General features: G+C 38.7%; 1 protein-coding gene across 3 annotated transcripts; it reads right to left on the reverse strand.

The window, feature by feature from the left end:
- Window positions 1-12,931: 12,931 nt before the first annotated feature.
- On the reverse strand, window positions 12,932-57,815 carry PKIA (cAMP-dependent protein kinase inhibitor alpha). 3 transcript variants are annotated; one of them, XM_076329516.1, is made up of 3 exons: window positions 57,776-57,815; window positions 20,327-20,504; window positions 12,932-15,489 (listed from the first exon to the last, which is right to left on the reverse strand). In XM_076329516.1, exons 2-3 carry the CDS (start codon window positions 20,475-20,477, stop codon window positions 15,410-15,412), a joined length of 231 nt encoding a protein of 76 aa, XP_076185631.1. In that variant the 5' UTR covers window positions 20,478-20,504; window positions 57,776-57,815; the 3' UTR covers window positions 12,932-15,409. The 3 variants fall into 3 exon arrangements, with proteins under 3 accessions (XP_076185631.1, XP_076185629.1, XP_076185630.1); XM_076329514.1 differs by lacking the exon at window positions 57,776-57,815 and adding an exon at window positions 57,146-57,206; XM_076329515.1 differs by lacking the exon at window positions 57,776-57,815 and adding an exon at window positions 56,219-56,912.
- Between the last annotated feature and the right edge of the window lie 14,274 nt (window positions 57,816-72,089).

A 72,089-nucleotide genomic window follows, 5' to 3' on the forward strand; every position in this document is an offset into this window, starting at 1 on the left:
AAATAATGTTTATATCTAGATTTCAGATCAGTCATGGTTTGTGATCTCTCCTGTGAGAGCTGAAGAGAGTTTATAAATGTAGGACTGCGTTCATGAGGAGGATGCAACTATTGCAATTCTCTGTCCTTTGAGGATGCCTAGACTGGCTCTGGGTTATGGGCATAGAAATGGGATCTATGGAAGCCATATGCCTGTACATAAGCCTGTAAAGAATAGCACAAGCTGGTGTTTAAGACCTGCTTGTCAAGGATGTAAATCTCTCCCTTTGGGCTTGGGGGGTGCCTTTCTCTTCTTTGGCTTGACTGCTCTTATTAAGCATGTAAATCCCTTTGAATAGTTTCCTTTGAAGATGAGCTTATCAATCCTACTCTTTTTCCTTAAAGAAAACAATCAGCATAGTTTTGGACCCATTGTCAGGTAGCTTAGTGGTTAGGGCATTCACCTGGGAGAAGGTAAGGCCTTTAATTTCTTTTTACACAGCGGGGAAACACTTTAAAAGGAAGGCTTGAGTCTCTGCACCAGAATACTTTCTTGCCTAGAAGGTAGATCATGGAAATTCAAAGCCTCAGATGAAGGATGGGATTTATTCTGAACCTTTGATGTCACGGATCAAAGCTTTAATCTTCAAACTGTTGGGGAAACAGGCACTGTTGCTACATCCTTTGATAAAGTGGTGTCCTAGGAAGACTGAATGTTAGACTAAGACACAGTGTACCATCATGATCATCTGGCCCTTGTTTTGTTTCACGTATGCTTGAGGTACCTTCTTAAAAGAATAAAATGCCCCAAAGTTTCTGTGGCTTTCAACAGGAAGGGGGAAGAGATCTCACCTTCAGCTACAAAGGGACATAGCATCTAGACCTTGAGCTATATTTAGATGCCTTATTTAAGGTTTTGAGTTTTGACTTTAAACGATCAGCTGGCAAAAGTGATGAATAGCTGTCTAAAAAGAGAAGGAACCCAACTTTCTGGAAGAATGAAGGTTTTAGGAGGCAGTTCTGGCTTTGGTAGTGTCATAGTGGCTGTCATACTCAGAGACACTAAATGAGCTTAGTCAAAAACAATCTCTGTGGAAGAACCCTCCCCTCCAACATTTATTTCAGCTTTCTGGTAAGGATGAGTGAGCATATCAGCTTATGGCTAAAAGATGATAACTGAAAGAAAGGGCTAACCTTTTTCATGTGTGAAGCTTCAAGGTTATGTGCTGCACCTTCACTTCATCTACAGTGCATTTGTACTTCCTTGCGATGCAGCCTGACAGACTGGTTCACAGAAAGCACAGATTTCAAAGCCCAAGCAGTCAAACTACAGCATGAAAGCTTTAAAGATAAAATTGCTTACTTTTCCTGTAATGTATCTGCAAAAGGCTTGGTGTACTATCTTTACTGGAATATAAATGCTAACGTGCCATTACATCTCCCTAATGTACGTGTGATCAAGCAAATGGCTTTGAATTAAATTGTTCATCTATTTGAACAAAGACAAAAATAATCTCAGCCTGCCTGGACTAGTTAGGTATTATAATGCTCATGAAAAATGTGTTCTGCTTTTCCTATTGCTGAAACTGAAAAAATAATGACTGAATTGCCATGTGATTGTAGTTGGTGAGTCAAGCGATTTTTCTGCTTGGGGAAATTGTACTGTTCTAAACATTAAAGATTATAGAGATATGTAATATGTAATATATACCTATAATATCTATAGATATATCTATATGATTATATCTGTGTAAACGTAGTTAGTATATCTCCATATAGCTTTATCTAATCCATATGATTAGATGGAGATGTAGATGTAGATATAGCTATAAATAAAGATATATAGGTATAGATATAGATACAGATTTTTTATTGATGAACTACATGGTTCAAGAAACAAGTACTAAGAAAGGGAGCCTTTCACTGGTCTGAACTCATTCAGATCTTAAGTGGGCAAAATCTATTACTCCTGGCTGGCTAGTGGAACAGATTGATTTTCTTAGTCAGTATGTCTCCATATTATGAAAAAAACTCATCAGGATCTTCCTGAAACCCTTCCTAATTGTTCTCTTTGCTGTAGACAAAACAGTAAAATAACAAAACCTGAGTTTTCACCTCAAAGCTGTTAGCTACAGAGTGCACATGCGTCTCTGAAGCTGCATGTTTCCTATGTAAAAATGTTTGAAAAGCCTTTTTATTTTACTCAAAGAGGCCAAAATGGGCTAGTCTTTAAAGTATCAAAAGTAGATGTCTCAGGCTCAAACAAGCAATGTGTTCAGTCTTCAGAAAGTGGCAAAACAAAGTACAGAGAGAAATGTCGGTATATGGTACGTAACCAGTAAAAAAGGAAATCAGTTTACTAATATGTACGAAACATGTATTGGTAAAAAAGCAATAGATTATACATAATTATATTGAACCCTCATGCTAAATATCATGTTCAGTTCCAGACATCACCACTGGTCTAATTTGTTATGATAGTTCTTATGTTATATTCACTTTGCAGCACTATTCAAATCTTAAAATAGAAAAGAACATGGTAGTAAATGGAAAGGAAGTATGTTTCAAGGTGACATATATCTCTCTCCTCCTTCTACCATGTAAGTGCAGAGAAATATGATAATATGAAATACAGTATTCTCATTGTGTTCCTTTAAAACAAAATCACTGGCACAACCCAATAAATAGCTTTTTCATATATAGAATCATAGAATCATTGAGGTTGGAAAAGACCTCTAAGATCATCGAGTCCAACCGTCGACCCAACACCACCACCCACTAAACCATGTCCCTAAGCGCCTCATCTACACGTCTTTTAAATACTTCCAGGGATGGGGACTCAACCACTTCCCTGGGCAGCCTGTTCCAATGTTTAACCACTCTTTCGGTAAAGAAATTTTTCCTCACATCCAATCTAAACCTCCCCTGGCGCAACTTGAGGCCATTTCCTCTCGTCCTATCGCTAGTTACTTGGGAGAAGAGACCGACACCCACCTCGCTACAACCTCCTTTCAGGTAGTTGTAGAGAGCGATGAGGTCTCCCCTCAGCCTCCTTTTCTCCAGTTCCCTCAGCCGCTCCTCATAAGACTTGTTCTCCAGACCCCTCACCAGCCTCGTTGCCCTTCTCTGGACACACTCCAGCACCTCAACGTCCTTCTTGTAGTGAGGGGCCCAAAACTGAACACAGTATTTGAGGTGCGGCCTCACCAGTGCCGAGTAGAGGGGCACGATCACTTCCCTACTCCTGCTGGCCACACTATTTCTGATACAGGCCAGGATGCCATTGGCCTTCTTGGCCGCCTGGGCACACTGCCGCCTCATGTTCAGCCGGCTGTCAACCAGCACCCCCAGGTCCTTTTCCTCCGGGCAGCTTTCCAGCCACTCTTCCCCAAGCCTGTAGCGCTGCATGGGGTTGTTGCGGCCAAAGTGCAGGACCCGGCACTTGGCCTTGTTGAACCTCATACAGTTGGCCTGGGCCCATCGATCCAGCCTGTCCAGGTCCCTCTGCAGAGCCTTCCTACCCTCGAGCAGATCAACACTTCAACAATATGAAAGCAACTTTCAAGTTTTCATGTAAGAACAATTTTCAAATTCATATCAAATACCACTGCAGGTTTAAAAGCGGGGACTTGTAGCTGTCGGTTACCACTGAAGGCACTTGTCAGCTCAGTCACGTACTTTTATATGCAATATGGTTGCTAAAGTGAACAAACTCCAGGTGCCTGTTACCGGGGTTATTAACATCCTTTCTTTAGAACCTTGCACAGCTGGTCAAATTGCTGTCTTTTGGGGTACTGCTTTGATTACCATTTCCAAGGGTTTTTTTCAGCTCAATAGATTATTATATGTTGAGTAGTAGTAGCAGTGTTTATCAACTGCAACTTCATTGTAAATCATCTTGTGTCTAAATCTGCAAAGCCTCATTCACCCAGGGAGCAAATACCGTAGCCCCACTTTAAATATTTTACAAATTCAAGTGGTTCCTAAAACATAATGGTGACTATAGTGAAACTGGAACATATTTTTGGAATGGCTGATCCACTTTGGATATGAGCCCTTGCTATCTCATTTCATGGGAAAGGACAAAATGAATAGAAAATTAAGATGAAAAGACAGCCTTGTGAATCTAGATTCTCCAGTGTATAGGTGTAAGGAAATATTCATGCTAGAAACTGGAGGGAATTGTCTGTGTAACTAAGCCAGGTAGTCCCCCTAAATGCTTTTTGTAGGGGGCAACTCAGAGAACCTAAACTAGATTGCGTTTCTTAATCATCCCCTGGAGAAGCTTCTCTCTCTATTAACTGTGCACCTAGAAAATTAACTTTATCCCAGCCAAAACCAGTACACTTGGTTAGATGGGGATAAGAATCATTGGCTTTAAATTGGGGCAATTTATTTAATGAAACCTCAGGGCAAAACATACTCTATTAATTCTCCTTGTGATTGAAACTGTCATCAAAAATATATCAGCTGAATCTGATTCTGGTAGTCAGTGTTCCTCCACGTGAGTTTTATACTAGTCCAAGTCTATTGTCTTCAGTGAAGGGATTTTTTATGAGATTGCTCTATAATCTGTGTAAGTCAGATCCCCCCTTTTAAAAAAAAATATTTTTGCTGAATGAACTGAGCACAGTCTACATATTATTTGTGTATTTGTAGTGTGTTGTAAACCTCAGAGTAGTTACTTGCTTCTTTTCTGGCTTGAAATTAACTGCTCAGTTCTTTTCATTCACTTACATTCAGTATTACTGTGAAAATTATTAGGAAACTGGAATATCTACTGAATGGTTTCACTTGCCCTAAAGAAATAAAAACAGCAGAGAAAAAATAACAATCAGTTTTAATATGGGAGATAAAAGTAGTAAGTTCTAAATATTTTTTATGACTTCACAACACATGAATAACAATCACTGAAGTATTTTAGAGAAACAGAATAATGCTTCAGAGAACAGAGCCTGAAGAGACAGGGAGTTTCATGGGAGACAGCAGGGAGGGACCAAAAAGAGCTCGTGAGCTCTTAGGAAGATGTTGTCTGGCCTCGCGGGTAGCAGGTCAAACGCTGATAAAAATATTATGTTGATGCATCTGTGTACAAGCTTTGCATCAACATAATTGATGATAAAACCACCATGGTAGTATAAATAAGGTACTTTGTCTTTTGAAACAACAGTGTTTCCAGAGAAATACAATGACAATACAAGGAGCTGACATTAACATCAGATCTTTTATGGCCAAAATTTGGTAGAAGAATGCTATTTAGTAAAGGGTGTGGATTTTTCCATAATATTAAATATAGGAACTTATTTTGCTTTGACTTTCATAGGCCAGTAACTAGTACAAAACACACCAAAGAAAGGAATGTCTGCCTATTTTTTCCAGTCCTTGAATATTCACACATATATCTATATGTATATATCAGGAATGTACATAGTTTTCATCAGGGAAATTTATCATTTTCAGCTTTCAAAAACAAGGAAGTTTTGGGGAAGAATGTGTTCCTAAACAAAAGAAACAGAATCTACAGGTTCACAGGTGGCTAGATACATTTAGGTATACCGGTAATTCCACTGGAGAAAGCTGTGCACGTGGCAGCACTGTGTTTGGAATAGTTCAATAGCAATTTCTACTTTTTGAGTGACACAAGCATAACATTTTTGCTATGTTTGGGAGTACCATTGTACAAGAACTTACTCATCACTGGCATAAATCACAATATTACAATATTACTTGGATCCTGAATTTGTGAAAGCATAGCTAGGCTACTTTGAAGGGAACGCAATTTCTCTGTGTGGCTTTGTCTTATGCAGAACTGTTTCATAATCCTAAAAATGATTGGTCTAAAGACTTGATTTTGAAGAAGGAACATGTTATAGATAACGTAATGAGAAATTTGTTGATATAAGATGGAATTTCTGGCACTAACGTTGCCTAACATGGGACCCACTGCAGCACTAGGTCACTTTTCGGACATCAGGAAAGAAGGTAGAAACTAGGTTTACTCACCAGTGTTGTGGCAATATTGATTACATGTTATCATAAGCAAACATTATGTGGCTGAGGTGAACGGACAATCCTTTCACTGGCAAATTTTAGTTTGGCAAGTATTGACTTTAGAAAGGCAAGTATTTTAGACTGTGGACTTTTCCAGAGCTTCTAAAACCTGCCAAACCTTCTTGAAATGTGGTGGAATTAACACTGAAACGAAGAGAGAAGCAATAACAGGATATCATGGATTAAGAGTGATCGCCTAGAGAGCTATTTTGGACTGGAGACAGTAGAAAGCGCCCATCTTCTTAGCTGTATGTATAAACATGTGCATGTATAAACATGTATAAACATGTATAAACATGCACCAATGTTGGTGGAGTGAAGAAGGTTTTAAGTGTCTGGTCTATTTTAGGCATCTGAGATTGACATCCTATCTCAGGACTCTTCAGGTCTTTTGTAAAAACATGTTGAAAACTCATATTTCTTTGAAGAAAGAAAAAACTAAAGCCTAGATGTGAGACTGTCTGTCAGCAACAGGACGCAATTTGGCGGGTGAGGTGGAAGGACTCTAATTGCTGCATGGTATTGTTAGAAGCTTTCTGAGACTTCGGCAGTTGTATAGCGTAGTAGCACATAAGTATGTTTTACCAGCCTTTCCTGGTGTCATGCCTGGGACTAGTGATATAGTTTAGTAGCACATTGTGTTCTTTCATGTCCTCCAACACTAAGCCTCTCTGTGAGGAAATGGCAGGCAGGCTTGTTTAAAAGATTACTAAAATGAAGTGGCTTCTCATCCACCTTTCCATATGATCTTTTCTGCACTGAAAAACTGCTCTCTTGTGTTCCTTTTCTCTTTGAAACATCTTGGGCTACTTATGGTAATAGCCACCAAATCCCTTCGTTATTGGTCTCTAACATCTAGTTGCTTGGCCCTGATCATGGGCTTAGCACCAGGAAAGAGAGGTCTATCATAAGCACCCTGTAATGCTTTGGAATATCCCTTCTTGTTCTTTTGCATTTGTCTTGATGACATTTCTGGGGTTTTTTTTCAGGAATTCCAGAAAGCAGAAACTTCCCACAAATGTCAGAAGAGTATTCTTTGTTTTTGTTATGAGGACTTATTTTAATTTAAAGCCTATTTGATATACTCAGGTTCTTAATTTCCTGATAGTAAAGGTCACCAGGAAGGTACAGTGTTTTGACTGTGCTGTCAGACTGGTGAATCCAGGCTGGGATTCTGTGGGCTGTCCTCTTAGCGATCGGAGTTTGTGTGAAAACAAGAGAATAATGCTTTTCTGACTTCAGTTCACCTACTGGAGTCAGTTGCAAGGCCTACTTTAAAACCCCAGTTTTATTTCCAGCAGTTACGGAGATCTTATCTGTGGGGTACGGATGCAGATCCTAGGGAAGCTCTGAAAAATAATAGGTGTTTTAAGAGATTAAGAACAAAAGCCAAGCCTGTAATTCAATCATGTAAAAGATGCATTTACAATACTTCGCTCTCGTGATTTCCAAAGAATTTTCTCAACAACCTAATCATCCCTGATCCACCGTGGCTCTTCGGACCTTTGTTTCTACAGGTCGGTTTAATTTCTAATCCTTCTATTTAAAATACTACCCAGTGCCACCAGGAGGTGTGCGTGTGCTATTTATCGGTTACTTTCCGGGGCGCTTGTATTTTTTTTTTTTTTTTTTTTGGAGGGCGGGGAGGGCTCCATAAGAACGCCACAGTGGTAGCAGTAGAAACTGCTACCATAATAATAGGATCATTATTATTATATAGCGTTGGTGTTTGCACTTCCAAACAAATAAGGATGTTGTGTTTGTGTCTGGAGAGAGTTCTTAATTCTTTCCCTGGATGAGAAAAATCGTAGATTAAAAAGACCCGTTAAGTCATCCATCTTCTTCCCTTCCAGCGTGCCCTGTTCTCTGAAGCATACTGTATAATGTATTGAGGATATCAGTCTGTTGCTAGGGAAATGATGACTATAATGAGATGTTACACAGTCTACATTTTGACTGCATTGCAGGATCAAAGATGAGGCTGTGGAAACAAAGATCTTTTACTGAAACACGTAAGTTGTGTCCTATTTGCGCTTGTGTATAACTTCTAGGATTAGTAAAAAGAGATGAGCGTATACTACAAAAAGCTAAATATCACACAGTATTTTTATGTTGCATATTCCCATTTGGTCTCTGATATTTAATTGGAAAATATCTTGCGTATTTTCAGTGTAAATATAGGCATAAAGTACATACAGGTCCATAGTGATCCACAGGACATTGCCAATGACTACACGACATCCTATTACAACTACAGCCTAAAGTAGTGCCGTATTTATTACCACATGGATATTTAGAAGCATACATTAGAGTGAACAGTAAATCTGATATCATTTGAATATCAGATAGGAAGAAATAATTAGTTGATAAAATATGATCAGCCGTGCCTGGTGATATAATGTATGGTTCAGATGTATTCCACAGGGTCTCTTGAAAATCCTGTTCCAACCAAATTAAAATTCAGTGTGTTGCAACAGTTACAAGCACTACCTGCAGATGCTGTATGTGAGGGAGGGCAACGTGCAGGAGTGACACTTTTTTCATAGCTGTACAGTCAGACTGGCTATTTCTGCTTTCTATTGTATCTTGCGATTAACGTGTGTTTTGATAAAGTGCATGTCATCCTTGCTGAGGAGAAATCATTAGCCTGAAAAAGATTGCCAAATACAATGATGTGTTATATGGGTTATGGCCAAATTTCTGAAAATGGTAAGAGATTTATAAGTTTACCAAATCTCATTTAGTAGTCACATGTCACTAAGGATATGGTTTTCAGGCTACCTGTGTAAAACTGCAAGCTTAACCTCCACCCCTAAATTTACCTGTAGTCTTCGTCTTTTATATTTGTCTGTAACCGTAACACCATTCCACCAAAAACCTAGCATGGCCTCTTCCAGGAGTAGTTATTGGATTCCCACCAGTGACGGCAGTCCCACGATGTTTCCGAGTAGTTCCTGACCCCAATGACTCATATATGTCCTGTTCTATTAATAAAGAGAAATATTAAAGCAGCAGATAGATATCATTACTGTACATGAGTTTTTAACTTTCACAGTACATGTTCTTACATCAATAGCCAGTTAAATCACTGAACTGAAAAGAATGTGGGCAGCAGAAATCATTTTACAGGCAAGTGAGTCGACTGAACTAGTAGGAAACACAGTGAAACGCCACTGAAACTGAAAATGAATGATAAAACATTCCCACATCAGATACAGCTAATACATTGGCTAGATACTTGCCATTTGAGGTCCCAAGTGATAACAGAACTCTGTTAAGACAAACGCACGGTTTTGCTGATGTGCACATTGCAATACTGAATTTCTTTGCACAATGACACCTGTATTGTTCATTTTTTTAGTGAGAAAAGGGACATACAAGTGGAAGCATACTAGTAATGAAATGGATCTGTCAGCATGCTACATGGTAAAAAAACCCCATTTTCTCCTTTGCTGCCTTGGAAGCCACTATTTATGTGTTCATCTTTAAAAACTGCTTCTGTGTATCTGTTTGCAATATCCATGTTTGATGAACAAAATGAGACTTAATTTACATGCTAATGCAACAAAACAGATGCAGAATAGATCAACTCACCTGCTAACAAATGCATTATTTGGGCCACACTAGTACTGATTGAATGACAAGTAGCTTTAATCCCCTGATAGCGGTTTGCAGAGCTGCTCAAGATTTGATCTCCCTACAAATACCTCCCATCCAGTGCTCAGATGATATGTCACTGTTTCCTATACATTACTGCTGAGTTACTTTTTTTTTTTTATTTCATCTCTCATCCTTTTGTATGTTAAAAACTGATTAATTTTTCAGGATCAAAAGGTATTTTTTTCATGGAAGTAGATTTAAGCATTAGCCGATTAACCATTGATACAATATGTTTATTATTTAACAAATACAGAACACTGTTATCATCTGTCTTTGCTAGTGCAAGAAGGTAGCATGGATTTTTTGCAAACACTTTTGTCTCAAGGTATTTTGGGAGCACTCAAGAGGATCTGCTTTAGTCAAGCCTGTATCAGGCTATCACCTGTTACGCTGCACTCATGGATCAGCAGCAGAGAATTTCTTAATAGCAAATGGTATTGAAAATGCATACTGATGGCTAATTTGCTAAAAGCTTACTTAAGGACTCACAAGCAAGCCATCACTAGCACTGGTCTTTTTATAAACACTTGGTTTCAGGGTACTGAAGCATAACGTGTTGCCTGAAAATACCGAGAGATCATTTGTACACACAAGTGTCATGAGTTGACAAGTTTGTCCTGCCCTCCATCCTAAAACATCAACAGCTCCAAGCCATAATGTGAGAATCAATGTAAAAGGGTAGAGGGTGAAATCCTGTTGCTTTCAGAAGACGGGGATGCTTCTTGTCAGCACGAGTGTACCATATTTGTGTTTAGCTTTACTCTGTGCTTTTAAGATGCGTTCATATTTTGTTATCTCACAATTAGATTTATTAGTCACATACAACAATAGGAACTGATTCAGAACCCTGTTATCCTATTTGTCCAGACCATTGTTTGACCATTATTTTCTCTCAGACAGATATTGGCAGTGCATTACATAAATAATGGTGGAAATGTACCAAACATCCATATTGACCATCTCTGTCCTCATTCTCTTGCATTCAGTATAGTATCCCTGATCATGACAAAAAAAAAAGCAGGAAAGAACAGAGTTCAGCCTGAGCCTGCAGAGAACAGCGAGAACGTTCCTGCTACTACCTTGATTTCTATCATTTTCCTAGCTGTTAAAAGTTTCTGCTTTTCAGAGAGCATCCTGTATTCTAAGTTATCTAAGAAATCTCCCATTCTCTTTCATTAGAACCTGGTGATTCTCATTTGTCTCAAGGGTAAGGGCCACAGGTTTATGCATGCTTCTGTTCTAGAGCACTGTTGAAAACCTGAAGTTGGTTCTGAAGTCAAAATATCACCTAAGTTGAACAATTTATCTTCTTTTTAGCTAAGACCAACACATCCTGACTATCCATCACATGATGGAGGAAGCTATTTTCTGCATTGGACTCCACCTGCCTTACTATTAAGAAAAGTAAGATTAGGAGGCCAGCCTCCTTATATTGCTGGCCAATCTTCTTGAATTCACACTTCCTTCCTGGCTCTATCGCTTCTCGTGCTGAGAGCTTTGAAGCAGATCCCCCTTTGTGCATTGATCAAAAAGATGAAAAGAAACAACCTTTCTACTACAAGACTCTAGTCAGTTAAATATACAGAAAATCCAATACAGCACTCCATATCCATATATTTCTAGGGTATTATTTTACATGAGGGAAGCACGGGACAGAAAATAAACCAGCCAGGAAGAGAGACAGAGCAAAACAAAGAAATAAGGGCAAAAATACAGCAGTTTAATGTAGGAATACTGCTGAGGTAAGGCACACTTTGTCAAAGTTGAGGTTACAGTACTGTGCTCTCAGTATTTCCTTTGTAAAAAAATCACTGATGTTTCTGAAACATAAAATATAAACATTAAGCACACCTGGAATTCTTCACTGTTTAGCTGAGAAAGGCATTCATACTGTAGAAGTTCCAGCTGAACTGCTTCGGTAGTTGCTCCCTCCTTCAGGACACCAGATAATTTCATTATCCATTTGCATGAAATCTAACTCCTCAGGGCCTGTCACTCATACCAGGATACACTTTTCCCTACTTCAAAATTGTGGAAGAAACATGGCAAGGGAAATATCAGGGACGAGTAGCAGGTATACTAACTTTTTTCATATTTCTTTAATAGTTGTTGTATGGAAGGTCATATTGAACTTTTGGCTTAAAATGATAGTTTGATGAAATAATGGTATGTGTGTGCTTGCTGCTGTCTTTTAATAGAAGCTTTTTGAAGCACACGGACAACATTAATGGAAATAAGCAGAAGAAAGAAATGCCAATATCTCTGTCCAATTATAGTTCTATATTCTTTGTGTTTCAAGTGGACGGAGAATCTAAACCCTGCAAGTGCAATGCTTGCAAACATAGTCGTAGACTTTATTATGGGGAACAGGAACATGAGTACAGAGACTATTTTTTTAAGTGATGGGGCTGGCAGGGTGAAGGAAGCACTGAAAAATGTACAGCTAAAGAGACAGTAAAACAAACAAAAAACCCCACCAAAACCAAACCTTTAAGGAGCATTCTATTAAGCTGATAGTCCATACCTAACTTTGTTGAGTTTATATAGCTTTTGGAGTGATTTTTCTAAGATAATCCTGGATTAAACAAACATTTAAACATTTTACCTATCATGAGAACAATAAAATATAAAGAAGATACTCGAACAGAAGCTAGAGTGGCAGGCTTACTGAAAAAGAAACTAGCAAAGAGAAAAATAACCCAGTCAAAGTCCGATTCTGCCATCGGTGTCCCTGTTATATGATGCAATTACACAGAAATAAAGGTGTGACTATACTTGAGCTAGCTCTTTTATAATTGCTTGGGTAATAATAGTACTCAAGATACAGTGCTGTGATTTCATAGAATCATAGAATCATTAAGGTTGGAAAAGACCTCTAAGATCATCGAGTCCAACCATCGACCCAACACCACCATGCCCACTAAACCATGTCCCTAAGCGCCTCATCTACACGTCTTTTAAATACCTCCAGGGATGGGGACTCAACCATTTGGCACAGACTAACCACACGTTTACATAAAGTGAGGCCTCCCAAACACCCCAAATAGAGTGAGCAGAGTTCAAGTGATAAACCAAACACCCATACACTTTTGGGGGATGAGGAACATAAACAGCCTTTTACTCTACTAAAATTAACAGCGATATTTTCCATCACAGAGAGATATGTTTCAAAAACCAAAGGCCTCCATAATTGTTTTAAAAACAAAAGAAAACGAGGAGAAATAGAAGAAACAGGTACAAAATAGAGAGGAAAGGCTGAAATGAATTTTATTTCACAACACAAAATAATTAAGAAGAGGAAAGTGTACTGAAATAAAGAAAAGCACTGAAGGAAAATAAGGAAAACCAACACTTTAATGTACTGTAATTACTTATTCCACTATTACCTTTTTCCATGACATTTTATTGATGGTGTTTCATGGTTCATCAATAAAGTAACACTATAAAAAGCCCCAGAATCTTATTTCCTTCTGGTGTTTGTGCTAGATTGACAGTAACTTGTCCATGACAAAGGAGCAACCAGTTCAGCTTGAAGACCTGATGCAAGAGCAAGGGGGGAGGAAATAATTATTAAAAAAAAAAAATGAATAATACCGTGTTAAACTTTGAAAGGAACACCAAGTGAAACAAATGAATAAATAATTAGTTTAGGGGTAACAGTATTTTCAAAGCAAATGGACTACTTCTGTTACCACGAAGATAGGGCATTTGACAGCTAGTAAGACAGCGAGGCATTCAGCTTCCAAACCATAAAAGGTGAGAGTTAATATTACACTAATGAGCCACAAGCATACTTCTGGCTTGTTTTTTATTAACACTAATAAATGAGCTCATAATACTGATCAGAAGTGTTTTTCTTTTCTCCACACATCTCACAAAAGAATTTCAGGTGACAAGTACTATGATACATATGGTAGAAACAAACAGCTGTGGCCACAAAGATGTTTTGTTAACTGATGATTAATATATTCAGGAAGCAATCACACTATTCATTAGTAAAAGTTTACAAACATTAAAAAGTGCATAACATTTGAAACCAACAACAACACAAAAATATATATAATATATATACTATATATAAAGAAAGTGACATCACCTCCTGTTAATAAAAGAAAACAAATCTGCTGACTTTGTGATTGGTGCTTATGTGATTGCCATGGTTTACTAGTCAGTCACTCTCTTTACTCACCTTAGTCACACAGAGGTGTGGCTGCCCCATTTTGCAGTATTCAACCTCATGTATGGCCTTGTCTATTGGGGCGGGATGGGGGGGGAGGAAATCAATCAGCATAGCTACTGCGGAATAGGTTATTCATTTGTAGATATTTTAAGTAATCCTCTGGATGGACAAGCTATCCTGGTATTTCAATGAAGGTCCAGTTTGGACTGTCATTTTGGAATAGCTGAAATGGGAAAAATACAGTCTTTTGGGTGCTAGATGCCAAGTCTCTCACTTCCCTCTCCACATCCTAGCTAAAAGGCTGCTGTAGCAGCTTCTAGCACTTGGCTGTACCTGGTGCATCAGTAACAGGCTACCGGCTGCGCAAACTCAACGGCCTGATCAACTGAGGCAAAGGCAAGGAATAGAAAAAATAGTCTCCCTGGCTGGATCCAGCCCATGATCCACTAGTTGGACTATCCTGCAATCTAAAACTCATTCCAGAATACATAATTGGCAGTAACCTATGCCAGTTATTCTCCTGTGTGTAAACAAAGGCCCATCTTTAACAATGTGAACCAGGAAAATCTCTAGCACCACGGAATTTGTTTGAATTTTAACCCATATAAGGTTATAAATGTATTTTTAAAACTACCATAACAATAAAATACTTGGACTAACATTTTAAAAAAATATCTCAGAGAAAAATTAAGAAATTGGGAGTAAAATTAGAAAAACGGGGAAGAATAACATAAAAGATTCAATTTGAGTCTCTGATATGCAACTAACTACAGGCAAGTGGCAAAACTGTACCAAGGACACAAAACACGCTGAAGTATTCACATTAACAAATCGTTTTGAAGGCTCATCTAGTAACAAATTAGAGTGTTGCTGAGTCATTTAGGTTTAGGCATAATCAATTTAGCGGTTGACGTTTTAAATCTATCATGTGCACACCACATTATGCAAAAAAACAGCCCTTTCAAAACGCGTGGTAGAAAAATTCACAGTAACAGAAATATTCTTCATAAGCAGTTGAGAAGGGGCAGTGTGGAGCATCTAAGTCATACAATACAAAAACCATTGTAAATAACAGAGCTGTAAAACAGATGCAAAGTTCTAAAAACAGTGCTTTCTTTACAGTTCTTTTAATGGGCGAACACTTTGGCCAGAGAATTTTAAACTCTGAGGATCACACAAGCCTTTTCTTAAGATACAGAATTAGATCCTCTGATGTTTCAAAGGCCATTTGCTACAAGATTTACCTGTTCTACTTTCTAAAAGTGTTCCCATCAAGTAGTCATTATGAAGGGATCCATCTGATGACACTATCCCAAAAAATCAATACATGTTCAACCATTGCTAATGACAGAGGTAGAGAAAATTCTGTCTTCTGCCACAGCTTGTACCCCCATTTTTAGCATTGTGTTGAGTGGGTTCCAGCAGTGAAGACACATGCACTTTCTTTTCCACCAGCTTGCTCATGGAAACAAATTTGTTCCGGCATGCTCTTGTAGTCTGAAAACATCCAGCAGCTGCTCCAGTCGGTCAAAGTTGGATGTCAGCTTTCTTGCTTTGCTGCCTCCCCTTGGGCCTCCCCAGTTTGCTCACTTGGATTTCGTTGTGCATCTCCTTCTCCTTCTATAACATAAATAAAAGGATGAGTGATCCACCCTAAAACAAAGAGGTCTTGCTCACAGAACCCCAACTGTTCATCCACCAGTCTCAAAAACAAAGTAAAAAAAAATTGAAACTGAAATCTTGCATTAAATAGGAAACCTTTTACTACTAAGGTAGCCATACTTTGCGTCTCAAGAGACACCTTCGAAAACAAATTCCTAGCTGCAGCCACCACTATCGTTTTAAGTACAGACCTAAAGTAGCTAGAAATGAAAGAATTTTACAAAAATAGTAGGGTATTTTTGACAATTTATTCACTATGATACTATGACAATATAAGAAAAAAACACCTCATTACACCAAGTCTGAGCAGAGTTTACTATAAAAAGAGGCAATTTCAATAAAAGCAATAGTTTGTGAAAGCTGTGTTCCTTCTGTGTGTCCATTTTCAGTACCACGCCCCACGGCGTTCAGTCCAGCTGTCTCACTGCAAACCACAGAACGGTCTGAGGAATAGAAAACATCTTACAGTGGCACGGGGAGCAGACAACTCATAAAGCCTGTCTAAAGAAGGCTAAGTAGTGCATTGACAATGGTCTATTAGTACCTATATGCAAAGTATTGTATTTCACCTAACGATTTAAGACCTAACAGGTTCAGACAGCTGGAAGCTAAGTGCAAGTAAGACAGAAGTCCCTGAACACTGGGCTAATTAGCTATAGGTACATAGTAAGGAATAATGTTAAGACATAAGTTGTCTCTTGTATCTTGCAAGGATTCTGAATAATTTGTATTGAACTGGCTTGATACAGTAGTTGAGGAGAAAATTCCATGGACTAAGTTGTAGAGGCAGTAGTGCCTCTTAACTTTAATCTATAGATCTTCAGAATAAAAGCAGGGCTCTCAGTACAGATATTTATTGTTGCCCCATTTCAAATCACACTGTGTATCTGCAGCTTTATTTCTGTTTATAGAAATAAGCACCATAAACACCTTCTCTTTTTCTATATGTAAGAAATGGCACATTGCTAATGGAAAAAAAAGTTCTTTGCACTGCAAAGAACATTGCAAAAAGCTCAGACGTGATAGCTGTGTTTTGTGCATGCACTGAGTATTTAGGAAGCAAAATGCCTCAGAGGGTATTGGTAATTATCAAATTCAACCTGATGAAAAGTTGTATGGAAGGTTGATTAGCCTATTAAACAGTGAGGTTTGTTCTGTTCATTATGGGTTGAGTAATAAATAAAAATTTGTTTTGCAAGGTACTTTCTCAGAAAGCTCTTTATTTCTCAGTTTTATCTCCACATCAGAAAGGATTCCATCAGGATGGATCTACATGCAATTATTTCATATTGGACAGAAATCCCTTTTGCCCAAATTGTCCAAACACTTTCTACAAAGCTTCCTACATTTGTTCTCATACTGCAAAAGTCCAGACGAGTGGAATCTTATTTTTTTATTCCTTTTTTGCCTGCTCTTTACTCCATTTATTCTGACTACTAGGAAGTCTTTAATAGCCTTCATACTATCTGGGCAAGTCAAGCTTTCCTGAAAGAATTCTTATTTAAAAAAAAAAAAAAAAGAAGGACAACCCTCCCAAAAAAAACCTGAAGAGAGAAAAAACTTTGCAAGGTATTTGTGTTTAAAAGAAAAATGATCCTGGACATGAAGCCCAAACATTTCACTACCTCAATTTTAAAAATAGTGCACAAAGATGCAGAGGAGGAGCACTAAGGTTCTAATACACCACTTCTTAAAAGATTTTCTCAACTCACTGAAAAAACTCACTAGTCTAAATCCATTTAATCTATAATACACTATCTTGGTACTACAGACTTTGTCTTTCTGCTGGCAGAGCTCTCCTACCAAAGGCCTTAAAATGTGTTTATGGAAATAATTTTGCTTCTAGGTTCTGAGAATCCCAAAATTGCCTAAGCATGCTCTTGAACTATTCTTCCTTAAAAACATGATGGCTATAAGCCATTCCCGTTCTGTATGACTTTAATGCCTCTCCCCAGTTTTTTGTAGATGGTTGGACCATTACAACTTTTACAAGGAAGTCTCCTTTCCACTTCTGCACTGAATCTGTGTTCTGTGGCGTATCTGCAGATGCCTAGAAAACCAGCAGTTTGTTTTAGAGATTAGACTTGCAGACTTTTTCCTTACAACTGTATTTAGCTACAATCACCTGTAAGATGAACTGAATGTAAAGTTTCTTGGAATTGCATTGGTTACCTTGAGAGAGAGTTGAGCAGGTGAGCTACCTGCTGATTTCCCTATTAAAATCTTCCTTTTGCCTTCTGTCTTATGATTTCTGTTGCAGTTTTCTACTTATCAGATGTACACAGTGTTGCTTTTACTAAATTCAGATAAAATGTGTTGCCACAGAGTACTTGGAACCTATATTTTGAAGTTTGGTGAATATGTCCATTCCATAGATATTAGCAGGTTGTTAGCTTATTATGGACAAAGAACACTGGAGCAGTTGTTTTGAAGGGAGACTATTATACAGTAATTATATGTATCATACGTAATTATGCAGTAAACTCTTGATCATCTGTCATTTGGTCATCAATGAGGGGATTAACCAGCACTCACTTCAGGTATGAAATAGTGCATGACAGAAAATATGTGGTCTTTGAACAAGGCCTCACTGCCTAGTGCTGTTCAAAGCTTTTCCTGTTCTTTACAGGAAATGTATCTGCAAGCTTTTCAAAGCGAATGTACTAAATATGCTTGGGTAGCTTAATTTACATTTGTTTTATAATAACCTCTTTTTTTTAATCTGCATTATCCTACTCTGCCATTACTCCATGCAGCTGAAAGCAAATGTACTTGCACTTTTGCAAGAAAATGCATATAGCTGTAGTAAGAATAAAAGAAAAAGAAAAAAAAAGAATCAAAACTTGATGTCTATATTTGTATAATTAGGTAGTACTTAGCATAAATTGTTTGACGTGCACCTTGAAAGAAATAAGATACAACCCCCAAACGTGTTTTCCTCTTAATCCTGTCAGGTGTGATGCGTATATGCATCCCGCAAGCACTAGTATATTCTGAACTGGAATTTGGGATGCAAAATATTTTTTAGCCTCTCTTTGGCTTGGAAAGACACGACAGGATAATACACTAATACTCATATGAATGATGATACAATGCATTTTCCAGTATTTGTGGTTTGGAGGCTTTTATCCAGCACCTAGGTGTACTAATAATACAAAATTTAAATATATTTTCATTGTATCTAATTCAAACTGCATAACCTCCTGAAGAAGTATGCAGGCATTTTTGTGTATCTACTACCTAAGGTAATTTTATGAGCAACTCTGTACACTTTTCTGCAATGACTAAGTTACCCAAGCTGCAAAAGAGGTCTCCAAGAAAAACTAAATAAGACTCCTGAATTATGTATTAAAAATTAGGCTAACAGTTATTTAAACTATTCTCATCAGTACAGAGCTAACCGCACGTACAAAATGCATACGAACATATATTACAGGCACAAAGTCACATTCTTTTTATAGCTCACAACAGAACACAGTTCTGGCTTACAATCACTTCAACAGCTTAACTTAAAAATAGGGATTGTTTATATCTTCTAAATGGACAAGATCAAAGACAATTTTGGTAAGTGTAAATTTGAGACTGAAGAAAATTAAAGCAAGAAGGAAGGTTGGCATTATGCATTTCAAATGCCACCTACTTTATATTTTTCCAACATCTTACACGTATCCCCACATTAAAATAAACACACACACCTACACACATACTAATAAAGCTTTTCTTTTTAAATAGAAAAAAAAATTAAAGGCCCTGCCCAGCTAGAATTGCATGCATCTAGAAGCTATAAGGTCCCAAACTGGCAACCGAAAGCCAAAAAAAGAATCCTTCCCCTCCAAACAGCACTACAACCACCCAAACATCACACTGCCCACATCTGATTGTCCAGTGATGAGATTGCCTCTCAGAACTCTTGCCGTTGTCTCTGAGAAAAATACGCGCACAAACAGGGCAGCTGCTTATCAACAGTTTCTTCTTTGCTGCATTTGTTTTCTTCTGCTGTTACTAAAATAAGCATAAGACCTCTTTCCTAGGATCTGAAAAGGGCTTTCAAATATCTGTAAGATCCATTCATCAACCCCCACCCGTGTAACATGAAAATAATTACACAGCCATATTACTATTTTTATTTAATGTAAGGCCCTTCACCGTACATTGTCCCTCCTTCCTCTCAACTGAAGGTGCACAACCAGCTAAAAATTTTGGTAATATTAAAGGTGAAGTAAGATTTAGGATTGCATTAGTGCTAATCACCTTAAAAGAAGGACAAAGTATCAGCAGAAAGTGGAAAGAGACAATTTACCCAGAAACAAAGATCTAAGTATAACAAACAACAATGCATTGCTATTGCTCTGTCCTCTGGCAGCTGAAAAATAAAATTAATCTCCACAATAACCTTTCAAGCAGACACATGGCTTCTCCTACAGGCTTCAAACCAAAGAGCTTCCATTAAAGGATATTAAAACCCAACTCTTCATAATAAAGACTTCCTTATTTTCTTCCTTATCCTCGATTTTCCATAAAATTTATTCTGACATAGACTCTGCCACTAGGCACTCACTGCAGAATGACTTTTCTTTTTTCAGTAATATGCTGTACTTGCAAATAACCACTCTTCCCATTTATGAAATCTGGGCTTCTTATTGCAGGCAACCCCTGCTGATCTTCCATTATCAGAAAAAAATATTTTTGTTGCTGAGGGACAAGGGAATAATGCATGCGCATAAACCACGTTTTGTGTACTACTCTTTTCATTTTAGTTTTAAATAAATCTAATAAAAGATCAAAACGTACTCACCTGCTTTGTTTATATCAAGCTCTGATAACTTTAAGGCTAGTTCACTAGAGTTCCCACCCGGAGAGGACACAAGTATGTCATGTAACGCATTTCTTCTACCTGTTCTTCCTGAAGCAATAAAGTCTGCATATGTAGATTCCACATCAGTCATTGCTAACAAATATCCACATAGCAGTACCTGGATGGGAGAAAAAAAGAACAATACTTACAACACCAGAAAAACAGATGATGTTATGGAACGGGAATAGAAGAACTAGAGGATTCTCATTGTGGAGTAGATCGGCTATGCAGTAAGCAGCAAAAGAAGATGCCTCAATCTCAAAATTTGGAGAAATTAGAGAAGAAACAGAGTAAAAAGCAATAAAGGTGTGTGGATTTTATGCAATCTGTATTCAACAGCATTTTAAACAACTTCATTTTTCATACTTCATAAAGTGCTAGTGAATACTTTATAAAAGCAATGACCTCAGCAACATAATTTCTTTATAGAGCTGTCTCTGGCTTTTAATATTAGCTGCGAAGTAGGAGGTAGATAGGGGGTGGAAGAAAGTTCTTTTCTGCACGAAATGCAGAGCGTAAGGAATAAGAAAGTGCAAACTGATAATGCTTTTGCATGGAGAACACCATGCTCATACAAAGGCACAGCTGCTTTGTGTATTTTCCTTTCTGTTAGTATGATTAGTCTTGGCATTGTATATAGACTTCTTCAGACTTAACTAATTTATTTTGGTGTGATAGTTGCACCAGAGTGAATGCATTACCATAAAGTCACTGAAACGAGTGGAGACATGCTAACAGAGCAAGCAGAATAGCTAAACTATAACACAGAGGTTAGAAAGCAATGCTCTGTAAGCCAGATATAAACTCAGAACTTCTTTTCATTAGAAAATAATTATTTCTCATGTTATTCTGGAATAATGTGATGATGTGCATTAATGTAAGATCTGCCAAAGACACAGGGAAACTCTGCTCTATCTGCTATAGATCTAACCTGTTAGGATTTTTTTTTCTTTTTCTTAATTTATAGAATTGTAACCAGAGACCGGGGGCGGGGGCATAAGGGCAACGTTGCACAGTTGCATACAGTAAGAAGCTTTAGCTATTATTACTAAAGTAGCTGAAATGTCACATTTGCATAGCGTACAAATCTTTTTAATCAGTTCCTACTGCAGTTGCTGAACACTGAAGAAGCCCCTGAAGTCATCACACACACTAACAGCAGCAAAAGATTCAGTTCTCTCTCTTTAAATAAAAAGAAAAACCTCATTTTTTATAAACAATTTTATTTTAAAAAGATACATAAAAGACAACAGCCAACCCTTCCCCACCCTCAACTCTGAATAACTTCACAAATCCTGTCCATTCTTTATCTTCTAGTCCTCACCTCCCCAACTTCAGTCAGCTGTATAAGGGTGTACATATGATGTGTCTGAGAAGCCAACAAAAGGGTTCTATACCGTATTTTATTTAGTCTAAATATAGCTATATCGAATATCATTGCAGGACTGACTGACTTAAGAAGTTCATTGCTATCAAGCTTTGGTGTCCCATGCCAAATGCTGAATGGCTGACAGGATAATTTTACTCTTATGAATAGCCACTATGAAACAGGAAACGGCTTTAAAAAATAAAAAAAAAAACAAAAAAACACCACACCAAAAAAACCCAAAAAAACCCCAACCCACAAAACCTAACAACAAACACCTAGGGAACGGAAAGAGGTCAGCATTGACTGAAAGCCTGCCTGACACACATAAAATAGTGTAGTGCCTCTCAATTAACAAATGCTTTCATGAGCATGACAGCACGTGCATTTCTTCCCATGAAGTGCCCTCTTCTTGAAACACTGTAAGAATATTGAAGCAAATGAGAAGTCTACCATTTGGTCTTTGCCCAAGGTGCAGACATCTCAATGCCAAATATATAAACCATGTAGTAACGAAGCATATAACTTGCAAGGGTGAAGGGAAACAGTGAGGACAGTTGTGATAAGGTAAGAAAACAGCACAAGTTTTCAGACTTATCTGACCTGTTCACTGAAGAATATCATCCAGCAAGATCAGAAGATAAAAGATTTTAAGTGAAACTTACATGAGTTATATTTGTTCATGCCTGTTATTGCAACTGGCCTATAGAAAATGAAGTGCAAAACCTGAAAGTAATCAATGTACAGGCTTGGAGTTTGTCACTGGTGTAGCACCAATCCAAAGTCATTATAGCTATCACTCCTGCCAAGACATTTATTTATTTTAGCATAGAAAAAACATCACAGAGAAGAACATTCTTTTGCTACTTTGGAAGCTGCATATCAGTGCATCAGGAACAGAATAAGCAGAGAAGATTATGACTGAGGTGGAACAAAGCTATAGGGCTGTAAGGCTGGCAAAATGAACAGTGTTGTACTCCACGAGCAATTCCCCGGACTGTACAAACTGCACTCCACAGAATACTCTTCTGTAAGATTATATTCTTCTTGAAACATTCCATAAAACACGGAGAGCACCGGGGGAAATCTCAAGGTTATTTAATTTTAGCTATGAAACAAGCTATAAAGCCATAGGAAAATGTGCTTGTGGAGAACTTTATTTTAAAGGTTCATTTTCTATAGGCTCAATATGGCATTACTAACAACATTCTGATCAAAAAAGAATGTTACCAAACATACATTATTAACACTTCCAAGTTTTCCTGTCTGCGTCTTCTCCTAAATGTCAAACACCATTCTGTTTTGTATTGGCATTATCTTGAGACATTACTGCATAAATATGGAACTCAGCACTGACGTCACCGGAGAGGTCCCCTTCCAATGAATGGCTCAATGCCCAGCAGTCTGTAATTATTCACTGAACCAGTCATTAAGGAATTACCATTCACTCCAAAAAACCTTTTTTTCCCCTTCAGTCTCTGTGGAAGGAGTGGAATTTGCTAATAATTCTGTGAAACACAATTTGAATTTCCTAACTAATTGCATTAACAGATATTCCTGTGTTAAAGATCGTGGTCACAGTCCCACTAGTTCTAGTAATTAATTTTTTTTTTTTCTTTTTTAAGTTGCAAAAACAATGCTACATGGTCTTGAACTGAAACATGAAGGCTGCAAACCTCACTGCTTCTGCCAACTGAACCAGCAAACTAAAGAAAGCAGTTCTGTGAGCATAAAGACTAATGAAACCTGCTGTCACAGGGTTGGATTCCTTGGTAACTGCTAAGATACTATCCCACCTGACGTCTCCCCCAGCTGTGCTTTGTCTTTCCCCCTGTGTAGAGTCACTTTGCCTGATAATGCATTACAATTTGCAATACAGCCCTGGGGATTTTCATAGGGCATCTTTCCTTTCCTCAGCTTCCTGGTTTCATAAAACTTCTAGAAATGTGGGTATCTTAGACTTCTGTCTCTTCCCCCTCCCAACTCCCTCCTCCCAAAGAAAGTTGTGCTGAAAATTAGTTGAAAGCACTTAAAGAATTGTGGAGGATGAGGAAGGTAGATAGGAATAGTTGCTATCTTGGATTTTAGCCAGTGTAACAAGACATCTCTGTATTATTAATGAATATTCTGGATAACATATACTGCTACACTTGCAAAAGGCCTACTTCTATATCCTATGCAAATGAAGAAGTTGTACAGGTAAGCATCATAAGGAGTAGAATTAGTATCCAGAGAATGCAGGAGGAGAAAAGAAGGATGACAAGAACAGTATAATTTAATAGGTACAGAAAGAATCAGTATTTGTGTTTTCAGAAAGTTCCCTGAATACTCCTTCATCTCCACAATCCAATTTCTGTGTTAAATTTTCCATTTCCATGCTATATATAACAAATCTTATCCCCCAAGTTTCTGAAGCTAACTGTCAAATTTCTACAACTGTTTCCTTTCTTCTACGTACTTCGGTTTTATTGAAAGAACTCTTAAAAAACCCCTAAAAAGTTAGCGATGGCTTTACAAATGAAATCCCAATTTGACTGCATTCCATAACCATTCAGTGAAACAAGGTGTTACACAGTGCCATTGTTCTCAAGAGTTTGGAAGTGAAAGTACAGAAATTATGTGGCATACCAGCATGCATTAAAAATCAGTGTCTACACAGTTTATGGGCTAGAAGTACTGAGGGTTGTTGAATTTAGCCTGTTTAAGGGACTAGCTACCTAATAGAAGCCCAGACACATTTAAAGTACCTTCACTAATTGGTATTTATTATTATTTTAAAAGGAAGACAGAATAAGAAGCGGCACTTGACACATGGCTTGTCTATGGGATTTGGCATATGTTACTGGCTAGCACAGGAGAGCTGCCATTTTCTTGGCAAACCTGCAGTGTAAGACTAAGAGGTACGATTCTTCAACATTTACTCCCCCTCTTTCTCCATATATGCTTAATGATGGCATTGAATAAGGGATTTTCACATAAAACTCTCCCAGGCTTTGGCTGCTAAATGTTGTATCACGATCAGCACATTATTTAAATATAATTATCTATATTCAGCTTTCATAAGGGAACAAAAAAAAAAAAAAAAAAAGAGCAAGAACTTGTCATTTAATAGCACGTCTGCTTTAGAGAAGGTGTATAATTATGCTTTTAAAATAAATTTTGGTTCCAAATCTAGCCTTAGCTTAGAGACAGGGCTCTTTCCAGTGAGGAGATAGGAATCTAGGTACAGGTTGCTGTAGAATAGAGCTATCTCCTGCATGGTCTGCTATGTTGAAAGCAGAAACAGAGCAACAATTTAACAAAAGTGTACTTCCACAAGAGATTGTATCTGTTGTGCTATACAACAGTATTACTTTTGGACAGACACAAATGAGCAAGAAAATAGTATTAACTCTTGAAAGCCAATTAAAAGAAATACAAATGTCCATACCAGCTAGTGACAGTATTTTAATCTGCACTTTGAAAATCCCTTATGTAGTTTTGTCTGTCTGATGTTTCTGAAGTGACCACTTCTATAAAATAGTAATGTAGAACAGGTGACTTACCTTTCTGACAGTTAACATATTTTTACCGTGAACATAGTATATGAAGTACTCCTAGTACTAATAAGATCTTAATGGAAATCAGTGGGCACTTCAACTGGTTAAACAATGAAACAGAACAAAGAAAATGACCACCTGAGATTTTTTTTTAACCAGAAAAAAATTAAGAAGCTGTTTTAAATCTGCATTAAAAAAAGCACTATGAAGTTGGATATCCTTCAGCTTATAACCTATACAAAGAGATTATTCACTAACACAGTTAATAGGTTTTTCTTCTGCGTTATCTAAGTTGTATTTTACCTAAAGAGATCTACAGAACTAAAAGCCAAATAGTTAAATTCTTACTATGTCCTTGCTCAGGCAAATTTCATTATGCCCATGACCATAAGGATTTGGTCTCTCATCTACTACTTAATTTCAGTTCACAAATTCAGTTTTATCTTCTACTATTCCATAAAAATGGGCAGTGAAATAACAGCAGCAAATATAAAAAAGCAAACTTAATCAATGAAGCAATACTACAGAGACCTTGGTTCCTTGGAAAGATACAGTACGGAAGTTGTCATTCCCACAGACAACTATTGAGGTTATTGGAAGTAATTATAAATAACAATAAATGTTTTGATATTTTGAAATTAACACCCTATGCAGGAAACAAATCACAACATTTAAGTATCCACATGGGGATTCTATGTTAGGGAATGGAATAGGGTGAGCTATCATCACTAGTCACTGCTCAACCTAAAGAGAATACTGAATGGTAAACAGAACGTGTTTGAGGAAAGAGGCATCTATTGCTGCATGACTTTTTTACTTGCAGGTGAATGGACTTCTTGGCTTCTGAAGGGAAGGAAGGAGTTAAAGCATCACTTTTGACGATGCTCTGATACTCTCTATGAACAACTAAATCCATTGCTATAGCACCTCATAACCATAAAGATGGATAAGGGCCTCAAGATGGGAGCTGTCAAGCTCCTCATGTGACACACACCTGGCAGCCCTGCTGAGCATTCCCACACCCATCTGAGCTGTGGGAAGGCTGATGTTACAGGGTTCTGGGAGGATGAGGCCAGGTATGCAGCACCACAGTTTATTTTTTTAGAACGGTGTGGTGCTGCGAACCAAGGAACGGGATTAACACAATACTGAACAAATACAATGTTTTGTTCAAAAGGAATGGTTTCAGCCTTTGGGGAAAGCCTGTCCACTGGGGCCTCTATATGACAATCCAGCAGCACTCCTTTTGGAACAGAGAGATGACACGAGAGGCAAGCCCATGGAAGAGCATGAAGACACAAAATACACCCCTCAACAGGAAAGAGGAGCTCTTCCTCAACTGCTGGATTACTGTAAAAGCCCGGTGTATTGAGGATTCACAACAGACTGGCAGCTTGGAAATGCTTTGCACAAAAAAGAAAGACTTTCTGTAGAAATGTAGAGTAGATGTCTGCTTAGCATCAGGATGTTTAGTGGAGGGGGGGAAGTTGCGTGGGCTTTCCTCATGAAGCATCTCCGTACCTTCCTAACCTTGCCCTTAATTCAGGATTCATGCTATAAGCAAGTTTCTTCTCTCAGACACTTCCGTCAACGAGTGCCAGCCTGCACAGCCAGTGCTTTAAAGGTATTGATCAACACACTTCTCATTAGAAAACACAGCTGAGTCTCTGATGTCTATTCTTTAGAGAACTTGTTATGAGCACTGTAGTGACTATTTTTGTAACAGCCACATCTCCTCTATTCACTGCTACATGCAACAGCGTGTATATGGCTTTATGGGGAAAAAAAGAACAAAACGCTGAACAGTCATGATCAGTAGTCTGCAGATGTTTTGGGCCAAACTGCTGTGAGCCACTGTAATCCTTATAGACAACTTTCAACTGGAAAAAAAAAAGTATAGGTTTAGCCAACTTTTAACTAAAGGTCTGATAGCCAAATAGCTCTGCGAATTACCTGCAGTTTGAGCCTTCTAAACAATCAGTGGTACAAAGGTGATAATGTGGAAGCCGCTCAGATAAAGGGTTTTCTATCAGATTTCCAATTTTTGGCAGAAGCTTAATGCTATGGAAGGGGCTAAGAATGAGATTCATTGGACTAATTTTAAATGCCTGTGTACACATACGTAGGTAGGTACCTATATGAGGTGATTCATCAGATCCACATTAAGCATTTGTTTTAGAATGAATGCAACTAGCACCTTCAATGTGTTTATCTCTTCCTACTGAATAGAAAAAAAAGGTCTAGAAGGTAAGCAGAGATCTTTATTATAGATGCATAAAGTTAGGTGACATTAATCCTACTCTAGATGACCTACAAGGATTCTGGTCCACTGAATTTTTAAATTCAGCATATATAAAATTCTTATGCACATAAGACCTATTCCCCTCAAATATCTTTTTTTTTTTCCCTGCAGATATACAATCTTGCTAGATATTACTTTACTAGTGCTAATGCTTTTGAGGTCAAAGCAAAAAAAGACTTCATTCTCATACAAAAATCAAACAAGAAATGGCACACAAACAGTATGCAGTACATTTTGTGTACTTTTCCAGTTAAATGGGAACCAGCTGTGTTTTTTAAGAAACAGCTCCATGGTGCAAGGCAACCTGCATTCATTTATAAGGGCTGAAATACTCAGCTGAACTACAGATTTGAATGGCTAAACATCCCTAAGTAATTTATTATAGTTGCTGCAATTCCTAACAGTGAACCATGAAACTAACATGAAGATTCACGATCTATAGCTAGTTACATGCCAAGAAACATAGACCATCTCTTCCATATTAATATATGCCCAATCTGATAACATACACAGCTTTGTTATGCTAGGGTAAGAACTAATGCGAGCCTTGCTCTTCATTGTTTTAAAACGTCAGTACAGGTAATGGTTAGGAAGAAGGTATTAGCTAGCATTGCCAAGAGTTATCTGTGCATGTGCTGGGTTGGGGGAATATGATGGAACTACAAAACCACAATATCAGCGTGAAGAATCAGATTTCAGGTGGGGAGATATTCTGGATAAGGATATCCTGTATCCAGACAGGATACTCTGTCTAGAGGACAAGATCAGGAAGAAAAAAAGCAGATGGGGAGGAAGCAGCAATTGCCTTAGAGAGCTCAGAGTTCAGTTAGAGAAACCAGTTAAGCCTGTACAACCAGAAAGATAGCTTGACTGTGGTGGACCCCTCCAGCTGCTCTACCAAGAGGTACCTGGTGGGCTACCTTGACTCAAGGACTTCACACAGGGCCGCTGGATTTGAATGAGGGGTTTGGCTCACTGAAAAGACATTTTATGGGAGGGGGGGAAGCCTCAGACATCTTACAATGGAAAGATAACCCGGTCAGGTGCTTAACAATATTTTATACTAATTCTTTGTATGGCATCTTTGCATTTACTAGTCCCTAAAAAGACTGCTTTTAACATTGTGGAGCCTATTTATTAAGAAAACAGGTATCACTTTCCTCCTTCTGGAGGATTCCATCTTAAATATTTTAATTTTCCATCCTTGGAACACAGAGTATTTCCACTGCTTACTGCTGAAGCAAGATCTAACACAATTACGGTGCATACTTTGTTTCCAGGCAATACTCATATCATTACAATACCCATTTTCCTCTGAAATTGCAATGCATGAGGTTGTCTTAGAAGACCTTTCTTCTTATCTCACTACAAGAGATTTGGCTTAATAGAGTTATCCTTCCTATTACACTGCTTCCACTCCCAAGTTAACTGAAGTTTGCATTTTGTGATGTTCTGCATTTTGACAATTTGATTGATATGTTTACAGCATCTACAACAGCAGTTTGTAGGTAACAAAAGCATTTCAAAGGGAAAGCATGCAGTTAGAACAGAAAAAAGAAAATGTCTAGATAACAGTATCATGACAGCATTTAAAACTTAGGCTATACATTATCCTGTGTGGACAGAAGGATGCACCAGCATTGTCATAAGGTTTCTTCCAGACCTATTTGCTAGGATTCTTCAATGTTTCAGTGCAACGTGTAGTCTAGCTATCAAGCAGTCAAGATAGCTAAACTGTGGAGCATTGAGATATCCTTAAACTCTTCCTTAGTATTTAAAAAACAACTGTCCCCCTCCAAGACACTTTTCTCAAATCTTTAAGACATTGTAACCTACTAGACAGGTGCAACATTTGTTGTATCACATATCTTTTCAGCAGGTTCTGGTGTAATAGCTCAACTGTCTGCATGTGACTACCTTTTCAAATCATGCAGTCATGACTCATCATGGAAGTATGTATTGCAGCATCCAGAACAGAAGAGCTTGAGCTTATTGCTGTTTCTTCTTGGGCAGGGGCAAAAACAGTACTGGAAGGAAGGGATTTGCCTTTTTTGACAGCAAGATCATCCACAACTGTGTGTTACCAAATATTAAATATTGGTTCCTACATTTGCTTTTAATAAAATCAGATTACCTCTTGCAAAAACAAAGCTGCTATAGTATAATATGCTTCTGCTAAGGTCTCACATTTCACATGCAAGCTTGGAGTTTGCCAAGAATACCCCCAATGACACCATACTTTTCAGTATTTGCAAAGATAAATACCACTGGGCTAGCCTGGAGACCCATGAACATGAGACAAGCAGATTTTTAATAATACAAGTATTTGAACCTCTTTGTGCCACAATACATTAATCAGTATTTCATTCATGGTATATTTGGTCAACTTTTTGGCTTGTCAATAATAAATGAACTTTTCCATGCTTTTTTTTTTTCCTGTGGTAGGCATTTAACATCTACTTTACATTTGAATTAGTTTTCCCATCCACAAGACATTCTGCCTTTCTTTTAATTACTATCTAGAAGCTACCAAAAAAAAAGCGTAATTTGGCTGACAGCATTTCAGTTTTTATAACTTAAAAGCAGTTCAATTTATTATATCTCACACGATAAATTCACATTTTATATTGCATATCATTTCACTTTGGTCTTCTCTTAGTCTCAGCCTTACATTTTTCAAGGTTTCCATCATTTTTGCATTCTGTTCCCATGTGTACACTGACTACTTCAGAGTCTAAGGACTGCCTGGCTCTGTTGCTATGCAACAGCATAGCCTACTTAGGGCTTCCTGAAATAATCGTCTCAAATGTGCTTTTTTTAGACTTGTTTCCAGCAGGAATACTTTACTGTTTCTTTATAATAGACCACTGATATTATTACCACAATATTAGACAGTGGTCACCTGGGAAGCTTTGGTAGCTACCCACGATGACAAAAACCAGCTATTGCTTGCAAAATTCTGGACATAGCTCCTGCATTAGCACAGGGAGGTAAATATCTCAAATATTGCTATATGTTTGCCACATGTTCTCCAGGTATATGAGAGCCATACATTTATAAGGAGAAAAAAAAAACACCTTAATTGCTGTTTGTCTTACTTTATTTCGTTCAAGGGAAAAAGAGTTCTCTATTTAATGTAGACTAAGCCACCAGTCAGAAAAAAAAAACAACCCTCTTTATATGAAGTCTATTATATATTTAATCAGCTCAACAGAAGGAACATATATGCAAATATTCCATGTTGCAATTCATTATAAAATAAGTTGATTTCAGAACTCTTTAGGACAAGGTTCCACATTTTTAAAATCACATTACAGATGCCATGAACTGGGGCTGCATTTGCTTTTTGAGATACCTTCGAGCAGACCTTGAGAAACTGTCCTGTGAAACATTCAATCCTTCTAGCCTCAAACAGCATTTTTCTTGTTACAGCCTTCTAGTGCTTCTGCTGCAAGGGTGGACCAATGTGTTTTGTTTTCTTATTACTGGCTTATTTGGGAATCTTAAGTTAATTCATTTCCGTAACAATACGTAGAGCAAGATAAACACAGGGCGCTTGTTAAAGCATCAATCAATTCTAGAGGGCCAAATGCCTTACTATGCACCAGCTGAGGGATCAAAGGAAGGAGGTCTAATAGTACAAAAGAGATTTTAATGAAAGGAAGTATTTTACCTCATATTCTTTTCTTTTCCTTGTCCACCTTAGCGTGCTCAGCAGCAGTTATGTCTATGGATAGCTGTGTGTCAGTCCAGAATTGGGGTAGAAAGCAGAAGGATATTTCCCAGACCCAGAAAAAATAGGAACAAGGTTTAAATTAAGGCCCTTGCAGAGGCAAGTCCACCTGCAGTCTTTTAAAGGAAGAGGGGGAAGAGAGCAGCAATTTCATATTATTTGCACAATCCTAAGTCTTAAAGATGACTTTTGCTTGAAAAGAATAGACTGTGGTAGGCACAGGAACGGGTTTCTCAAAAACAAATGCATGACGTGGTATAAAGGGGTAATTTTCCATATCCATATGCGTAGCCACATACATGCATAGTAGCCAAGCTATCCAAGAATATGATTCAGCAAGGTTTAGTGAGTGTGACTCTCCCAGAGCGATGCATTTCAAGTTTCTTCTTTAAAACCACCACAAAAAGTACAGCTCAGACTCAAACTGGTATCAATACTGTTTTGAAAGCAAAGAGGTCAAGACCTGAAGAGCAGCAACATTTGGAAGGATCTCCTTTATGGTAAGCAAACAGTCTGAAACCTGAAAATGATGCATGATCAGATGGAGGAGAGAAAAGCATTAATAAGGAAATATTTTATAATGGGAAATCCTTTAGTATGTTCAGTTTGCATTTTACACTTTGCAGTATTTATGGGCATTTAAAAGACAGGTCAAATAATTTCTAACATTAAAAAGACAAAAAAAAAAGCCCTCACATTTGCCATGATAAGTTTGAAGATGGGAACCTTACCGACCTCTTTTGCATGTCCATGTTTAAAAAAAGAATCTAATTAAGCAAAGAGGAAAAAAAGCAAAACAAACAACAACCCTTCTTCCTGAACAACCCTTTGTGACCTAGGATAATTTTGAACACTTGGGATTGAAAAATCTGCTCTTTAGAGAGCTGTCCTTAACAATGCTGAACAAGTTTCCATGTGCTGGTACCAGATGGAAACTAAAAAATGGCTTGCATATACTAATATTTAATTAGCAATTGTGCTGCATTACACAATCTGTCCATGACACTCAGATTTAAGATGCATTTCTAGATGCGCACCCAGGTATCCTGACGAATATGATCCCAACAGCAACTGAGGAAGATACAGGCTCGGCAAACCACAGCTACTTAAAATCAATGCTAGTTACAGCTTTGAATCTGAGCGTCAAATATTGCTTTTGTCCTCAGTTTCAAGCCAAACTAAAGCTCAGTTACTTAATTCTTATCCCTCTGATGTCCCAATTCTTCATCTAAAAGAAGAAAGGGCCAAATGGAGGAAGATAACAGGGTGAGCAACTTACAAGAGGGGGTGGTGGAAGCATATAAACAAGGTAGAATTTTCTTGACTCTCACAGAGCTCGATTTCAGCCAACCGTAACAAATTGCTCAATCACTTTAAGAGATGGCCTATTAAAAAAGCATACAGTAGACATTTTATACTCATGCCAAGAAAAGTTATCCAACCAAACTAACACATATTTTCTGCAGCTCAAGCTCTTATTTCTAGCTCACAACTCTCCCTTTCAGAGCAGTTGCCGAGTACTCAGAAATGTTAAAAGAGCCTAAGAAGAATCTGAACATGCATTTCTTCCTACATGCATAAAACCAACAAAATGTAATAAAGTGCAAGCTGTGTTTTCTGGATATGAGCATAAACACACAGGTATGAGCAGAAACAGAAGAACTTACAGAAACCCTTACTACTGTACAAAGTTCCTGAGAGGAATTCATGTTGTCAGACCACATGAGTGCTTCCATACTTGACCCAAATAGCTTACCTGACCCTTCAGAGGCCATGCAAAGCACAGAATCCCTCATTTTATCTACCTGCTGGTGTATTATGGATAATGAAAGGAAGTACCAACTGTCTGCTTACAGTAAGAAGGAAATATTCTGCCCACATATGCATAAGACTTCCAATTCTGAAACCCTGGCAAAGAGGAAAAAACCTTTCAAGAATAAGAATCACCCACAGATATGAGTTTCTGGATACCATTTTTTCCATAAAAGGTAAGCTGCAGGTATAACCTCAAAAAGGAAGAAGATAACTATATAAAAGATGTTGCTCCAAATCTAAAGCAAGAGAAAAACACACACGCATCTCTTATAGTCACTATAGAATTGCCTTGTTCAAGTAAAAATTAAACTTTAGAAATAAAGAGAACAAAAGAATTAAGTAATTGAGAACCGATGAAGAGAAAAGACATATAGGCAGACTGTGGTAAGAAAGTGCATAAAAATAAACTCAAGTGGACTCTAAGACTGAGCAGGAAGAAACAATCAACATTAAGTGACTCCTGGCAAAGAAGAGAAAGAAACCTCCTTTATAACTATTACTCCTCCCAGCAAAGATCTTGGGATGCTGACAGCTACCTGTAAGCCTCTACCCCATCCCAACTAAAACTGTCCACCTTTGGACCTAGATGAACATGGGAAGGACCGTAATATCAGAGAAAATTAGTAGATACCAGGAAGGTTTCCTATACAACAGTTTGAGTATTCAGGGTCAGGGAACTTTGAAAATGACCTCATCTATCCATGTATATATACATAGATACACCTGCCAAGATGGGTGCCATTACATATTCACTCCATCTGCATAACTACTTATATCTAGACGTACTTACCAGTACAGTCTGTGAGCTTAGTAGATTTTCTATAAGCTGTACAAGAACTGCCTCATATTCCAAATGTTTGTCTATTTTTTAAAATTATCTTCTGGTACCTAAAATAATTAGCTTTAAAGAACTACCTGTGATGGGTTGACCTTGGCTGGCTGCCACATGCCCACCCAGCTGCTCTCTTACTCCCCCTCCTCAACAGGAAGGGGGGAGAAAATAAGATGAAAGAGCCAGTCAGTCGAGATAAAGACATGGAGATCTGTTACCAATTACCAGCACTGGCAAAACAGACTTGACTTGGGGAAAATTAATTTACTGCAATTAAATTAGGTTTGGATAGTGAGAAACAAAGACAAGTTAAAACAACACCTTCCCTACACCCCCTTCTTTTTCCCAGGTTCAGCTTCACTCCTTCAGTTCCTGACTGCTCTACCTCCTCCCCACTACCCAGCAGCCCAGGGTGATGGGGAATGGGAGGGTGCAGTCAGGTCAGTCCATATCAGTTCTTCGCTGCTTCTTCCTCCTCACACTTTTCCCCTGCTGCAGAATAGGTCTTTCCCACGGGGTCCAGCGTAGGCTCTCCCCAGGCTGAAGTTCTTTCAGGAAATATCAGGCAGCTTCAGTGTGGCACATACTGGCAGACAAATACCTGCTCCACTGTGGTCTTCTCCACAGGCTGCAGGGGAATCTGCCCTGGTGCCTGGAGCACCACCTCGTCCTCCTCCTCCTCTTCCTCCAACCTTTGTGTTCCTTCTGCTGTTTCTCAGTCTTTTTGTTTCCTCCTCCTCTACCTGTGTGGTGGTTTTTTTGCCCTTTCTTAAATATTGCCCTTTCCCAGAGGCATTACCATCTTAGCTGCTGGGCTCAGCTGTGCTCTGCAGTGGGTCCGTGGAGTCGACTGGAACCAGCTGCGTCCGTTGTGGGGCAGCCCTGGCCTCTCCTCACAGAGGCCACCCCTGCAGCCACCTCACTGCCAACACCTGGACACCAACACCCAGTATACTCACCAATGCAATTCATATTCATCACAAGATACTAAGTGGATATAAATGGCCATGAGAAGCACTTACTATGCTTTCCAATGTTCTTCCTTAAACTTCACTCATTGCTGAGACTGCCCTTCTGTCACTTTCTTTCACTTCAGACTGCGAAATCACAGGCATGCGATGATCTCATCCATTACATGTCCCTGATATCTCACAGCTGATATGAGGCAGTCTCTTTCCAAGTGAAGGCTATGTGGCAAGTATGTTAATACCATGAGAGAGAGATAATAAGGCACTATTCTCTACTTGCCAGTCTTTATCATCACAGACCAAGAAAATCTCAGTGCTCTCAAAGATCATGATCATTGTAGCCATGATTTTATAGACACCAGAAGCAATGTGGTTTTCCCCAAGACTGAAGCCCTTGTTTTACATGAGAGAGGACAAGGAATCTTTTCTCTGTCATTTTAAGTGACTTAAACATGACATTACCTTTGACATTTTTAGGTTTCTATACCAAGAAAGGTAGAGGAGGATTATATACCGGCTTTTCAAGCCTATAGGCTACTTCCAAGAAAGCATTCACTACAGAAACAAAATTACGAGTTTTTTTTTCAAGATCACACCACATTATTCAGTTGAATTAATGCCTCTCAGAAGAGCAAGAAGTGCCCAGGATGCAAGCACGTTGCAAGAGGTGACCTGTTTGCTTGTGGGTTAACTCTAAGCATTGATTAGCTTGTTTAAAAAGTAAATACTCCACAAGAACAATCGGTAAAAAGAAGACACTTGCCCATATGCAGTAACATGCCAAGTTTGGGTGAATGAACACAGTATGTGGAGACTCATATTTTCAGTTTCAGTTGACCAACATGAGATACTGCAAAGGACCTCATGCTTCAGAAATTAGTAAGAACCAACGTTTTTAAAAAGTATCTTGGGATAAGCAGTGAAACAAACTAGCAAGCCCAAGGCTCTTATTACTTCTGAAAATTTGACTTAATGTAGTGTTGAAATGTAGTACACCACCCATGAAATTTGAAGATACAGTGCAAACTTCAAGACCTGAAGTTGATGAAAACAACACTGATTTCAGCTAAATCAGAAATTCACCCATACTATAAAAAACATTAAAGGAAGAAAGGGGTGGGGGGGAAGAGACAAAGACATTTTTCTTTCTACAACTAGGCAATTAATGCCCACATTTTCTAACATGATTATTTACACTGGATTAAAAGCTTCATTGAACATGTGCTTCATAGGCAACCTTTCGGTAAGTAAATTTTATCTTTTAGTGCAATGTCATTGAAATTTGCTGTCCCGACCACCAAAAATGATCTTTTCTACCCTTCCCTTGAACAAAATTTTCCATTGCTACTACAGACCTCATACCTACAGGCTCCTTATGATCCAACAGAAACAGCACCATTATTTTCAAACAAATAGTACTCATGTTTGCATAACAGATAATATTCCATATCTGTTTTCATCATAGACTCCAATGAAATCAGAGCTGAGCTAAAAATGGAAAGATGTATCTTCAATTCAGAAAAGCTTTTCAGCACGGTCTGAGTGAAATAACATTCAGATGAGAAAGATCTTAACTATACCCTGCTCAGCCCTCAGTGTCTTTCTATTTTAAATCTTTCTTTCCAAAATGCTCCTCCTCTCCCTAAGCAATTTGTTCTTTAACCCTCTGTCAGAAATGTCTTTAAGTACGACTTTCAGAATCAAGCAATTTTTTCCCCCATTGTATTTTGCCACTCTTCTTGCTCACCCCCCTACAGGGATTATTCAAATATTAATACTGAAATATTAAAATCAATGAAATTTTAAAATATTTAATTCTATTATTAATTATTAAATGTAATTTTTTTAAAAAGTTTAAACATGCAAAACACTGAAAGGAAAAGAAAATAATCAAGAATCTGGAAGGCTAATTGAAATAGAAAACTATTTCCCCAGAGCTGACCTTTGGATGAAGACTCACGCGCTCTGAGCACTTCACTTCTGTGTGAAGCACTGCTGAATCCACATGTCTTGACATGTGTCCCCTCCTTTCCACAGAGCTATTTTGCATGATGTCATTACTGGAATAACACATTTCTATCCAGACAGCAGCGATCTACATGTGCCAAGGTGTTTTTTGGGAATCTTTACAAATCTTGTGTGCCAAATGAGGTAAACTTATCTGAAAAGTCAAAGGGAATTTGGCTATTTGACTGAAACTCCACATACATCACATTACATAACATGATGATTCTTAAGTCCATTAAAGCTATTTTTAAGTAAATTATTCTCCTGTTTGGCATACCTGGGTATACCATTTAAGGAACTACCAAAGCTAATAGGTTCAACAGAAAGTAAAAACAAACTTAATCAAATTTTCCCCACAAAAAATAAATACAGAAGAATTTTTTTTTTTTCTTTTCTTAAAAAACATACAACTGGACTGAAGAGAGTGTGTAAAGGTGCACAGGTTCTCTGAGTCTGACAACTGAAAGAGGATATTATTTGAAGACAGGATTAAAATGAAGAGCTATGCCACCTTCATGACAAAAACAGTAGCACAGAAAAAGGCAGACACCATATTCACCTTAGGAATATAAGCAGAACGAAGTGGGTTGCTTATTTTTAAAACAAACAAAACTCCCACACTCCCAGGAAAAACACAACCACACCTCTCCCACTCATCACACACAACACCAAACAAATGCTTCTTACCCAATGAAGCTTATTTGAAACATTTTCAATCAACTTTCCAGTTAGATGATAAGTTGAAGAAAAAAGAAACAAACCCCAAAAGACCACCACACAAAAAAAAACCCAGATAAGCTAAACAAAACAAACCACCACCTCTAAGCTGATTGAATACAGATGGTGATTACGTTGCCAACAAAGGCAAACTGTTTTAGTCTGATTATTAAGCATGTAATCAAATACTCCAGTGAGCTCTAATGTTACCGCATGAAGTTTTTATGAAGCTGCATAACATTATGTCTTTCAGATGCTATGACAGTAGCAATCAAGTATTTCAGAGCTAAACCTTATGACTCAGACAATTTTTGCTCTGTTCAGCTTCATATTAGGTTCTTTCTTCTGCATTCTTCCCATTAATCTTGGGCACTCTAAAACCAACAATAATAGGGCAGAGGAGCTCCAGAGACAGACATTACCATGCCTGATAATAGATAAGGTTCTTTCTTAGAAACAAAGGGCTAATTAGGTACATCTAGAAGAATAAGTATCTTTAAGTCAGCTCACATGCTTCATTAAGAAAATTACTCTTAGTATACTATAATAAGGCTGAACATCTTTTTCCTTAAAACATAGAGACAAAACCATGCTATGTTGCAAAGCTATTTCTATTTGCTGTGAAGAAGTCTCGAAAATATTGTGTTGATCGTGGTTAACACCAAATAGATCAGCATAGAATTTAGTAGCTATAATCCTATGCTAGTTTTGTTATAAGAAAGCAAGAATTATAAATAGGTAAAAGCAAAGCATAAACTATAACAGTGCAGGATGATAAGACAAAAAACCTGTGCTCTATGTAAAGTGATTACTTCATGTTATGACACTAGGAACAGTGCTGGCAAATATACCATCTTTTCTGATTCTCCTAAAAAAAGGTGTCTTCTCTATCCAGAACAAGTATTTTTCACTAGCTTTCCCTAACAAGCCCATGCAGAAGGACTTCGGCAGTTGTTGGAAGTGAATACAGTTCAGGAGAAGAAGCTACAAGGTCTCCTAGAACAGTGTTGGCAACATTCACAATAAAAAAAACCCCCACAACACAAAAAACCAACAAAAGTCATGACCTTCTAGACTCTTTGCTTGATTTCTGTTGTTTCTTGTCCCACACCAGTACAGTTTGAATGATATACAGTTATTAATTTAAATTAATTTACTTCCCAGGGTTGCTTTAGATTTCACAGATTTCAGCATGTGATGGAGCTTTTCTTGAATATCTTCTATGTGGGTGGATTTGATAGAAGGATAAGTGTAATTTGCAATGCCTGTTGTCACATATCTGTGTTTTTTTCTGCACCAGAGTAAGGTACATTAAACAATGACAAACTCACTAACACCTAAATATGGAATTGCTTATTTGGTTTGTGTCTCATTGTCTTAGTGAGAATTTCACTTTGCGTGGCAGCATAAGGAAAACAGAAGCAATGTCTTCACAAAGAACACTATGGTCATGTCTTACAGGTTCAGAATACCAGCTTGCCATAGCTCCGTTTCTCATGTAGAAGTTTGAGAACCATATCGTCTTGGCACTTGAGTATTGTTCTGCTGCATTTGGACACTTTCTGTGGGGCAGGTCTAACTGAAGCTCTGTCTCTTGCATGATCTTAGATCATCTCATTCCTGTGAAATAAGCAGTGAGCGACAGAAAAGTTTGTCTTGTGCATAACACGTAGAGCTAGAAGGACTTCCAGAACTGCTCATATATTTTACTCCAGAGTCAATTAAAAACAACAAAAATAATCTAAGAGGCATGATCCAGAAGTGGAGGCTTCCTGTTTTTCAGCATACAAGTCATAAGACTACAGAGTCAGGCATCCTCTTGTCTGCAAAAAGCCACAGGACCAGAAAGAAAGCAATTGTGCTTGTACACAATAAACCAGTTTCAACATACCTTTTATACTGGTGATTCTGTACTCTGCTTGGACATAGGTTCAGGTACCCTGAGGTTGAGGACAGTCTGGAGTCCAGGTCTCCTCCTTCCTTGACATGAGGCTATTATATGGAAGATGAGCAATAAGATTCTCATCTTCCCTATCTCCACACAGAAGGTATTAAGTTAAACTCAGATCCTAAGTCAGGACTGCTAGGTCTGTCTAGGCACACCTAGTAAATCAACAGATCTCTTTGAATCACAGAAAAACTTTGGCTGGAAGGGACATCTGGAGTCCATCAAGTCCAACAACCTAGCTTGCTCAAAGCTAGGCTAACTTCAAACTTCAGGCCAGTTGCTCAGGGACTCCAGCTGAATTTTGAGTATCTCCAAGGATGGAGGTTCACCAGGCACTTTGGACAACCTGTACCAGTGCTAAACCATTCTTGCAGTGAAAGATTTCCCTTTCACATAGTTGGAATTTCTCTCACTGCAACTTGTGACCATTGCCACCTACCCTTTTGTTGTACACCTCCAAGAAAAGTCTACGTCATCTTCATAATCCTTCCTTGGGTAGTGCAGTTAAATCTCCTTGGAGTGTCTTCTCCATACAGAACAAACCCAGTTCCTTCAGCCCCTGCTTGTACATCATGTGCTCCAGCCACATAATGGTTTTGGTAGCCTCCACTAAACTTGAGTTGGTATGTCAGTATCCCTTTTGTACCCAGGGGTCCAAATGACTGCAATGGCACACTGCTGCCTCATTCTTAGTGAGTTCAGGATCAGAGAGTCCTAGTCACTAGATCATAAACAGTCTTAGGTGAGAGACAGATGGTATGCACATAGAAAGACTCTGGCCAGCACTTCTAGATGCTTATAGTTTTTAAATAAAATAGGAAAGATTACAGTCTTGAATTCAGTCTCCTAAAAGGTACATGTAATTCCCAGATATTTTCTTGGCTTAAGAGCCCAGTCTCATTAAAAGCACTGTAGAAGCAAAGGGTACTGGTTGACAGAAACATTGTTTAATCCATGATTAGTGACTTTAAAAAGTTGTCACTATCACCATGGCATTGGTGAAATACAGCCCTCAACTTATACACACAACTGAGTCTTGGCAAGATGATTCCCTGACATTAGTTTGGCCTACTCTAGACTTGCTTGTTCCTGATATATGATACAAGTAACTAGATATTTCCCTTTTAATCACACATCTGCACAGAGTTTATAAAATCAGATTTTAGCTCTCTACTTGCTGGAGGATAACAGCCCAGGTTTAGACTAAAGTTGATACTTCTTTGTATCCTGGTACAATACAAAACGTTAACATTACAGGCCAAAGCCATTAATCTAGAAAGGATTAATCTACAACACTAATCCACAAAGGATGAGAGTTCTAACTCTTCACAAGGCAATCTGTCTTCTCAGCTTGTGGTCCCAGGCAAAGACTCCCTAGGTATCTGCTCACAGGCCTAAAACTTAAGCAGACTGCCTGCATGAACCAGGCACTGAAAGATCCAACTGTGAGATCAAGACAGCATGTTTTAAATTACAGTCTGTGTAATTAGGCACAGTAAAGGCCACCTTCTTTTCTGCAGAAAGACCTGTTAATTACTTTGCTGTCTGCCTTCTGCTGCCATTTCTTGTCCTGAAGGACAAGCTGCCGTTTACTTCTTTCTCTTCCCACTGCTCAGACTTCAGAGCCTATTTCCCCTTTGGAAAAGGGGACCAATATGTACTCCTCCCCTCCCCGATCCCAATATTCAATTAGGAACATCCCCCTTGATATTTTTTTAAGCCCAAAACAGTGCTACAAATTGAGTAACCATTAAGATTTGATTAATTAAGGTTGCAGAAAGTAGAAGTATAATCTGATACAAAATTAATGCAAAGCGTTCTCAGGATACCAGCTTTAATTAACTTTACTGGAGAATTTTCACTGGTTGAATTCTCATCAGATTCTACCCATACAGTCAAAAATATTTAATTTCTCAAGAGAAGTTGAAGATTTGCATATTTAACTCCTAAATTTGCAAGAACACACATTCTTTGGCCTTGAGCTTGGTGATAGCTGAAAGAGAAACACCGCTATGTATTTTGCTACTAAAATACATACATATTCTATCTAATAAAGTTTTACATGTACATCTTATCTACAAGCTGGGTAGCATACTGCAGAAGGCAGAACGATGATCTCCATTATAAACTGGCACACGAAAGAAAGCCTTAGGAATACACAGGGCAAGCAGGCATTGAAATAAGATCTTATTTTAAAATCAATTTTTGAAGTAGTAAAATAAAAAAGTAGTAAGAAATTCCATCTGTTAGCAGCATCTGGAAAAAATGACATCATAATGCATTTTTGCAGTGAGGTTTCCTCATTAGTATATTGCAATTATGAACTTTTAAAGCCTTTGAGTGAGTTTGTTTTTGAACTATGAATTTGTAAAAGAAGCTAGGAAAAAAAAGCAATAGATGTATAGTATGAAGCAATCACTCAGACATGGTCCAGAGCACAGAGCTGATCTTCATCTCTGTCCTTTGAGAGAGAACTAAAAGAAAGGGGAGTGGTACAACAACAGTGAGCTGGAACTACTAGAGGCTGAAGACAAAGGGTTCTACAAAGGCAATTCTCATATGGAGTTTGGCCACAGCACTGAAAAACGAGAAGTTTATAAATTAGGGGGTTTTTTTTGTTGGTTTATATTTCTAAAAGCTGCTTCTCAGAGACTCCTCAAAAGATCTTACTCATTATAATTGGTGACCTTTTTTTGGCCTTTCTTCATCTTGTGTTTCTCATCCCATTTTCAATAATTAATTTGAAAGACCCGGTCAGCATCCTCTGACTGCAACTTATACAAGAGGTTCTCTTCATGCTACTAGATAACATGCGTATGGCACAGCTGGCAGTCTTCTGTTTTCACAGCAGTCAAGTCTTCATTATATCTACTACAAGAGAAGTAGGCTAGATAATGTGACATTAAGACCCCCTCTTGATTTTTAGGCAACGTGCTGATGTCTGGAAGAATGTGACCCTATTGTAGATGGAACAAGGAGCTGTAGCGGAGAACAGTCTGTACCAAAGTTCAAAATGCTCAAAATGCAAAAAGACAAATAAAACAAAGTTCATATTGTCCAGTACAAACAAAGTAGAAAGAACCAAGACACACAATGTAATCACAAGGAATTAATGAGGTGTAAAACATTTAAATGAGGCAAAGTGATGAGTCATATGGAAAGACACAGTTTCAGTGTTTCAACAGTTTCACAGTTATCCAGCAAGAAAGTTATCATTTTGGTGATTTTTATACATAAATTTGCAATGAACATGAAGACATGCGTTACATATAAACAGCCAAAAAAGCACTAGTCATACAGGTCTTTAAGATGGCCTGGGAGAACTCTTAATCCTCTTTGTGCTGTCTTTGAATTCATCTAACAAACATGATTAGTAAGCCTTATGAAGAGATATTTTGGGGTACTGTTGACAAATTTGCTGTATTTAAACAACATTCTGACTACCAACACTTTTGAACAAGTAAACTTAATTTGCATTTCTTTGGTTTCAAAGTTTTATTTTAAGAGAAAGATTGAATGTTTGTGTGTCAAGGTAAGTTATCAATAGGAAAACAAATTTTTCCATTGGTAAAATATGGAAGCTCTACGAAATCATGTAGCTCTCCAGATATTCACAGCTCTTTAGAGCACTCTGAATTCTGTTTCTACTTTCTACTGTAGGAAAAACTTCCCCCTTGCTTTTCTTCCTTGGTGTGGGGGGAGGTCAGGGAGGAGAGAGAAAGGTAAGGGAACACCCACAAATATCGTAGACCATTGCAGAGACTGAGCAAGAAAGGGAAAACCAGATATTTGTCATCAGATAGATACTCATTGTCAGATCAATACCCGTCAGCATTTTCTGAGCAGGTAAGACTCTTGTAACTACTCCATCTTTTAGAAATCTTTTTACAGTGAACCCAGAAGCAGCTGTTTACAGTCTGAGCCAGTACTGATCTAAGCACCACCATGAACTTGTTGGGAAGACATTCATCACACCTATATGACAGGTACAACAAAAGTTCCAGTGGGTAAGACATAGGTATGAAGGTAACACATCATATGTTCTGCTGTAACTACCACTATGTTGCCTGGCATCTGGAACTAACTAGCAAACCTGGCAGGTAACATACAAGAGGTGTTTGAGTTGGCAGACACAAAATAGCATTAACTTCAGTTTTCACCGAGTAAAATACACTATTAAGCCTATTTCCTTTAGCCAAACTTGTAACCTCCAAAATATATAAAGCCAGCATGTCAAGGTCTCTGACAGGATCTTTTTTTTCATTAACCATCAGTGATTTGCATTAATTATAATCCTGTCCTTCAAAGCTGTAAGTGAAAAGAATATAACTTTTTCTACTGTTTTGCCTGGGATTCATATCAGATCAATAGACCTTGGTAACTAAGTCATTATATTTATCCTTTTTGATAAAAGACATTACACTAGCTTTCTTTTGACTGCTGTAGTTTCCTTGCTATTCCAAAATATTCGAGTGAAGAGTACAGGAGCATGGAAGAAAGAATGGTGGACTGTTTAATTTAAATTTGGGTGGCACTATTGGTAGTTTTTTTGAGCAAGTTGTACCCAACAACGTTGGACAAACAAATTCTAATCTTTTGGTAGCTATATAAGCATAGTTACAGAAACAGACTAGCAAATTGGTCACAGATGTCATTAGAAGATGAGAAAGATGCCAGAGAAGTTCCACAGAAATAAATGGACTTCATCAAAGGCTTGTAGAAAAGTCTCCCTTGGAGATAAAAATTTCTTTCTTGCCTATGTCTTCTCCTAAGAAGTTTGAGGAAAGAGTCAAAATTATTTCAGTTATTATATGAAGTATCTTGTCAGAAAGGCACTTCAAATAGTGAAGACTACAAATGACAAGTTGGTAAACTACTTTCTGAAATGAGTTATTTGAAGTAAAGCCATTTCAGCTCCCTCAAAGCACCTGGCAGAACATTTGCATGTTGAGACAAGCCGCAGTGTAAGTATGTACTTTTCCTTCTGCTTCAGCTAGATGACAAAGCACCAAGCACATCCTCTTCCAAGCAATTGTGGAAATAGAAATTACTTGCCAAAACAGGTATTTTCATCAGAAGGCTAGGGCTAAGCCATACTGTCTGATAGATCCTGCTGGAGCTGCTCCAGCAAATAAAAGGGCTGGAGTATTGCTCAGTGCAGATAGTAGAGTAGCTTCTGTCATTTTGAGATGAGAAGAAACTCAAAAAAAAGCTTGCCTGTAGAAAAAGCAGCAAAACATGCCAGTCAGCGAGACCAAAAAAAAAAAAAAAAAGAGATATCCTGGTTACGTTGAAGTTGCATATTTCACAAGTACTTTGCAGACTGTCATGATTAAATGTCAGGATGAGACCTAGGCATTCCCATTCTCTGCATCACCATTCCAGTTTCCATGGAAAGGACAGCTACTTGTGCACAGTCCAAGGAGGTGTGCTGTGGATGATTCAAGTGCAGACAGTGAGGCACTCAACTTGGCATTTTAGAGCTTATTCCAGTCTTGGTTAATTCCTCTTGTGTTCAGAGACAAAAGGATTTTCAGAGGATGACAAAGGATCCTTCAGGAGTAACTGGTTATTGTCAGATACAGCTGTGTGCATATTTCCCAGGTGAAACCAAGCGAGTGACTACAATGAAAACACATTCTGGCTTTTAAGTTCTATGTGAAACTCTTGAAGCAGTCAGTAAATAGGGAAGGAGAGACACAAAGAGAAAGTGACCTACGTTCTGCTTTGGTTAGGTTTTGAACAATAAAGTGCTTGAAGGAAGAAGACTTGAATTAAACTTGTGAATAGTTAGCCCTTTCAGTTAACAGACAAGCCAACATTCAGCAAGGCCTTGCATGCAATCCTATTTATAGAAGCACATGGATACTGACTTCATCTATGTCTCACTCTCAGATGTCATCTATGCCACCTTAAGTAACAAAAAATTCTAATCAAGTATGTCTAAAACCACGTTCAAGTGTAGAAGAGAAGAGACCCTTTTCACAGACAGCTGATTGTGGGGAGGTACATAACAGCCACTTCAACAATTTGTCTTTACTCTATCCTTAATAGGCTTCTTTTCTATCTCTCTTTATACTTGATCACTTATAAACTGAAGACCTACGATTCAATGCTTTCAGTAGCTGAAAGGATTTGAAGAATCTTCTCTTCTGATTCCCATTTTACATGTTAACTTCCCACAATTAATGTCTCTTTCTTTAGCTTGCTTTTAACTTTCAAAGGCTGCTCCTGCATGGAATAAACCCTTATGCTTTTCTATTTAATCCTACTGAACCTTTTCATGCTTCCCTGAATACTTTTTCATTTAGTGATACATCAGCTGGGTTGAATATAAACAGCCTCCATGCCAAATGTAAGATTTTAGCTTTAAATGAGCTGGTTAGTTGGAGAGAAAAGTAGGAACCCAAAAGAAAAACAAAACAAAACAAAAAACCCAACACAGATGCCTCTGTTCTTTAGTTTGTAAGAAGTCTTTATGCCCAAACTATAAGATAGAAGCACCTGACTACCACCCAAATACATACACATGCAGAAAAGAAAAAGGAGAGGAAAAAGTTCAGAGTAGAGAACACAGCTACCTTTACTTTCGGTTACTCAAATTTTGCTATTACTAATCTTTATAAAAGGAACTACTTCTTCTCTCATATTGGTCTCACACTCATTAGTTCCACAGAAAAGGCACTTTGTGTGGAGGAGGAGGGAAAAACTCATCCAACTGACATATCAACATTAGTATGCATATACAAATAAGAAACTTTCAAGTCCTATATTTGACTTGTCCACAAAGACCTTCACTAGATCCACCCTCCCATTATTCTGGTGATAGTTAACTCCTATTTATTTTATCCTTTCCAACCTGTCCACATCTATGTCCTTACTTACAACAAGAATCTCTTAAGAGAGACAACCCTCACTGAAAATAAAAGCCTAGTATTTCAGTCACTGTTATCAGAATGTTAATTACTTTTATAAATTACCACTATATAGTGAGAATCAACAAAACCGAAGTGGTAAACTATGACTTCTTCTGGATTTTCATATCACAACTTAACACAAAATAAACACATGTAGAGAATAAAACTATTGAAAGCCTCTACAACTGTTACTATGAAAGCCATGATACTCCAAATTATTTCTGTATATCTGCCTTTCTTGACAAGGCCTTCAAATGTGCTCAAAGAATAGAGAGAAATTACAACACTTCACTGGAATTACTGCTCTCTGAGCAGAACAGGACTACTTCAGAAAGGGGGGTGGGAAGTTGAAATTTCTTCAACAGGACAAGCGGCAGATATGATTAAGTAAGTGTTTGAGAAGAGTGTCACAGAAGGAACATCAGTTGAAAGACAGATCTCGCAGGATGCACAGAAAGCTTCCACTGTTTTCATCAGTTTGAACAGAGAGAAGCCAGACAAATTAGCTGAAAATCTGGCCTGCCTCAGCAGCGACCACACCAGGGGAAAGTCAGGTAAAGTAAAAGGCTTCTAATAGGAGAATTTATTTTCTAAACAACGTTCAAATTACCTACTGGGAAACGGCACCTAGCCCACACCAATTCCCAGACCAAGTTTTGGACTTGTTCAGCAGAACAAGTTGACACAAGCCAAAAATGTACCAAAATCTTTGGCAACAGTTTAATAGTCATATATGAAACTGTTCTAGTGCTCAGCAGGATTCACAGACACTGTTTAACTTAAAGCAAAGATTGCAACTCCGATCCTGCTGATACCTGTTCCATACAAACAAAAACCCCTCAAAACCCCCATACTTGTCACCAAAACTCGTACAAAAATAGAATTATGTAAGAAGATGCTGAAGAGCAGCCCTGAGAGGAGAGTGTAATGAATCACTACTAAGTGCAGAGACACAGGCAACTGCTCCTCTCAGGAGGAGCTGGAGAGAAGAGCTTACTTGCCAAAAGCATGCCTAGACACCAAAACGAAGTGCTCAGGTGCTGCCTAAGGCTCAAAGAACACACGACATTCAGTAATTGGCTCAGATCACACAGCCTAGAAAGCAGGGGAAACTTGGAATGTTTTTGGCACTTTTTCCTCCCACTGCGGTAGGAAATTAATGCAACATACTACCACAGGAAGATAGGCAGTCATTTGGATGCTGACCCCAGAACAGTGCTAAAATTTTCTTCTTTCTAGAATTCTGCCTTTGTAGTTTGCTTAAGAAATCATATGCATTTGTTTAAGGTATTGCAATCTGTTAGTCTCCAAATAAATGTATGAGACAGTAGTTAAGAACACATATTTATAAAATACTGTGCTACCAAGAGAGACCCAACTATAAGCTCAAAAATTTTACTTACTGACAAAATTCAGTAAAAAAATATACTTGCAAAACGAGTACCAGTGCCTGGCTTAGCCAGGCCAAGAAGGCTAGAGGAGGATGGAAGAACAGAAATGCTAACAAAGAGTGGACTTGGAGAATCTAGTAAACTTACACAAAATACATTTGCATAGTGTGTTGTCCCACTAGAAACACTGCTTAAGAAGCAGAGCTGCAGTCTGTAATGGATGAATGGCCTTCAAAAATTGCTTCTATGAGGCACAAAAGTGATAGGAAAGAATTTTCTGCTTGGAAGGAAATATCATGGTTCAGTGTGCTGCAGCAGTCATCAGAAATCAGTACCTTTTTCTGGAGATTAGCATAAATAACTCCCTGATCTGCAGTCTTATCAGCTCTACAACTGTGGGAAAACAATGTTTAAATAACAGCTTTCATCCCCTACTTGCAAATGTTGTCAATGAAAGTGGAAGTGCTGTAAAGTGTTTTGAGGTCTCCCATGATGAAAGGTGCTACATAAATAATACATTTCCCCAGTATCTGAGAAAAAGAGGATAACAGAAATGCTTCATCTTGCTCTTTGGTCTGTAGAGCGATTGCATAAATGTGCAGCGTACAACTGAAAAGTATCTTCTTCTAGAGTGACAATTAGCTAATGCATCATACCATGCAAAATATCTTCATGCAATTCCTTCCTTATGTGCTAATGAAATTATCCTCCATTATTAGCTTTCTATATTTTAAAAGCCTATTGTTACATGAACATATAATGAATACTAAAGTATCAGTGAGGAAGTGATGTTACATGCTGTTGTGGTTTAACCCGGCAGGCAGCTAAACACCACACAGCCGTTCGCTCACTCCCCCCCGCCCAGTGGGATGGGGAAGAGAATCAGAGGGTGGGGGGTGAGGGGAGTAAAATGCATGGGTTGAGATAAAGACAGTTTAATAGGACAGAAAAGGAAGGGAAACTAATAATAATAATAATGATAAAAGAATATACAAAACAAGTGATGCACAATGCAATTGCTTACCACCCACAGACAGATGCCCAGCCAGTTCCTGAGCAATGGTCACCCCCCACCCCTGGCTAACTCCCCCCAGTTTATATACTGACCATGACGTCACATGGTATGGAATATCCCTTTGGCCAGTTTGGGTCAGCTGTCCTGGCTGTGCCCCCTCCCAGCTTCTCGCTGGCAGGGCATGGAAGCTGAAAAGTCCTTGACTAGTGTAAGCACTGCTTAGCAACAACTAAAACATCGGTCTGTTATCAACATTATTCTCATCCTAAACCCAAAACACAGCACTGTACCAGCTACCAGGAAGAAAATTAACTCTATCCCAGCCGAAACCAGGACACACACTTAAATTTCTTATACAGTATCTGTGTTCCTCCAGGTGCATGGCTATCATGTTCATCTTCTATAAATACCCATTCAAACTTTATTTGTTCTGGAGATGCTCTGTGCGTGTGTTGGGGATGGGTGAAGGCTGTGAACCTGTTTTTCACCATTTATCAGTGGTTTTGCTTTTGTAAAATTCAAGAGAATATTGCCATTGCCCCAGTCAGGCACTAGTAGTACCACATTAGGTATAGACACAAAAATTACACTCTAAAAGGACACGTAGCGGTGGTGGCATTATTTTTGCACATTGTCACTTAGAGTGAATGACACTGGCATTATACAATTCTTTACTGCCTTATAATATTATAGCTGCCATTCAGCAGATCAACACCTGAACTCCCTGCAGGCAAATAAACACATCAAAGTAGTATTCAACAAGGCTTCTAGCTATCCAGGATAATTTAGAGCACTCCCTATTCAGGATAAATATTCTGCTGGAAAAGGTTTTGGTGTTTGTCTAAGAACTGAACATAAACATTAGTAGCCTGTGTGTAAACAAATATATGATAAAATGGGCTTACTTCATTGACAAAAAGCTGTGGTGTCCTTAAGCTTTGAAGGCATGCTGTAATCAATTTTGATAAGCTATGTCTCTTTCTCAAGTCATACAGCTTCTATATTCATGCATACTCCATTCACATCTCTTATCACGCTTTGACTCCATCACACCTTACAAATAACAGTTACTTAAAATGCAGCAGTCTATTTTTAAGCTTTTATTAAAAAAAAAAAAGTGCTTCATGTTATGCCTGCCTTTTAGTCTGAAATTTTTTTGCATGCTCCAATTCTTATATGCATTAACAAATCCTATTCTCTTATTTTCTGCTTGCCATGTCTGAGCTCACAAACATTAGCCCAAATCAGTAAAGCTGCCATCATTCCGCTATTTTAAAACAAGAGTAACTCAAAATAAAGGGTTTATGACTGAATCTCTCTTGGTCTATAAGGCTACACACTACAGTTTGTTCTTTCTTATATTTAAAATGCATATTTTTGATACCCAGCTACTAACTTTTACATCTCCTGCTAATGGCACCAGTTCCTTCCAGTCTCACTGCAAACATATTATTGTACTGATCCTACAATGAAAAGGAACCTAACAGGGACACAAGAGATCAGCCCAAATGAAACATGTAATTAATAACTGGAAAAAATATGCATAGTAAAAAAACTAGGAAAGGAATGGAAGAGAAACAGAAATTATCATGCTACTAAGCAGAGTTCCTAAGTTCTGACCATTGCACATCAGAAATAAATTTGCAGGAAGTATATAAAAAAGTGACAAAAAGAATCAATCAGATATGGAACAGAGTCTACATATGCAGAAAGAGTAAATAGACCAAGACAACTCTGTTCTTGAGGAAAAAAAGAACGTGATAGTTATGTGAAATCATGACTAGTGAGAAACTGAAAAGGAAACAATTGTTTAACATTTCTCACATAATGACAATTAAAAGGCCCCCCAATTAAATCATTAAGCAACAAATTTTAAGGCAAAACAAAGAGATTTCCTTGCACTCCACATGCACTGAATCATGTAACTGCCAAAGAATACTGTGTAGGCTGAGAATATAAATCAGATCAACTGAACACATTCAGTGAGGACACGATGCCCCCTGCGATTAAACATAATAGTGCAAACATTGCTTTGAGCTCATGAAACTCCTAATCAATGCTGAGCACTAAACACTGGGAGACTGTATCAAAAGATGATTACTCCATTTAATTTATGCATTACTTCTCTAAGCATCCTTTACTGGAATTTTGCCAGTGGTCTTATTTCAATAGCAGATTTATATTCTTACAGGCTAGGTCAGCTTTTCTGAATAAGAGGTTTTTGTCCATCCTATACAGTTTGGACAGGAACCTGACAGTCACCGTTCTAGTGTGAACAACTATTGTTTAATTTACTAGCTACACAAAACCCAACCAATCAATGCCAAATGTCATGCAGCACAGGGAAAAAAAAAAAGTCTCCATATGTATTTCATTTTAAAAAGTCACTTAAAAAACAAAAAAAACCACTCACCCTAATAGTTCCTAAGACCTTTTGCTAAACTTAAATAAGACACATCTTTCATTGCCTTTTGTTATATATTCTTTGCAGTGTATAATAGTGTTTTCTCAGAATTCACTAGCAACATGCAGATACCAAGAACCTTCTGTGCCTCAAAGCAAGCACCCTGGGAAGTTTGAAAGTAGCAGAGTCGGTTTATCCTGATCGCCCTTTTAAATTTACATCTCAGTGAAGTGAGAATGATAGTGAATGGCTACTTAACAACAAGAATTTTTCTTGGTCCACTTGTGGATAGATGATTTTAAAGTAGAAATGGATTTTTAATTTCTACTTTGACCAGGCTAGACAAAAAAAAAAAATTCAAAGACAAATCTAGAGAGTTACAGACCAGAAATATCAGGCAGAACTCTAGAAATTCTTTGAAAGCAAAGTTGAAAATCCAAGTCACTCATTAGATTGGACAAAGAAAACAGAGAATTGACGAAACATTTGTTTACATAAATTTAGTTTAGTCAGTTTAGAACAGACTTTTCCCCGGGGGAAAAAAAAAAAAAAAATTAGGAGACACTCTCGATCAAGGCTCAGGTTCTGCTATTATTTACTTTTCCTTGCTTTGCAATGTGAAAACTCTGCTTTTGAGCCTTGGCCTGAAGGAGTTCACATCAACTGAGCTCAAGACTGAGCATAGAGAATCGGTGCACTCGTACTTTTTGCAGTTCTTTGGGTTGATCAGCTATCCAAATAGCAGCAGTCATCTTCACAGAACACCTTGTACAGGATTCAGTGACAGGTTTCTCGTTAAGCATAATAGCTTTGACTCTTCTGTGAAGTTTGCCTTTCTCCTACCTACGAACAATCAACAAGTAGAGATGCTGAACAGGAACCAATTTAAGACCAGTGGTGAAGTAATAATATCCTTTACCAATATGATCCACAGTATTTTAAGTGAGGTTTAACACATACTATAAATAGTGTCATGGAAGGACCATTAATAAGCATCTGTGCTATTTTAAAACAACAGGTGGTGAGATCGTTTCACCACAGTTATGTGCTCACCATATGTGTAAGTGGAAATTCTGTAGGAGGTAGAAGGCAAATGAGTGAATAGTTAGCAAATATATATATTACATAATATACATAATTATATAGATATATTAAGATGTATATGATCTCATTAAAACTGCAGCACATTTTACAGGCTAGCTAACAGCTGCCAAGATAACTTTAATATACCTTTGAGTCTTTTGGAAAAGTTGCTAGAACAAAGATGTGACAAAAAAAGCAGTCAAAGTAAGAAAAACTAAAATTGTATGTTGGAGTTAGACCTATCTGCCTATCACATCTGATGAATCACTGGGACACTGTGCAGAAAGGGATGCATAACTGTGCAAAGACGAGCCAGTTGCTTTAAAGTACTTCTGAACACAGGACAGGTTAAATTGCTCATAAATTCTGTAAAACCAAAGAACAGCAGTGTAGCCAATTTTAAATTTCATTTTAATAAAGGTTAGAAAGCAAAACAAATTCTACTAGAGAGAATTACACCCTGGCTGACATGGAAATTCTTCCACTGCAGCTTTTCTGCAGAGTTCATGTTTTATACTTGGTTCACCCAGGGAAGAAGGGCAGAGATACCCTGGAATCATTTTACCACCACAGAAATGCAACCAGCTCAGAAATGCAACATATCTTCAGTATGTTAGGGAGGACAAAGAACATTATCATATCTTATTGGTTCTACAATATGAATTAAAGGAAGAAAAATGAAATTATTTGATCTAGCATTTGGCTGGGACATTTGCACTAACTGTCCTATGAGAGAGTCCATTTTGTGTTACTTTTTCCTCCGATATGTTTCAATTTAAAGACAGGGATGTATACTGGAAGCATACAGTTCATTTACAATCAGATCCTTTCTTTTATAACGTTTCTTTAATAGAGACATTTTGTAAGAGTATACAACAGGAAGACTTTCTCAAAATTAGTTTCTCAATGCATCATGAACTTAATACATATAAATGTATTCATGCGTGTGTTGCTGTCACATGCAGTCCTCTTCAAGAGAAAGGCTTAAATTGGCTTGCTTTTGCAAGAAGCATACATGAACTCTGCGCTTCTATCTCCTTATTTCAGATATGAAACTCAGGGGCTCATTACCTGGGTTGTGAAGTGCTGACTTGATTAGTAAGTCTTGAATACAAGATAAAAAGATGTCTGTCTTGTTCCCACCACTACTATATTATAAATGGATAAAACTCTTAGTTCTCCTTTACAATTGCTACCTTTGCAGTTGACTGACCACTCACATAAAGTTCTTCTATTGACAGTAATTAAAGAGTCCAACATGAAATTCATCTGCAGTGTAGGAGACAAAGTTTAAGTTTATGCCTGGTATTTATTTCTCAGATAGATATTTTATCTTACGTAGAAATGTTAGCTACTGCACATAAAGGGCACGCATTTGGAAAGCGTCAATACATTTGTTCTTCAGAAGAAAAAATGTTATCATTACTGTTAAAATACTCTTGACTGTTTGCACATGCTAAAGTACATAGTCTTAAGTTCACTGTATAATATCTGTCCACTCACACCCTGCTCAAGACTTCCTTTAAGGAATTCTTAATTTGGGGAAAATAAACCAACTCAAAGCCTAGTAACAACATAACTGAAAAATTACATGCTTGCTCTGGAATGTGATTGTTTCCGTTAGTTCAAACAGCACTCAGAAACATCAGCTTTAAACATTCTCATCATAAGAGAAAATATATTAACTGAACTGTGTCATTTCAGCCCTTGGAAAGGACCACAAGTGAAATAAAACCTCTGCAAATTCAAGGGCATTCAAGGTTATTGGGTTTTCCAGTTTGTTCTCCTAAGGAAACAAGCCTTATGCAAACATACCCATCTGGCCCCCACTCACAAATTTGGTCAAATGAACCTGCTGGTTCAAAGGCTAACTGTGGCCTAGAAATCTCAAAGATAATTAAGCTCTTATAAATTTGAAGAACTAACCCAGATGAAGAGTTCCAAAATAGCAGACCCTCTGAGGAAAAGGCAGCTAAATCTCAGCTGCTACCCAGTCTGTCTGGCATCAACCAGCTGGCCAACTTGGCTGTTCTTCCAGTCAGCGGGGCTGTTGCCCCAGATTAACCACAATAAGGATACTTTTCTTTGCTTGGCAAAGTATGGAAGTTAATGTAAGAGAAGGAGGAAGAGGAGTTCTGGAAAAGAAGTCTGGAGGAAGTGGATTTTCATCAGTTACACCATTGAACTAAATTCACACCGATAATTATATATACACATTTTTTCTATGGATGCATGCACTCTTGCATTTTACATGATTACACCACCTGTCTTTGGAGTACATGTAAGATAAAAACAAAAGCAATTCAAGTTTTCAGTGTCAAACCAATCAGATGTACATTCACATCTATGATGACGTATGGCTCTTGGTCAACTACTCCTTCATCCCTGCCACCACATTGTTTTAAAAAATGTTAACTAACAGTCTTTTGAAACATTATTTAGGTTTGCCAGGAAGCACAAACAGCTAAATTTATTGTGCTAATGTTGTGTCAACATTAGTGAGTACTCATATTACCCTGTATTTACAACAGAACGGGAGACCATTACTTGATGCTCTCTTCAGTGAAGAAATTGACTTTATATAGAATTGCTGGACTAATATGAGAAGTATCTGAACTCAGCTACATGGTTTCTTTTTCCAGCCAAAGGTAATTAGAGGAAAAAGCAGCAAATGACTACAACATTGCAACCGCTTATGCAAACATACCCATCTGGCCCCCACTCATAAATTTGGTCAAATGAACCTGCTGGTTCAAAGGCTGACTGTGGCCTAGAAATCTCAAAGATAATTAAGCTCTTACAAATTTGAAGAACTAACCCAGATGAAGATTTCCAAAATAGCAGACCATTCGGTCTGCCGGTCATGCTTTTTTCTAGAAAGGAAAAAACAGTGGAGATGTCATAACTCAGACTCCCACGTGTTTTACAGGAACAACGTGAATGTTTGGTAGACAAAAGATACAGGTTTGATGGAATGATTTTTGTAGCTTGAAATGCATATATTGGATGTGCCATGGAATGCTTAAAAGGAACAAGCTTATATGGGGTCATAGGTAGTGACTGTTCTTCAGGGCAAAGATTTGTCTGTTGAACTGGTTTCTGACACTGCAATTCCCTAGTCACTCATTGTTTCAGCCTTGTGAAGCCTCAGTTGTCTTTTACACACATTTCCTGACTCTGTAGCCATCATTCGCCTACTGCGTACCACCCAGCAACAGTACTGAGGCAAACACATGTATTTAAACATCTTCCCAGAAATAATGACAACAGACCGAGCAACTGCCCGTTACCTCCCTAAGTATTACTTTTATCATTCTAGCACCATGACCAGAGGCTTCAACCACAACTGGGGATCCCACAACTTTATGAACCACCCTGTAAACAGATAGGATAGCAGGATCCTTTAAGATGAACATACAAGTAAATAGACATTGAATAAAATAACCTTCAGCTTCCAATATCCTGCTTCCTTTTTTCATTAAGAACAGATTAATATCTTATCCTTTTCTTCCCAGAGGCACAATCATTGTTTTTGCTTCCAAACCAAACCACATAGAGCCATTAACCATTACTACATGCAGATAGCGCTCATTCTAATGATCTGCCTCTGCATGCCAACCCTAGCCTCCTGTATTAACATGCCTGCTTTAGAGCAATCTTTTTTAGAGCAGAAGAAAAGAAAAAACAAAACCAAAAATCACCGACACATCAGACAGAGACATAGGCCGGGCAGATTTGCCCCTTCTACTCAATTCCAAAAGACCATTCATCTAATATTAAGACCTGTGTACGTACCACAAACAATGTGCAATGTCAATGGCCAAGCTACAATGCTGCACGTACTCTTGTTTTTCCACTTCTGAAGGTGATATGATGGAAGAGCAACTCACTAATTCTTCCATTTAGCAAACAAAGGCATTTGAATTTTGCTGCTATTTTGTTTGTCCCAAACCTTGTGCTAGATGATAAAAATGGAAAAAGGAAAAAGCACAAACAGAAGTCCCCGAAAAAGTCAACAGAATCCATTTTGGTATAAGGGCCGGTTCTCCCAACTTCTTCTACACTCCCTTTAGTTTCCTGTGAAGCGAATTCCAAATCCAGGAATGTTAGTGAGACGACATCCTTTTTCGCTTCTGTTCCCCTGAAACCCTTCTGCCCTAAGATGTCTTCCCCGTCACTTGAGGAACGCACATCGGACTGGAGAGAGCAAGAGGAAACCCGGAGCGCGGTCCTGCACCTGTCGCAGTGCTCCACAGTCCTTCCCGCTTCTGCGCCCGTCCTGTGCTACGCCACAGACAAAATGCCCCCTCCACGCGAGTGAATCCCTTCTGACAAGGGTAAAGAAAGCAGCCCGGGCAGCTGAGGAGAGAGCTGGCACGGAGCCACCGCACATCCTTGGCAATAAAAGATAAAATGCAACACTGTGGCGCTTCTGAGAGGGCAGCCTTTCTGCTTTTGGAGGGAACCGCAGGAGAAGGAAGGAGAAGGAAGCTACGTGCCTCAGCACAGCTCCAGACCCTGCCTGCGCGCACGCAGCACGGCGCCTCTTTCCCGGGCCCCCAGCCCGGCTCTCCTCGCGCTCGCAGCGGGCAGGCAGCGGCCTCGGCAGCTGGGCGAGCCGAGGCGGGCGGCTCGCAGCGGCAGCGTCGCGGCTCCCCAGCCGGGCAGCGCCGCAGCGCTCGCCGCCCGCCCCCGCACACGCCCCCGGCAGCTCCCGCTCACCTTTCCAGCGACCGGCTCAGCGCATCTTCCTTCCTGCCTCCCTCCCGCAGCGGCTGCTCGTAGCGGCCCAGAGCCCCTGGGCCCGGCGGAGCGGGGTGCCCGGCGCTCCCCTCCCTCAGCCGGCGGCAGCTCCCGCTGTCACTTCACCCCCACATCCCGCCGCCGGCGGCGGCGGCAGCTGCTGCTCCTAAATTCACGGCGCTCCGGCGGCATGAAGTCATCCTCCCCGCCCCCTCCCCGGGCCGCCGCACTCCGCTCCCGCCGCGGAGGGGGAGACGGCCCCTCCGCCGGGCCGCCCGAGCCCCGCGGGGCCCTGGCGCTCCACCCCCACCCGAGGGGCCGGCACTCCCGCGGTGCTACACGCACCCCGCTGCCCGGGAGGCTGCGAGGGGCGGCACGGTCCCTCGGCGGCGCGGCTGCGGCTCGGCTGCGGGTCGGGGGTCCCTCCCCGGGCACGGCGGCAGGATGGGCCGCTCCGCCCCGCGCCAACCTTCCCCTCTCGGGAGTTCCCTCAGCAAGCTGTGGGGAGCGCGGCGCTCCCGCCCAACAGCCGGTGGCCCGCGGCCCGCTCCAACCACCGCCCCCCTGCCCGGCACCGGGGCCTCGCCGCTCTGCCCGACCCGGTCGTACCGGGCTAAGCGGCGAGGAACGGGGGAGGGCAGGCAGGCTCCCGCGGCGCTGCAAGGCCGGAGCCAAGGGAGAGCCTCCCCCGGGAGAGCTTTGTATGTGTGTGTCTCTGTTTTGAAGGAAAATCCACTGTAATCCCTCGTGCCTGTGTGTGGGCGCCCAGCTCTCCCCCTCCCCTCCCGGCCTCAGGGTGCGCAAGCGCTCCGCAGCCTGTGCCCTAAAAAATGCAGCTGTTTCTGGGGTGGAGGGCAGCTTTTTTGCCAGTGGCTCTTGCTCTGTGCTTGGGAGGGGACAGCAGAGTAAAGGCACTGCGTTCAAGGTCACCAGGACACACTTCTCCCTTACCAAGGGCGTCCTGATATTTTTAAGATCCACCAGTAGGCAGCACGTCTATTTTTGTTACTTGCAGAGTGCTGTGCATGTACTGGGTAACTGGCAGGCTCATAAAGAAGGCTGGATTCCTGTCACAGTTTACAATCCCACGAACCCATCCCATGTGCAGGACAAGCACAGCTATGTTGCTGCGTAAATAACACCAGGCAGTCCAGTTCAGATAGATAACGTGTGTCTCCAATCATCGTAGTCTGAGAGCTCTTCCTATTTCCCAGGCAAGGCAGGGTTGTATCTGGAGAAAAGTCCTGCTGGACGAGCTCCCAGGAAAACACAAATGTTGTGAGCACGGGTGTTTCCAAGGCACTGCGCCTGCTCTGTTGACTGGGTAGCCAAGTGGTGCCTCAGCGAGGTTTTGGAGTAGACTCGAGTTAGAAATGTTCATGTTTTCCATGGTGGTAAGGTCTGAAACAGGAGAAAAGCTGCTTCGGTGGCCTGGGTATAGATAGGAAGGTTGTCTGTAGCGGTAGAGGAAAGCAGAAAAGGGGAGAGGAATCTCATTAAGGTAAGGATCTTAATCTCTGTCTCTCAGATGAAATAGAAAAACTCTGAGCCCGAGTTCCCTTTTGGAAATTCATTGTGTTTATTTTTATAGGGGTTATGGTAAGGCTTTTAACTGTGCCGGTGTCTTTGATTTGATTCCCTGTGCCTGTGCAGTCCCACAGTTGCACTAATCGGGCTGCTCCTGTTTACTCCCTGCCTTGAACCTCTTCTATTGATTGGCATTGCAGACCTGAACGTGCAGCACTGGCAGCATTTCAGCAGTGATATTTAATCTTTGTTTACAGTGTGTTAGGTGGTTAAAGGCTCGTCTCCACATACACAGAGGAGCTCAGGGGGACGTGGGCAGGCGGGGGAGCCCCAATAACCGGCTCAGAGAAAGGGAGCCCCTCCCCAGCCCCTCCCAGGGGAACCTCAGCCCCATGGGGCTGGGGGGTACAGCCGGCAGTCAACCAAAAAGCTCTATGTGTCGCCTCACAGATTGAGGGGGTTACTGCCTAGGGGTACAGGACACATTATGGGATGCATAATAGGAAGAGCATTTTGGGATTGTACAAGGCTTATTATGGGACATTTAGGGCAGGAACCAAAGGCGGGGAAAGGAAGGGACCAAGGTGATATGGGAATGAGCAAGTGTGGGAAAATAGTGGGATGAGGAGGTAAATAGGGCTAGTCCTGTGTAAACAGGCTGCTGGTCAGTACGCTTGTCTGGCTATGCCCTGTACCTGATCAGCGCAGTTTCTCCTGTCTTCTCACTAAACTCTAGTTCTAACTCTTTTACTGGGTGAGAGGGCTCGCTGTTCTGTGTGCGTGTGTGTGCCTGGGGTGTAAGTGCCAGCAGCAAGAGTCACACCTCAGGTCATAGGGACCCATGCCAGAGGGGAGGACAGGATTACACCATTCATGCCATCTGTGTTTGCTTGAGTGTTTGTGTCTATGTTGATCTGTGTGGTTGGCCATCTGCATATTTATATATATATTTATGTATACATACATAGTGTGTGTGTGTGTGTGCCTATTAGGAATATGTGCTCAGACTTGCTACTGACTAGACCTGGGAAAATGGAGCCATGGCAGCCTCTCTTCTTTTGGGCTACATGGTTCAGCAACTCCTAACACAATCCACTAAATTATTAGTGTACTAGAGAGTCCTTGACCTGTGCAAAAGTAAGAATTATTATTATTGTTATTGTTATTATATAATCATTATTATTTCTTTGGTAACAGTAAATTCCAGAGTTAAGAGAATGGCCCAAGAGTATTAATTAGTACTATTCAATATACATAATTACAAAAAAAAGGAAGGACACATGGGCGAGACACCTACAGAATTTGATTTTAGTAGAAAAACATATACATGTGCATCATTTAGCAACATTCAGACAGACTGTTCTACTCAGAGAATATAATCTTTGATTTAGTAATCATGGATTCAATCAATTTAAAATAAATACAAACATAAATACAAATTGATTGAAATCTAAGCATTTCAGCTTTAAAAGGGTAGACTGTAGGGAAAATAGAAGGAACTAGTTAGTGAAATTAGTTGAATAGCTGCATATGGGGAAAGCTTGGAAATTAATAAGTGAGAATAACAATGTATAAGGAAGAACTCCAGACTTAGCTGCAAAGGGAGTGACTTCAAACAAAATATTAGAAATAGGCTGTCAACCAACAAATGAAGAGAAAGACGTTAAAAATAGCAAGGGTGAGGTGAGATTTGCCAACATTCAAATTAAATTAGATTCTGAAAATAAATAATAGTGAGTAAAACGTGCATCACTTGTAAAAATGTAAAGAAATCCTAAAATGAAGAAGTTGAGCTCTTTTTTAGTGAGGATGGGGTGAAAAATCTAGGTTCTCTCCCTCAAACTGAGTACTTTGCTTTCCTGATAATTGCTGCCTGGAGTAAAGAGTGGAGCGAAGGAAAAACAATGAAGGGGAATGAATGAATGTATACAAATGGATGTTATTGTTTTCACAGTGAAATTAAAATCAAAAGAGTGAGTCAAGATCAAGTCAGAGGAGCAAATCTCCATCTAAATGTAATGGAAAAAATATGGTATAAAATCTCAAGAAATTTTTGTAAGTCAGAGGTGGTACCATATTCCTGGAGATTGTCAGACAGTACCAGTATTTAAGAAATGAGAAGAGACCTAGGGAATTTCAATTACATGAGCTAGTTGGTGGTAGCATGCAACACGGAAATTCAGGGATGTTTTTACTATGGAACCCATTTCATAAACTGCAGAATATAGGGATAGGTGTAAGGTACGTGTAGGAGACTAGGAATATGAAGGATGGCAAAAAGTTGTCCTGTTAAGGCAAGATGTCATTCTGGAGAAAAGTTAGGGGTAGCATTTCAAAAAAAGTAATCCTGGATTTGATTTTATTTAGAATTTTCACTAGTGGTCTTGGCAAGTAAGTACAAATGAATTAAATTTGGATAAGAAACTGTCAATATACAGGATGTTTGGAATAACATACTAACTAGATGAAGAGTAAAATCACAGAACTGGGATGAAGTTTTAATGGAAAAAAAGCCAAAAATTTTAACTATACACTAGAGACATATCAGCTGGAAATCACAAAGGAAAAGAAAGAAAAATTCAGAACTATTAGATGATCATACGATGACATAGCCCATTACGACAACTTATGGTGTCGTAAGTTTTGAGAAAGGAAAACGTATTTTTATCACATGTAAACTGAGGCTAATAGAGATACGGAATTTTGTTGACCTGGCTGTATCTCTGCTTACCTGTTTGAGTTTGCTGCGGCGACACTTCTCAGTAGAAATTGTTACAATTAACAAATAACTTTACAGAAAGCTATTTCTTCTTTGCGATTAACCAGTGACTTGCAAACACATAGATCAAGTGGCCAAATAGTAAGTATGTGCCAGCCATACGCTAATTTGAAAAATAAGGACAAATGGCAAGAATCAAGTCCATCCACAGAACAATTTGTAGGAAGTGTGTAAACAGGACAAGTATGCATGTATACATGAGCTGTGAATTTTAGCAGTAAAGTGTAGAAGAAGATCACTTCATACATTGCTTCTGGGTTTGACTTCAGTGTCTCTGTAACTTAGGGAATGTGCGTATATTTCCTGAGTTCTTGGTCTATGTTCAGAGGCGGAGTAAGGTAAACTCCCATGGGCCTACTTTTCATTTCAATTTTACCTAGGCATTTAATGCACCAAAAATCTATGCCATAGATTGTATAGCAGTATTTAATATCTTATGGGAGCTTTCTGAAGCTCTCCTGTTAGGAAATACTTCATCACACTCCTGCTCACATATACATATGTGAGCATGTACTTACATAGAAAGTATATAAGACTTTTCATGAGCATTAGGATCTTCAGGAAGTTCCTAATAAAAAGAATTCTCCTGGAGCTGACTTAGCTTTTTACCACTTTGCTTGGTACCAGTGGTAAAAATGGCACAGACCACGAGGGTTGGTAAAAGTGGATCTGATTTACAAGACGTCTTATTAATGAAGGCATATATTATGTGGAGACCTGTTGTGGTTTAGCCTAGGTAGGCAGCTCAGCCCCACACAGCCGCTTGCTCATGCCCCCCTGCAATGGGATGGGGAAGAGAATTGAAAGGGTAAAAGTGAGAAAACTCGAGGGTTGAGATAAGACAGTTTAATAGGTAAAGCAAAAGCCGCGCATGCAAGCAAAGCAAAACAAGGAATTTATTCACTCCTTCCCATCGGCAGGCAGGTGTTCAGCCATCTCCAGGAAAGCAGGGCTCCATCATGTGTAACGGTGACTTGGGAAGACAAATGCCATAACTGCGAATGTCCCCCCCTTCCTTCTTCTTCCCCCAGCTTTATATGCTGAGCATGACGTCATATGGTATGCCATATCCCTTTGGTCAGTTGGGGTCAGCTATTCCGGCTGTGTCCCCTCCCAGCTTCTTGTGCACCCCCAGCCTACTCGCTGGTGGGGTGGGGTGAGAAGCAGAAAAGGCCTTGGCTCTGTGTAAGCACTGCTCAGCAGTAACTAAAACATCTGTGTGTTATTGACACTGTTTAGATCACAAATCCAAAACATAGCCCCATACTAGCTACTATGAAGAAAATTAACTCTACTCCAGCCAGAAGTAGTACAAGAACATAAGAAGATATGAGGACCACTGCACATAGGCTTCTTTAAAGTTTATATTCCTGAAACTAGGAAAATTGGTTGTACTGATTATTAAAAAGAACTCTGATCTCCCATCCACCTTTTTCTGTCTAAATAGCCTACCTCCTATGGACCTGCTTATGTGGCAGTTACCTACATTAGGTTCTTTTCGTGTGTTCCAAATTTCTAATGCTTTTGGTGTTTCTGCAGTGCAAGCCAATGTGCTATTTCCTGGAGAACAATAGCTAATTCTGTTATAACCACTTTATTTACCATAGTTTGCCATAAGCTTTTTTTTTCTTTTAATATTAAACTAAGTCCTAATGTACACTTTAATAACAGGGTTTTTCTGGATTTCTTCAGACTGCATTTAAATGAAAGCAAGACAATGAATGAACAGTTCTTATGAATTTTTACGAGTTTTTATAACACATCTGGGCAAAAATTTTACATAAGCATTCAAAAAATGACAGAAAGAAACAATTGCCACGTGTCACCAGCAGTGCAATATAAGATATTGAACATTATTTTACAGTTCCCATGGAGAGTATAGTAAGTGCAGTCCCTACTAGATATCAAAACAGTCTTACTGATGTTGAAACGCAATGTAAGAATGCATCATAAGAACCCTTAGTTATCCCTCTTAATAAGTTAATGTCCATCTGATCCTTCTGACACCATTTAGGTGAAACAATTTCATGTCCTACAAGTAAAATTATGCACAAAATAAAAATTGCTGTAGCCTTTCTGATAAGAATAAACAGGTTCTTCAACATTAAAAATGTTGATGTTGGAAGTATTGTTTCAGCAGATACTTTTTAAAAGCAAATAGACTAAGCTGTCTCTCCATAACTACTGTTTCAATTCCTTACTCTTTCTTTCTTTATTCTTTCATTGCCATTATAGCTTGTTATGCATAGATATGCCTTTAAGTAAATTAAGTAAATGAACACATTTTGTTCAATTGGTTGTATTTATGAGGCATAGTGTGTATGGCAGAAATAGTGACCCAAAAGTAGTATGATGATGATGAACATTGCAAGAGGAACTGCAATGTCAACAATACCCAAACAGACTTTCTTATAACTAAAACCATCATCAAGAAAATATATTTAAAATAGTGATACACATCTGCAATCATTTCCAAACCATTTGGGAGGGAATAAATATTTAAGTAAATTTTGATTGATTACTTGATAACTATCAAAATAATATGAATTAAAAAGCAAACAAGTCATGCTGCATTCAGTACGGTAGTTTCTAATCTTCAGCAACAGGAATTTTCAAGTGATATGGTCTGGTTGTAAACAGTTTAGAATAACCAAACTCTGGATGCAGATAGCCTCTGCCAGTGTTTCTCAGTATCCTCCTCTTAATGCTAGTTACATATTTTCTTAGACAAGGATACTCAAGTTTTCAAGGCAGGGACTGTCAATGTTTCAGTTTGTACAATGTTAGGCACTTGCAAAATGCACTGATGATAATTTAGGACACTTGTGTCTCTACTATGATGTTTTGACTTTTATGCACAAGACCCAGTTCTACCCTAAGTTACAAGTTGTTTCAGCTGAAGGTAATGGAAGTTGTGCAGGTACAGGGGTAGAGCCTGACCCTTAGCCTCCTGATGTCAATAGGAACAGATGTGTTCTCCTTTTTTTTTCCCTTGGGGCTTCCAGTACTGTCTTAGTACAAAGGAGTCTGATTTTCTTAATGCTTTAATAGCAACCTGCTTGGGTTTTCTCATTTTCCACTGTCAGCTTCATTGTTTGCTTGTACATTTTCTAAACTTTGTAGGAATAATAGTCCCATAGTAGCATTTTCTGTGCTTAAAAATACATTGTAATATAAAGCACCCTTCCAAGTTGGAAAAATAGCTTATAATAATATAATGCTGTTATAATGTATATGCCATAAGGGAACAAATTAATATTGTACTAGCATTCTCAATTCTGGCATTACCCATAATGTTTTCTGAACGCTTACTTGTCAACCTTCGTTTTTTCACATTTTTAGATGTAGTATGTGGCATCTGTTCTTTTTAAAGAAAAAAATACTGTCATGTGACAATTCTGATACCTACATAAGTCTTCAGTACGTTTACTTATGTGAATGGATAACTAGTGATCAAGTGAAAGTTGTCCCTGCCCATGGCAAGGGGGTTGGACTAGGTGATCTATAAAGGTCCATTCCAGCCCAAACCATTCTATGATTCTATGGTATTAAAGTGAGATGTAGTACTTTACCTCTTGATCCCACAACTATTTGTCAACAGTGGAAAAGCAAAAATTAGAGAATCTTGACATATGTTGTTCATGCCCTCTTCTAACTCCATCTTTTCATCCTCTTGGATCTTCAACCTAATTCCAATCTTCAGGTTTCTCATACCAGTCCCCAAAGATGTTAGCTGTTCTTCATTCTTTCTGCTAGTATTTAACGTAACTCCTCTCCAGATCATGGGATTTTCCACTTTCTCATAATATATGGTGGAACAAAGAAATTAGAGGCTCTGTAGTTCAGTCTCACTTCCTCTTCATCTCTTCACAACTGCCAAGTGTCATTTTGGCTTGTCACCATATCCCTTCATCTCTTTTTGAAAAGCCTGAGCCTATGTGCTCCTCTTAGCAGAACCCTTTCCTTGTTCATGTCTCCTTTGCATTTGAACTTTGCAGCTTCTTCTTCCATGGGGTCTGGTGCCAGATAGATAGAGTCAGCTGTCAGAGAACAAAAGAGGTGAAAACTTCAGGTTTCCAGAGCTGGTACCAGGTAAGTAGTTAATGAAGAGTCCTACTGACTCTGCTCTGGAGTGTGTTTTGTGAGAGTGGGATCTTAGAAATGGTTGTTGCTAAAACTCCCCAGTTATCTCTGAGAATGTATAGTTTTCAGACTTTTAAGGATTTGGATATGTTTGAATCTGAGTGGTTAGTTCAGTTCCTCATCCAAAGCATGTGGACTAAAGAGAGCTCATCAGATTTATTTTTCTTCTGGTTGGAGTTACCCTGACAATTTTTGGAAAAAAAGAATTTTCTAATGACATTCAAGTACATCTTGAAGCTTGCACAGTTCTGAAATGTATAGGTCAAATGGTTAAAATTGGTAAAGCTATAGTCAAGAGTAAAAGAGTCCAGTCCAAAATGGTGAGTAACTCTTATAATAGATAGACTATTCTCAGTATATATCTGTGTGCAGTGTTCACATTTCATTTTTACTTTGATGCCTTTCTGTCTTACTAATACTCCCAGGAGTTCAGCCTGCAGTCATATTTAGCATTTAGTGTACAGCCTGTATTTCTTTGACTGTCACTGATACAAATTTAAAATTTTGTAAAGTTTCAGTCCTGATTTTCTTTCAGATTTCTTCCCTTACACCTGTTTGTTTTAGTGGAGGAACCCATTTAAGACTGGAGTCAGTGAGTCCAGGTGCTTATTGTTACGTACAAGCCTTTAAAAAAAGATTTGTCCAAGAGATTGTCCTCTCCACTCTTCATTTTGCAATGCAGCAGAGCACATGTGACACAGATAAGACCTTTAATTTAAAGAAAAAAATTTTAAAAATTGCTACCAAAAGTTGCAGTGCATAACAGGGAAGAGAGAAGTAAAGACCACGAGAGCTGCCAAAACCTGGTGCCTTTGCAGATGCAGAGAATTTGACAGCAAAAATGTGCCACAGTGATTCTGTATACTTTAAGTTATCATTCACTGCCAAAACAGTTAAAACTAGCCAGAAAAAATACATCTTTTCCTAATCCTAAATCTAGCACAACCCCTGAGTCAGGTTTTAGGCAGATTTCTCAGTAACATGCCAGCATCTCTAAAACTTTGTCTAAAGCAATTTCTAAAATTGAAGAATGCCTGTTTTGATTCTGTATATTAGCTTTGCTTCTTGTTTCCCTTTCTGTATCCCTTTTTGTTCAGTATTCTTGGGCAAAAATTTTCTGTTCAGAATTAAAAAAAAAAAAATTCAATTTTGGATGGTGGCTAATCTTAGTTTTCTAAATAACAGAAGCTTGTGGGTTGCTTGTAGTTTTTTAAATGTTGGTGAGTAGGTGTCAGTTAAACATATGCAGTTCTCCTGGTTTTCAAGGCATTTGCAGTTCTCAGTTGTTTCGTTGGGTACCATCTACTGAAACTTTCATTTAGGTCCCTGCTCCTGCCTTTTCCTGTACAAGTGTAATTCTTCCTGACTTTAGTGCAGTCAAAACGACATTGGACATTTGGAGTTTGAGTCGGTTGATAGTCATCCTTAGGAATATTTTTGCATCGGTTAAGACATCTGCCTGTTTCCTGAGAAATCTTTTCATTGTTGTACAGGTGTGTATATTTCATTATTTTTTTTTCCCCAACAGAATAAAAGAAGCAAATTCATTACTGATAAGTGCTGTGCCCAAAGCTGGTCAGTAGTTTTGATTAATGCAGTTGGGGTGTTGGGGCTTTCCGCTTAAAAATACTTATTTCCCAAACCAAGTACTTTAGTGATCAATAAAGTAATTTATAAATATAAATTTAAAAATTATAAATATAGATAATATATAGATAATAAATACTAGTAAATCTTTTCCTCCAAAACATAGTTTTATAAAAAGTAATTGACTTGTGATTTTTTTTGTTTAATTTTGCTGTTTCATTTCTGAGTGTATCCTGGAAAATTCTGTAACTGCTCCTTGTGCCTGCCCAGTCACAAACTCAATGCCTCCATAGGAATCCCACTTTCAAGTCAATCTGCTGTTGTGACTGTGGATTTCTTTGAGTCTGTTTATGTTCCTAGAGCAAACTGTGTCAGTCATGAAACAGAAGAAACAATAATCTTTTGGAGATGACTTTCTCAAGAATAGGTTAATGGGATATTGTTTTGTAGGATGGGAAGAAAAAGGAGACTGGAAAAATAGTATGAATTTCAGCAAGAGCTGAAGGAAGGTACAACTTTCACAAAATCCTTCTGCAACCATTTTTTCTACGGTCAAAAAAGAAAGGATTACCAGGGAAGAACTTGTAAAAGATTTAGTTGCTGTTTGAATGAGCTCAGATATTATTGTGATAAACAGGGGAATAAAATTGTACAATAGGTTGAACATTGACATTTTATGATGTGTGGAATTTCATTGTACTTGCAGAGATATGAACACTCAGACAGATAAAATTATATGAAATGAGTCTTGAATATCCACACAGGCAGTATCTTCCAGATGTAGTACCAAATTACATGACAGTGGAGCAACAGAGCATGCTCCATCTGAAAAGAGCCTTTGGACAGTGTATGCTAGCTATCTCAAGGCAATAAAAAGATTAATTAAGTGGATAAGTAGCTGAATAGCACAGATTTGTAACTTGCAATTTGTAAGCCAAACGTATCTTCTAGTTTTGCTAAATCAGACCTCTGAAGCTGATGCCCAAAGTTAGTTTTATTCACTTCAGTTTCATAAGCAACTACAGTTTTCATCATTCTTTGAACAGAATATAATCAGTACACATAATTCAAACTACCTCCATTTTGAAATTGGAATTTTGCTAGAAATGTCAATAAAAAACGTGATTTGAATTACCATAGCACGAAAAAGCTTTGATCCTAGATCAGGATCTGATTAGGCTAGGCACAGTACAAAAACAGCCACAAAACAAGATGTTTTCCTGTGTAGCTTACATTCAAAGGATCAAGACACTGGATAGTAGTATACAGTTGGGTAATTCAGTCCTGGTCTTCCCCAATATGCAAGAATCATAACGCAGGAGCAGCCTAAGTACTTATTTTTTAAAGACATCATAAAAAGAAAGGGAATAGGGATGGTATTGATGGATGAGATGACTTGTGAAGAAGTCCCATCTCAGGTCAAGAAGCTTTGCATGTGAAACCACAAATATAGGAATGCACAGAAATGAATACTGCAATCAAAGTGACGGGGTAGAAAGTTCATTGTTGTAACAATGCTTTGTACTTTGTACAGGCAGGGCATGTGCCCAAGCCAAAAAAGGACATTGTGGTAATTCATAAGAACATAAATGAGATTTTTGGTTGCATGGCTAAATAGGAAAAAAACCCCCATATGTATTTTAGAAATGTTTTGAAGAGGGACCATGGAACCATGGTTGCAATAAGATATAGAAGGACAACAGAAGGAGAGTAAGGGCAGAACTCTAGGAAGGTAAAGACAGGAGTTAAGAATGCTACTTTAAAGGCCACCCTAAAAGAAGTGGGCAGAGACCAAAAACACTGCTTCACAAAAATGAAGAAAGGACAAGATTGTGCAGTCAGCAGGTTAAAAGTCAGTGGGGAGTAGGAAGTACTCCTGGTTCTGGGATTTTGGTAGAGTGGTGGGAGGACAGAGCAGAAGCTTGGTCTTTCCTACATTTTTTTTCCCCTAAAAATTCCCTTCCTTTTGTTTCTTAAAACAGCTACTGCATACATCGATAATACCATTCATTTTTTAGCTTGCTCTAGAATCTGAGTTTTCAGGAATTTAGCAGATATATTGCCATTATATTGCAGGGCTTTTCAGCTGAAAGTTGGCCTTAGATGGAGAATAAACTCTCAATTTTTACACTTATTTTATCTGAAATGTCTCTAAGAGACTTTGGGTTACGATCTTCCATTTAATTATTGTAGAAAACATTTTCTAAATTAAAACTACATCCAAAATGGAACATATCTTTGTAGCATGGGCTTTGCAATACTTAATTATGAAATGTCGAAGAAATTTATCAGAAAGTGAGACGTTAAAGAAAATCGTTTTGCGAACAGCAACATTTCTACACCTTAAGTGTTTAATGCTGGTTACCTGTAAGTGTTTTGCACAGATAATGTACTTTTGTTAATTTTGCAGCTACAACAATCTTCATTAAGCTAGATGCTTAGTTGTACTTTTAATCTTAAAAGAGATGAAGTTGATAGACCAAGAGATTTGTCATTATTGCTGCGATCTTCATTGAGAGAGAACTCTGTTGGGCAGACTTTGAGATACTGTCTAAAACTTGGAGTAGGCAATGTCTCTATTGAATCTATAGAACCAAAACTGTAAATTTCATTCTCTGGTGTGCAATAAAAAACCCCCACATATTCATGATGCGAGGTAAAATATGATCCAGGAAGGAAAGGTACATTGATAATCTTTGGTAGTGAGAATGATTAACTTGTTGCAGCGTGTGGAGTTCTCAAAAGAAGTCTGGACCTCACAATGTCTTGGATGTTGTACATACACCGAATAATAAAGCCGAGATCCATGTCACTTAGATTCTGCCTTACCTTGACCCTCAGTATCTAAATTTTGCTCAAGTCCGAGCTGGAGTGGCTCTCCAGTGACTACTTATCCTCCTTGACTGTCCTTAGAATTCCTTATATACCTAAAATTAGGGTCTGGGAATACTCAGGAAAAACCCTGACTGAGCATAGAGGTCCTTGGCTTTTGCCTAAGCCCTAGTCAGTCTAGAGTTCGTGTCTGCTTACTTAAGCCCTAAGGTAATTCTGTCTTACAGCCTGGAGAAGAGCCAACTGATGCTGACAGCACTGGTGTCACTAAAAAGCATATCATGGTACTCACCTCATGCAGCTATACAAAGTGATTAGTGTATATATGGTGTATATATAGGTGTATATGTATATCTCAGATATCTTACAGTCTGAATCATTAATGCACAGAGGGATAGAAGAAAGGAAAAAGGGATCCTTCATTTCTGCTTTACAAATGGAGAACTGGAGCACATTGAAATTTGAGCAAGGTCAAATAAGAAGTCCGTGACAAAGCTGGAAATTGAACTGAGAATTTTGAGTGCCTTAACCACTCTATTTTCTGTTAAGTGTGTGGTGTCTTTCCCCACTCTAATATTTATCAGAAGATGACTGTTTTTTTTTTTTTCTTCCCCCTAAATTCTATTTGCATTACTGTTTAAATTTGAGTTTTTCAACAGCTGCTATTTTTTCAGCAATGAAAGACAATATTGTGGAGCTGGCCTTCATTTCCAGATGGAGAGCAGTTAACAAAAGATTGCTGAATGCTTGTTCCTTATGACATACAAAGCTGTTCAAACAGCATTCTGAGAGAGAGGTGATAGCTTTGGGAGGTGGTTTTTATAGAGGAAATTTATAGTGTTTTGAACCAATCTCATCTCAAATTTCTAACAATTCACAAAAAGAAGGAAGAATTATGAACTGTATTATCTTCTACTAAAAACATAAATTTTGTGGCTCCTGTAATCACTTTTTTCAACACACATCAAGTTTTTCTATTGGTGAGACTTTTGCTATGAACAAGATCCCCTCTTATAGTATACGATTAAGTAGCAGAATAGGTTTATATCAATTTTATTTTAAGGAAAAAGCAACCAAACCTGAATATGTGGCAAGTTCTTTCATTTTACTTAGCTTATGTCATCCAGTTATGTATGAAGAGTTTTAATTTTAGTTAGTAAATCTTAAGAATTAGGTAATTGTCTGATTTTATTCAAAGTAATGAACTTCCAATGAAACATGGTATGACTGTTACTTCAAAGCGCAGCAAATCAGAAGGAAGGTCCTCACTTTAGCCCTCCAAATGGTTGTTTCTGCTAATGAAGTGTCTTCCATAATTCAAAGATTTTTTCCAACAAATGCATCACTTCAGCATTGGCATAGATATTTAGGCTGTCCCAGGAAGCAGAGACAAGCCTGAATCAATCTTTATTTTTGTAAAAGGTAACTGGCATTCACATTGCTTCTGCGTTTTTGATAGGGATTCAGCCACTAAAGGTTTGGAATCTGCTGAAAAAGTCTGCTTCAGCTTGCCATTCTAGGTAGATATGGTGGCTGAGTGTGAATTTAAAGCTTTTCCTAAAGTTTTCTCAAAGCTTCACCAAAAATAAAATAACGACAGGGCAAAAATTTATCCGTGTGTGCCTATCCCTGTCAGGCCTCTATTGACTCTTCATTATTCCAGTTCTAAATTGAATACAGCCTCAGGGAAGGAAACATTTATATAAGAGGGTTACAGTGGAAGGATCCCTATCCTAATCCTGCCTATGAAAAACAGGCCTTGGAACCAGCATGTCTTCAGCTAATTAAATGTAGCCATTCTTCCTCTTGAAGAAAAGATGTTTCTCCCTGCAAGTTACCAGGGAGCTTTATGGTGTTCTCTCTTTCCTTTAGCAGAGAATACCTTCAACTGAGGAAACTAAAACTGAACAAGTAAAAAAATAGTCTTGATAGAATTAATATTATGTCATATTTGTGTACATGTATATGTGAATAATTTGTAAACCCTATTTGTGTAGGGAACATTCCCTGACAATGTTATTTCTCCTGTGTAGCCAGGTTTGTCTTCTTCCATTT

The sequence above is a fragment of the Aptenodytes patagonicus genome, chromosome 2 (genome assembly GCF_965638725.1).
Source record: "Aptenodytes patagonicus chromosome 2, bAptPat1.pri.cur, whole genome shotgun sequence".
In the NCBI taxonomy this organism is placed as follows: domain Eukaryota; kingdom Metazoa; phylum Chordata; class Aves; order Sphenisciformes; family Spheniscidae; genus Aptenodytes; species Aptenodytes patagonicus.

Excerpts from the sequence above, each read along its gene's own strand:
- PKIA (XM_076329516.1), bottom strand. The coding sequence starts at position 20,477 with ATGACTGATGTGGAATCTACATATGCAGACTTTATTGCTTCAGGAAGA. Across the intron at positions 15,490-20,326 it reads GCTTGATATAAACAAAGCAG|AAGGAGAAGGAGATGCACAA; the intron begins GTGAGTACGTTT and ends TTTATGTTATAG.